The sequence below is a fragment of the Bufo bufo genome, chromosome 4, assembly GCF_905171765.1.
Source record: "Bufo bufo chromosome 4, aBufBuf1.1, whole genome shotgun sequence".
Lineage (NCBI taxonomy): Eukaryota > Metazoa > Chordata > Amphibia > Anura > Bufonidae > Bufo > Bufo bufo.
The window spans coordinates 590,093,733-590,165,821 of record NC_053392.1 but is presented as its reverse complement, the minus strand read 5'-3'; the positions used below and the strand labels follow the sequence as shown (position 1 = coordinate 590,165,821).

The 72,089-nt window shown below is 46.7% G+C and overlaps 1 protein-coding gene across 1 annotated transcript; it reads right to left on the bottom strand.

Moving 5' to 3' along the window:
• Nucleotides 1-15,377: 15,377 nt before the first annotated feature.
• RRP15 (ribosomal RNA processing 15 homolog) lies at nt 15,378-50,280 on the bottom strand. Its single transcript, XM_040430444.1, has 5 exons — nt 50,165-50,280; nt 43,828-44,078; nt 40,723-40,820; nt 39,541-39,730; nt 15,378-16,685 (listed from the first exon to the last, which is right to left on the bottom strand). Exons 1-5 carry the CDS (start codon nt 50,202-50,204, stop codon nt 16,518-16,520), a joined length of 747 nt encoding a protein of 248 aa, XP_040286378.1. The 5' UTR covers nt 50,205-50,280; the 3' UTR covers nt 15,378-16,517.
• Nucleotides 50,281-72,089: the final 21,809 nt, after the last annotated feature.

Sequence of the window (72,089 nt, the reverse complement as noted above, 5' to 3'; positions counted from 1 at the left end):
AGTCAAAGCTTATGTTACACAACTCATTCAACGTTTTTTACATACTTTTTGTTTTTTACCGGCCAAAAACACCCACGTTTTCATGAAGAAAGTTGGTGTGGACAGAAAATTTGGATTGTAGTTAACTCCTTCAGGCTCTTGCGGTGTTGGAAGCACACAACACCCACGTATTTTCTCTAGACATGCTTTGGGCTCAGAAGGTGATCCCAATAATTTTTAGAATAGGATCAGGACAATCTCAGGCTGATCTAATGCTGCATTCAGAGGGCCTTAGCTGCCCATGTTAAAGGGCCAGCACACTCCAAATGCTCTGCTGCTCATTCAAAGCTCACTTGCCATAACCTTTATAAGGACCCTGCCCTCATCTCTCAGTGCCTGAGCAATAAGGTTCTTTAGGTTCCTGCATTGAGCTAAGATGTTCTACAGTTCTGCTACCCACGTTATAGACCCAGTTCTTCTTCTGACCACCAATTTGGAATTCTACTGCCTTCGGCCTGTCGGAGAATAGTCCAGCAGATTCACTGTGACAAAGTCCATACCTCATGGCAGCAGTTAATGGTGTTCTCCAAGATTTTGATAATTATGGCCTATTCTTGGGATAGGTCATCATTATCAGATCTGCAGGTGTCTGATCCGGTGTATGAAGAGGACTCAATGCTCCGTGAGCACATGGCCTCTTCCTATGCCAATAATGTCGCATTTATTGGTCATGTGGCCTAGGCACCGCTCAGTCCGATTGCAATACCTGCAATACTTAGCACAGCCACTATTCAATGGAGCTCTGGTGAGCGCCGCAGCCTCCTCAAACAACTGTTTGGGAGGGGTAACAGGAGTAGGATTCTCGCCGATATCTTCTATATCTTAATTAGAGATGAGCAAATCGAATCCCACAAAGTGGAATTATATCCGAATTTCAGGATAAATTCGATTCGCCTAGAATTTCCTCGTGCTTCGTGTTAGCGAATCAATTTAACCTGAAATAGTATATAAAAAAAAAAAATAATCAAGTTACTTCCTCCATCTTGCTTGAAGATCTCAGGCCGAAGATCTTCAAGCAAGATGGCGGCGGCCAGCCCGTCGCGAGCAAATGGAGGCGGGAAGTTTGATAACATTTTTTTTTTATTGTTAATTTTACACTCAGATGCCACGATCATGTATGAACGCAGCATATGAGGGGTACAATGACGGGAGCTGGCTCCCTGTCATTGCATCCGCTACTTACAAAAAAAATGCGCTTCGTGACGAAGAAATTTTTCTGTGAAATTCGGTGAATCAGCCGAATCGAACTTTTAAGAAATTCGCTAATCTCTAATCTAGATATATAAATCCTGGAGAACTCCTTTAAGGGTGAAGTGCATATAATTCTTTAGATTATACACCCTGGTCTAGCCTACACAAAATCCGTTAGTGACCTAGTGGGGCCACTACTCCAGTAGACTCATGACAATGTGACGTGCCTATGGCTGTGCCTGCCTGACCACAAATGTTCCCTACTGCCTTGGTATGACGAATTGGAATTCTGCTGCCTTCTGCATGTTGGAGAATACCCTCAGGATTCACTGTAATAAAGTCCTTACCTCCTAGCTGTGGTTAACAGTTAAGTCCACTCCTCCTGTCCATTTATGACAATATGGAGTACCTATGATTCCATAGTACAGAACCACTGGGACACTGTCTACCATGAGGCCTTTTGCTCACTATAATATGCACATAAATTTTGTATGAATGTGGTGATCCCAGGCATTGTTGGTAAGCCACATACATCAAAAACCCTTCTCACCCTAGAAAATTACTGTCAAGAACGCACCTCATGAGTATATAAAACACATTTGCTCAATGTTCATAGTGCTCCCAAGCTTTCTCGGAAATTGTCTTTCATCTCTGAAAAAGACCCACTTTCTCAAGGGATCCCTAATATATACAGCAATGGCATTTTCCTCGATTCCTAGTAATTCTCCTAGCAGGGATATGACCATTACATAATGAGGTGTTCCCTGAATAGGTCTATAATAGAGCCTCACCGTGGCATCGTAAAAAAAGAAACAGCAGCTAAAAGTGAGAATGTCAGAAATGTGGGTAATAGGGGGTCCCGTGGTGCAAAGTCCAACTCTACTGTAGTTGTATGAAAACCAGATGGACTGCTGACTTCACGAGCGATGTTCATGGTGGGACTGAGTATCAAATAGTTAAAAGAGGACTTCTAAGCGCTGCTGGTTATATGCCTCAACTGAGATGTACGTAATAAGGAGTTTGCCACGTAATCGGCTGGCCGACCAAAGCTCGGAATGAGTTGTAGGATCAAATGTCCGTAGAAGTCTGACGCCTTTGATGACCTTCATCCTAAATATCCAGACCTCAACAGGGAAAAAATAGATTGTCCTGAGACAACCCTGAAGCAAAGAAACAACATTTAATTTGCTATGATTTAAGAAGAGAAGACCCTCACCTTTTACTCAAATGTTTCCTTTCTTTTTGGACATAGCTTAGTTTTTAATTACTGCAATATCCCTGGTGGTCTAGAGTAGCATAGAGGTGAATATCTCATATTCCTGGAGATCTAGGGTGATGAAAGTGTAATGTTATCCATTATTCATTGGTCCTGGATGGTTGTGGGTTAATATCTAATATGGCTGGAGGCCTAGTGGTTAACACATATATACTGTGTATTATATAATAATGTAATTTTAGAGTTTATTATATAGTTTAGGACAGTCAAGGAGGTAAAGGGGTTTTATGGTCGATACAGATTTTAAATCACCATGCTGTAAAAAAAAAAAAGGGAAAAATGCATGCCATTATGATAATTCCAAGGTCCACGTTGGTATCTGCTTCCTGGTCCCTCTGGACATACAGGAAATGACCCCTCATCCAATCACTGTCTGAGACAGCTCGCTGCTGTGGCCACTGATTGGCTGAGCTGTTATTTCCTGCAAGAGCGGCGGAGCATCTGGGAAGCGTTGAAAAGGGAGCAATGGAGGAGTTAGGTGTGTAAAAGGAAGTGTTTGCTTGCTACTGCCGCTGAGTAACGCACTGACCCACAATGCTGCTCCCTGATGAGCCGGATGACTGGCGAAACGCGTTGGAGCCATTAGGGGTTAGTCTATGTTAGGGTGGATTACATAGGTCCGAGGTTCCAGAGGCTGGGGGTTGCTCTTTTCAGGGCAGGTGCTCCGATTGAAGCCATTTAGGTATTCCCCATAAACAGACTAGGGTCTATGAGGGATAGTGTACCTAGGCACTTTGCTATATTGCTGTATTGTGGAGTTCACACCACCACTGAGACTTGTGAGCTTTATTTGACCCCTTTAGCCTCACCAAACGGTACCTGATCTGACGCTCCATTATATATTATACTTCTTTGAGCCCCTTTTTCCATCTTATTTTATCTGTATAACGAAGTAAAAGCTAAGTTTTATATTTCCTAAAAGAGTTCCCAGCTCACCAGTATCAGGTTACATACAGAGGTAAATGCATCTATGGAGTCCAGATAGAAAATGGCAGCATGCTTTATCAGACGCTGTATATCGTAACCCGTTCTCCTCTAGAAGTATTAAATTCAGAGCTTCCAGAGAAAATCTCAATTTTTGTAGGAGAACATGACCAGCAAAGAAGCTCTCTGAAACACAGGACGTAATATCTTATCATACAACCAATACTTCTAGTGAAGAATACCTATATGGTATAGTTTTGGCCAGTGTGGAGCATGTCTCTCACTGTGGAGGACCTGTCCTGCATTAAATAACCTATAGTTTTCAGTGTAATGCTTCATTTCCCCTGTGGTGGCGCTGCAGGAAAACTGAACAATTACTGCCAGGCTTCCTCACAGCTGATCGCTGAAGATCACAGCAGGAAGACACTTTGCGATCAGTTTATTGTCAAGGGATTCTGTTTGTAAGTAGGGGCTGTCCATAGCAGAGTACCCCTTTAAAAACAAGAAGGTAGCGGATAGAAATAAACACATTAGAGTTAATGTTTAGTGTATTACTACATTGTTATGGCATGCTCCTTAAAAAAAAGAGGGTTTTTGTAAACCAGAGACACCTGGAAAGTTACTTCTCAGCCCTTCCTGGTCTCAGATTTCCTGTTTAATGTTGCACATTATGTGGTTGGCTTTTTACAATTTGTGGTTGTTCTCTAGATTGCCTTTCTTTGGTTGTACACGGATAAGCTTTGCTTAACACAAAGGAAGTAATCTTTCGAAAATTGCTGACCAGATCATTAAACGACTAGCCAGATTTCACAAGCCGAAGGCTGCAAGGAGACATGCATTTAAAGTCTTGGAAAGGAGCCGCAACCCGGTACAGAAAACTCCTGATAATTGGGGATTTAATGAGGCTGCAGATCGCGAAATTTATTCCCGTACAGTTATAAAACATTTGTTTTATTTTAACCATGAGGTGAGGCCTGGGGAGTGAGCATCCAGTAGATTAATACAAGGTAGGTCATATATAGATGTAACAGAGCTGAGATTGTCATGGGTCATAGAAACTGGGAAGATCTAAGGTTATCTGTGGTCTCATGTACAACCAGACATTGCTATGTTGTACCCTTCAAAAACTTCAAAATGGGTGCAGTTCTGCCTTTCCCCCCAATCTGAGTGACACTGGGTCTCCATGGAACCACTGTACAAATTTGAAGGTAATACTTCTGTTAACTCGCAGATTCATGTGGCCACTGCATCATTTCCACCAAGACCAGCCTAAAATAAGAAGAGAAGGTACACAAGTGTATCCACCTAAAGTCATTTATGTAGATCCATTATATACTATATATTTCTGATGTAGGTAGGTTCAATACTGTAGATAGGTTCTCTTGCTTGGAAAATCAATTTTCTTCTAGGGGATTTAATCTAGGGGAGTCACTCACTCAGGGACTACTAGAGTGGAAAGTAGCTACAAGGGGTATTATCTGGAGAACCCTACTTGTTCATGCATTATACCGACATGTTGATTTCAATGTGCACCATTTTAGGCTTCATTTCTCCCTCCTGAAGACTGACTGAAGACTTGCCAATGGCTTCTCTTGTCTATTGAAGCTAATCATTAGGGATCTCAAAAGCAGGACAACCTATCATTAGCTCGGTGAGCATAACTCATTCAGTGAAATAACTCCTCCAGGTAAGCAACACTTCATAGCTCCAAGGTCCAGTTTTGATGCCCACATGCACATGGTTGGCACTTTCATCAGTGGACAGAGGTCAGCATGGGCTCTCCGATTGAACTGTAGCTACATCTTTTCTATCATAGACTACATGGTCTTCTTTACTAAATCTTCTAGGAGTTCGGGCCAGATGGGATAGCCTTTGAATGAATAAGCATTGGGCATTTATGACTAGTTCACAAGTTGTCCTTCCTTGCATTACTTTTGGTAGGTAGTGACCTCCAAACCACCAGTCCGCCCGCTAGCACAATTTGGTCCTTGTCAGAGTGGCTCAGATCCTTACACTTGTTCATTTTTCCTGCTTCCAATGCATCAACTTCAAGAATTGACTGTTCACTTACGGCCATCCTGTTCCTTGACAGATGCCATTGTCATGAGATCATCAATATCATTCCAGCTTCTCTTGTGAGTGGTTTTAATGTTAGGGTTGGTTGGTGTATATACTAATATAACAGTTGAACTGACCATCGACTTTCTACAGACAGCTCTATATTACAAGGCTCGCAAAAATGGGAGATAAAAAAAAGGCTTCAACAATATAAACAGAATCATTTGGTTAAAATCATCAACCAATAAAATATTATTTTTTATCACTTGTTATCGTTTGACCTCAAGCGACTCTCAAGGCTCATTCAGTGCTAAGTACCAGAATTAAAGCTGTCACTTGGAGAACAGAGGTAATCCCCCATAAGGACCTTCCTTCTCCCATAATCAGACGAGAAGTCACTCTCCTCAGTTCACACCCCGGCATCAGATCCTCCACTGACTGTGGGAAAACTCAAACGGTCTCTTTGTGGACTTTATATAACATTTCTCACAGGAGGAGAAGGTCCTGAGTCTGCATTTCCACTCCCTTATTCATCTTATCTTTAGAGAAAACATTAGGAATTATAACCGTTATATAGAATTCACTGACCCAAATGCAAGCAAAATATTGCTTAAAGAGTCTGCGACAGCATGATCTACCCTATTAAACCAGGCATACTGCCTTGTAGGGTTGATCATGCTGACTGAAACAATATATTTTGTTTCTATTTAGCTTGCACCACTGCAGAGATATGTGGACTTTGCCTAAATATTAGTTTGAGCACCGAGGGGCCGGCGTAGTTCTTGGAGCACTGATAAAGCTATACCATCAGTGCTTATAATACTTCCCTTTCCCCTTCGATTGACAGCGTTAGACAGCCCTGTCTAATGGCGCCTCCGCTATGACTCATTGATGGTCCAACGTTTATTCCTAAACTAGAAACCAACTGAAACTGTTCTCTGAATCTTCACTAAACTCCCAAAGCAGCTTCAAGTGACTGGAAGTAGTGATGGCATTGCAGTTCGCCGGGTAGTCGGTTCGCAGCAAACTTTGCGTGTTGCGGCGATGTCCGTGCGCGCCATATTCTTTTGCATTACGCCGAACTTTGACCCATGACAGCCAATTGAGATGTTTCAGCACATTGACACACCCCAAACCCTATAACAGAACCCGATCTGGCAGCCATTTTACGTTATGTGTTTTGCCAGTGTAGGGAGAGGTTGCATTTTGGAGCAGGGACAGGCTGTTAGGAACTTAGGGACACCAAACGCTAGCTAATAGGACCACAAAAGTTCATTTAAGGACTGGTAACGTTGTGCTATCGAAAGGTGTAATACACAGAGGGGTGTGATATACTTATAATATACTTTCTAACATAGAAAGTATATTATAGTGCATTTGTATGCTTCCAGAAAATACTGATTGAGGGCTGCGATCTATCAGCTTTCACAAAATAGTGATTGAGGTTTTCCATATACCTGCGTCCACAAAATTACTGTTTGAGGATGATATACCAGCTTCAAGTAACAACTGATTGAGGCCTGCCATATATCAGCTTCCACAAAATAGTGATAGAGGTTTTCCATATACCTGCGTCCACAAAATTACTGTTTGAGGGTGATATACCAGCTTCAAGTAACAACTGATTGAGGCCTGCCATATATCAGCTTCCACAAAATAGTGATAGAGGTTTTCCATATACCTGCGTCCACAAAATGACTGCTTGAGGGTGATATACCAGGTTCAACTAACAACTGATTGAGGCCTTCTATATATCAACTTCCACAAAATAGTGATAGAGGTTTTCCATATACCTGTGTCCACAAAATTACTGCTTGAGGGTGATATACCAGGTTCAACTAACATCTGATTGAGGCCTTCCATATATCAGCTTCCACAAAATAGTGATAGAGGTTTTCCATATACCTGCGTCCACAAAATACAGATTGTGGGTGGTCCCCGCTGTTGCTGCCTACTCCGAGATCTCTAATGTCAGTGGTGGTGAAGGTGACGATGATGATGTGTCAATGGACGTCACGTGGGTGCCCACAAGAAAGGAAGAGGAGGGGCGTTCAGAGGTAGAGACGGAGCAGCAAATAGGGAGGGATCAATTGTTAGTTGAAGCAGGTATATCAAAACCCGCAATCTGTATTTTGTGGACCCAGGTATATGGAAAACCTCTATCTCTATTTTGTGGAAGCTGATATATGGCAGGCCTCAATCAGTTGTTAGTTCAAGCAGGTATATCAAAACCCGCAATCTGTATTTTGTGGAAGCAGGTACAGTGGATATAAAAAGTCTACATACCCCTGTTAAAATGTCAGGTTTGTGTGCTGTAAAAAAATGAGACAAAGATAAATCATTTCAGAACTTTTTCCACCTTTAATGTGACCTATAAACTGTACCACTCCATTGAAAAACAAACTGAAATCTTTTAGGTGGAGGTAAGAAAACAAACAAAAATAATAATAATGTGGTTGCATAAGTGTGCACACCCTCGTATAACTGGGGATGTAGCTGTGTTCAGAATTAAGCAATCACATTCAAAATCATGTTAAATAGGAGTCAGCATACACCTGCCATCATTTAACCCCTTAAGCCCTATTTCACCTTAAAGACCCGGCCATTTTTTGCAAATCTGACCAGTGTCACTTTAAGTGGTGATAACTTTAAAACGTTTTGACTTATCCAGGCCATTCTGAGATTGTTTTTTCGTCACATATTGTACTTCATGACACTGGTAAAATGAAGTAAAAATAAATAAATTTTTATTTATAAAAAAATACCAGATTTACCAAAAATTGGTAAAAAATTGCAAATTTCCAAGTTTCAATTTCTCTACTTCTATAATACATAGTAATACCTCCAAAAATAGTTATTACTTTACATTCCCCATATGTCTACTTCATGTTTGGATCATTTTGGGAATGATATTTTATTTTTTGGGGATGTTACAAGGCTTAGAAGTTTAGAAGCAAATCTTGAAATTTTTCAGAAATTTTCAAAAACCCAATTTTTAGGGACCAGTTCAGGTCTGAAGTCAACGTGCGAGGCTTACATAATAGAAACCACCCAAAAATGGTACACCCCTCAAGGTATTCAAAACTGATTTTACAAACTTTGTTAACCCTTTAGGTGTTCCACAAGAATTAATGGAAAATAGAGAAGATTTTTTGGCAGATTTTCCATTTTAATAATTTTTTTTCCAGTTACAAAGCAAGGGTTAACAGCCAAACCAAACTCAATATTTATGGCCCAGATTCTGTAGTTTACAGAAACACCCCATATGTGGTCGTAAACCGCTGTACGGGCACACGGCAGGGCGCAGAAGGAAAGGAATGCCATACGGTTTTTGGAAGGCAGGTTTTGCTGGACTGTTTTTTTTTTACACCATGTCCCATTTGAAGCCCCCCTGATGCACCCCTAGAGAAGAAACTCCATAAAAGTGACCCCATCTAAGAAACTACACCCCTCAAGGTATTCAAAACTGATTTTGCAAATTTTGTTAACCCTTTAGGTGTTCCACAAGAATTAATGGAAAATAGAGATACAATTTCAAAATTTCACTTTTTTGGCAGATTTTCCATTTTAATAATTTTTTTCCAGTTACAAAGCAAGGGTTAACAGCCAAACCAAACTCAATATTTATGGCCCAGATTCTGTAGTTTACAGAAACACCCCATATGTGGTCGTAAACCGCTGTACGGACACACGGCAAGGCGCAGAAGGAAAGGAATGCCATACGGTTTTTGGAAGGCAGATTTTACTGGACTGTTTTTTTTGACACCATGTCCCATTTGAAGCCCCCCTGATGCACCCCTAGAGTAGAAACTCCAAAAAAGTGGCCCCATTTTAGAAACTACGGGATAGGGTGGCAGTATTGTTGGTACTAGTTTAGGGTACATATGATTTTTGGTTGCTCTATATTACATTTTTTGTGAGGCAAGATAACAAGAAATAGCTGTTTTGGCACCCTTTTTTTTTTGTTATTTACAACATTCTTCTGACAGGTTAGATCATGTGATATTTTTATAGACCAGGTTGTCACGGATGTGGCGATACCTAATATGTATACTTTTTCTTTATTTATATAAGTTTTACACAACGATTTCATTTTTGAAGCAAAAAAAATCATGTTTTAGTGTTTCCATAGTCTGAGAGCCATAATTTTTTCAGTTTTTGGGCGATTACCTTGGGTAGGGTATGATTTTTGCGGGATGAGATGACGGTTTTATTGGCACTATTTTGGGGTGCGTGTGACTTTTTGATCGCTTGCTATTACACTTTTTGTGATGTAAGGTGACAAAAAATGGTTTATTTAGCACAATTTTAATTTTTTTGTTTTTACGGTGTTCATCTGAGGGGCGGCGATACCAAATATGTATACTTTTTTATTTATGTAAGTTTTACACAAGAACAGCTTTTTTAAAACAAAAAAAATGGTGTTTTAGTGTCTCCATATTCTGAGCCATAGTTTTTTTTTGGGCGATTGTCTCAGGTAGGGCTAATTTTTTTGCGGGATGAGGTGACGGTTAGATTTGTACTATTTTGGTGGGCAAACGCCTTTTTGATACACTTTTTGTGATGTAAGGTGACAAAGAAATGGTTTATTTAGCACAGTTTTTATTTTTCATTTTTTACGGTGTTCATCTGAGGGGATAGGTCATGTGATATGTTTATAGAGCCGGTCGATATGGACGCAGGGATACCTAATATGTATACTTTTTTTTTATTCCCCTATTTTTTACCAATTTTTTTTAACTTTATTTTGGGAAAATGACGTTTTTGTTTATTTTTACTTGAAACTTTTAATTTTTTTGGGGGAAAACTTCATTTTTTCAACTTTTTTTTTTCACTTTATTTTTTGTCCCACTCTGGGACTTGAACTTTTGGGGGTCTAATCCTTTACAATGCATTCCAATACTTCTGTATTGGAATGCATTGGATGTATGAGTAATACTGTGTGTATTACTCATACAGATTCCGGCCTGTGAGATCCAGGGGGCTGGACCTCACAGGCTCGTCACCGGAAGGCAGCGCGATGCCTTCCTTAGGCCTCGCGCTGCCTTCCATGCCATCGGGTCCCCCCTACAGCCGCATGGGGACCCGATGGCACGCCCCCCAATCACCGCCGCAAGCACAGGTAAAAGCTGCAAACCGCAGGTCTGGATTGACCTGCGGTTTGCGGCAATCGCCGACACGGAGGGGGGGGGGGGGGGGGGGTCACGGGACCATCCCCCCCGCGCATATAGCCAAGGTGCCTGCTCAATGATTTGAGCAGGCACCGGGTTCCGATCACCGTCCGCCGGTGATCGGAACAACACATGACGTACCGGTACGTCATGGTTCCTTAAGGACTCGGGAAACATGCCGTACCGGTACTCCTAAGTCCTTAAGGGGTTAAAGTGCCTCTGATTAACCCCAAATAAAGTTCAGCCCAAATAAAGTTAACCCCAAATAAAGTTTCCTGAAATTTTCTTCGTCGCATCCCACAGCAAAAGCCATGGTCCACAGAGAGCCATGTTTTGTTCAAAATATATTGGCTGAGAGTCTCGGATTTTATATCAGAGTGAGGGCTTAATCTATATATAATGCTTGCTTTTTCTGTGATTTTTTTTCGGATGGACATCCGCATATTTATTTATCATATCGTGCAGGATGTTTTTTTTCTTTGTGATTTTAGTTATATTCTTGTACATAGGATAAGTATTATAATATATATCCTTGTACATAGGAGCATTATTATAGTAGTCATATACTTGTATATAAGGTTAAGAGTATAGTGCAGGCATCCTCAAACTGCGGCCCTCCAACTGTTGTAAAAGTACAACTCCCACAATGCCCTGCTGTAGGCTGTTCTGGCATGCTGGGAGTTGTAGTTTTGCAACAGCTGGAGGGCCGCAGTTTGAGGATTCCTGGTATAGTGGATCTGTCGGCTCTCCTGTGCGGTGTAGTATAGAGGATCTGCTGGCTCTCCTGTGTGGTGTAGTATAGAGGATCTGTCAGCTCTCCTGTGTGGTGTAGTATAGAGGATCTGTCAGTTCTCCTGTGTGGTGTAGTATAGAAGATCTGTCGGCTCTCCTGTGCGGTGTAGTATAGAGGATCTGTCAGTTCTCCTGTGTGGTGTAGTATAGAAGATCTGTCAGCTCTCCTGTGTGGTGTAGTATAGAGGATCTGTCGGCTCTCCTGTGTGGTGTAGTATAAAGGATCTGTCAGCTCTCCTGTGTGGTGTAGTATACAGGATCTGTCAGCTCTCCTGTGTGGTGTAGTATAGAGGATCTGTTGGAGCTCCTGTGTGGTGTAATATAGAGGATCTGTCGGCTCTCCTGTGCGGTGTAGTATAGAGGATCTGTCGGCTCTGCTGTGTGGTGTAGTATAGAGGATCTGTCAGCTCTCCTGTGTGGTGTAGTATAGAGGATCTGTCGGCTCTCCTGTGTGGTGTAGTATAGAGGATCTGTCAGCTCTCCTGTGTGGTGTAGTATAGAGGATCTGTCAGCTCTGCTGTGTGGTGTAGTATAGAGGATCTGTCAGCTCTCCTGTGTGGTGTAGTATAGAGGATCTGTCGGCTCTGCTGTGTGGTGTAGTATAGGGGATCTGTCGGCTCTCCTGTGTGGTGTAGTATAGAGGATCTGTTGGAGCTCCTGTGTGGTGTAATATAGAGGATCTGTCTGCTCTCCTGTGTGGTGTAGTATAGAGGATCTGTCTGCTCTCCTGTGTGGTGTAGTATAGAGGATCTGTCTGCTCTCCTGTGTGGTGTAGTATAGAGGATCTGTCAGCTCTCCTGTGTGGTGTAGTATAGAAGATCTGTCAGCTCTCCTGTGCGGTGTAGTATAGAGGATCTGTCGGCTCTCCTGTGTGGTGTAGGATAGAGGATCTGTCGGCTCTCCTGTGTGGTGTAGTATAGAGGATCTGTCGGCTCTCCTGTGTGGTGTAGTATAGAGGATCTGTCAGCTCTCCTGTGTGGTGTAGTATAGAGGATCTGTCCGCTCTCCTGTGTGGTGTAGTATAGAGGATCTGTCGGCTCTCCTGTGTGGTGTAGTATAGAGGATCTGTCGGCTCTCCTGTGTGGTGTAGTATAGAGTATCTGTCAGCTCTCCTGTGTGGTGTAGTATAGAGGATCTGTCGGCTCTCCTGCGTGGTGTAGTATAAAGGATCTGTCAGCTCTCCTGTGTGGTGTAGTATAGAGGATCTGTTGGAGCTCCTGTGTGGTGTAGTATAGAGGATCTGTCAGCTCTCCTGTGTGGTGTAGTATAGAGGATCTGTCAGCTCTCCTGTGCGGTGTAGTATAGAGGATCTGTCAGCTCTCCTGTGTGGTGTAGTATAGAGGATCTGTCAGCTCTCCTGTATGGTGTAATATAGAGGATCTGTCTGCTCTCCTGTGTGGTGTAGTATAGAGGATCTGTCTGCTCTCCTGTGTGGTGTAGTATAGAGGATCTGTCTGCTCTCCTGTGTGGTGTAGTATAGAGGATCTGTCGGCTCTGCTGTGTGGTGTAGTATAGAGGATCTGTCTGCTCTCCTGTGTGGTGTAGTATAGAGGATCTGTCTGCTCTCCTGTGTGGTGTAGTATAGAGGATCTGTCGGCTCTGCTGTGTGGTGTAGTATAGGGGATCTGTCGGCTCTCCTGTGTGGTGTAGTATAGAGGATCTGTTGGAGCTCCTGTGTGGTGTAATATAGAGGATCTGTCTGCTCTCCTGTGTGGTGTAGTATAGAGGATCTGTCTGCTCTCCTGTGTGGTGTAGTATAGAGGATCTGTCTGCTCTCCTGTGTGGTGTAGTATAGAGGATCTGTCAGCTCTCCTGTGTGGTGTAGTATAGAAGATCTGTCAGCTCTCCTGTGCGGTGTAGTATAGAGGATCTGTCGGCTCTCCTGTGTGGTGTAGGATAGAGGATCTGTCGGCTCTCCTGTGTGGTGTAGTATAGAGGATCTGTCGGCTCTCCTGTGTGGTGTAGTATAGAGGATCTGTCAGCTCTCCTGTGTGGTGTAGTATAGAGGATCTGTCCGCTCTCCTGTGTGGTGTAGTATAGAGGATCTGTCGGCTCTCCTGTGTGGTGTAGTATAGAGGATCTGTCGGCTCTCCTGTGTGGTGTAGTATAGAGTATCTGTCAGCTCTCCTGTGTGGTGTAGTATAGAGGATCTGTCGGCTCTCCTGCGTGGTGTAGTATAAAGGATCTGTCAGCTCTCCTGTGTGGTGTAGTATAGAGGATCTGTTGGAGCTCCTGTGTGGTGTAGTATAGAGGATCTGTCAGCTCTCCTGTGTGGTGTAGTATAGAGGATCTGTCAGCTCTCCTGTGCGGTGTAGTATAGAGGATCTGTCAGCTCTCCTGTGTGGTGTAGTATAGAGGATCTGTCAGCTCTCCTGTATGGTGTAATATAGAGGATCTGTCTGCTCTCCTGTGTGGTGTAGTATAGAGGATCTGTCTGCTCTCCTGTGTGGTGTAGTATAGAGTATCTGTCGGCTCTCCTGTGCGGTGTAGTATAGAGGATCTGTCAGCTCTCCTGTGTGGTGTAGTATAGAAGATCTGTCAGCTCTCCTGTGCGGTGTAGTATAGAGGATCTGTCGGCTCTGCTGTGTGGTGTAGTATAGAGGATCTGACAGCTCTCCTGTGGTGTAGGATAGAGGATCTGTCGGCTCTCCTGTGTGGTGTAGTATAGAGGATCTGTCGGCTCTCCTGTGTGGTGTAGTATAGAGGATCTGTCAGCTCTCCTGTGTGGTGTAGTATACAGGATCTGTCGGCTCTCCTGTGTGGTGTAGTATAGAGGATCTGTCGGCTCTCCTGTGTGGTGTAGTATAGAGGATCTGTCGGCTCTCCTGTGTGGTGTAGTATAGAGGATCTGTCGGCTCTCCTGTGTGGTGTAGTATAGAGGATCTGTCTGCTCTCCTGTGTGGTGTAGTATACAGGATCTGTCGGCTCTGCTGTGTGGTGTAGTATAGAGGATCTGTCGGCTCTGCTGTGTGGTGTAGTATAGAGGATCTGTCTGCTCTCCTGTGTGGTGTAGTATAGAGGATCTGTTGGAGCTCCTGTGCGGTGTAGTATAGAGGATCTGTCAGCTCTCCTGTGTGGTGTAGTATAGAGGATCTGTCAGTTCTCCTGTGTGGTGTAGTATAGGGGATCTGTCAGCTCTCCTGGGCGGTGTAGTATAGAGGATCTGTCAGCTCTCCTGTGTGGTGTAGTATAGAGGATCTGTCAGCTCTCCTGTGCGGTGTAGTATAGAGGATCTGTCAGCTCTCCTGTGTGGTGTAGTATAGAGGATCTGTTGGAGCTCCTGTGTGGTGTAGTATAGAGGATCTGTCGGCTCTTCTGTGTACACTGCCAGTTCTAAACCGACCACAGTACCTTACAGTATCCCCCAGTGTGTTGCTAATCATGTTTTTCTTGCCTCTTTGTGTTTCTTCATACTTGTTAAAAACGATGTTTTAATGTCGGTTGGCGCTGTCTCAGAGTCAGGCTTGGAGTCAAGGGGGGCAGCGGCCTAGGCGTCTCCAATCCTGCTCTCCCCGCCTTGATTGACACGCCGCATCTCAGTGCCGGGACATACTCGCGAGTATGTAAGGCTGGCGGGCGCATGCGCTGTAGCGAGACGGGAGGCGGCTGAGTGTACGAGCCGGAGCCGGGATCGCGCTACAGCAGCCCTTTACTGCGGTTGCGGGCTGAGAGCGCGGTCCCGGCGGCGTGTCAATCAAGGCGGCGGGAGGCGGGGAGAGCAGGATTGGAGACGCCTAGGCCGCTGCCCCCCTTGACTCCAAGCCTGACTCGGAGACAGCGCCAACCGACATTAAAACATCGTTTTTAACAAGTATGAAGAAACACAAAGAGGCAAGAAAAACATGATTAGCAACACACTGGGGGATACTGTAAGGTACTGTGGTCGGTTTAATATGCGTTTTTCAGGTGACAGGTTCCCTTTAACTTAGAACTGGGATTTACCATTTGCCTTGGCAATAGTCTCTACCCCAGGGGTCAGCAACCTCCGGTACTCCATGTGTTGTGAAACTACATCTCCCATCGTGCACAATTGCGTGGCTGTTCTCTGAACCCCCACAGAAGTTAAAGGTGCGTGCTGGGAGTTGTAGTTTCACAACAGCTGGATTGTGCGAACTGCGACGGTTGCCGATCCCTGCTCTTCACACTCCGAGCACTGACAGTACAGTGTTAGAGGTCGGCAAGAGGAATGGTAAAATCTAGGTCGTCAATCTACAGGGGCTAGGAACTTGTCCTGTCAATCTTCCCACTGACTACTACAACCAGCCTCCTGGATGATGACATGTAGCAACTGCCTGTATAAAACTGTATGGCAAATGAAGAACAGAAAGACTTAGGGTTAAACTTTTAATGGACATCAAAGAACTGCGAGCCTCCAATGCATCATTGCTGAAGGCAAAACCTCAGCAGCTCAGTTGCAAACCCCCCCCTCCTTCCCCAAAGGTACCAATTGTAAAGGGAAACCGTAGCATCCTTTGATAAATGCAGGTCAAGCTGTTTTCTGTTCTTCTAACCTTGGAGAGACATTAGTGAACGCCAAGCAGTTACTTTCATGCAGGATAATTTGAAGCACAGCACTGGAATCTGTTTCAAGCCAAGCCAGGCACTCCTCTCACTGCCAGTAGACATTTCAAACACATCTACCACACAAGGTGATGTCCGCAAGTGTATTGCCCCCTTCTTCCACCAGGAGACGAGGGGTCATGGGGGGGGGGGGGAAACCACGCCCATCGATATTAAAAACAAACAAACCCGGCGACCTCTGGCACCCACCCACACAATTATTGGGCACATGCCACTGTTATGACTGCACTGGATGTTTTGGAAAAATAAGTTGAAAAATTATACCTTTCGGAAATTTTTTCAGGATTAAGGACTTGTCAAGTCCGAGAGAAAAACACAAAACGCTTTTTTTCTCTCTCCATATACATATTTTTATATTTATTTTTTTTTACAAAAAGGCATATGTGTAATGTCAAAAATGTTATGCATTCACAGAATGAAGAGTTTATTCGTGTCGGATGCAGAGAGATTAAGGTTTTATCTTTAGCTCTCCGTCCGATGCAGCGTTATCTGTCGGAATCACTTCCACTCTCTTCCTGTTTGACCTTAGGTTCCGGCTTTGTGTCCACCGCTCCGTCATCACTGTCCTTATCCCAGTCCTTCATAGACGCTCCCATCATGAAGTCATCGCGAAGGATGTTCCAGTCTGATGCGTGTTGTGTCCTTGTGGCGGCCTGAAAGGAATAGAGATACAAAATTTAATGTCAAAACGCAACATCTGCATGGACGGATGGGACATGCCCAATTTATAGTGAAAGCGTGTCATTGTGACTGCTCTTATGCAAGGAGACAGTAAGCAGTTGTGCACAGTCAGGGTCAAAAAAAGACATTAAAAAAATAAATAAATAATATGGCTGAGGAGTAGGTGTGCTTGAACCAAGCAGATATCTCCCCCCTCCCTCTCACAGCATGCAGCCTCACAGACAACCTGCAGCTGCATCCCCTTCCTCCCAATCTATTTACTACATTAAGCTAGATAAAGCTTCCCTTTAAAGGTTTCTGCAATCCACATAGGAATCTGAATGTAACATTCTGGTCTGACAATTAGACCGTTTTCAAGAAATCGGACAACTGTGATGTACTCGTGGATCGACACGGCAATTGTACTGTAGCATGGCGACAATGGCTGCAACAGGAGGTTCCTTGGAGAACTGTGAAATAAATCACAACCAAATGTGCAACTGGGTGCAGGGATTTTTTTTATTATTACGGGGAGCTAGTGTAAGGGTTCATTCAGACAGCCGTATGTACCGAATTTTGCGGAACGGGTGCGGACCCGTTCATATCAATAGGGCCACAAAAGATGCAGAAAGAACACTGTGTGCTGTCCGCATCCATAGTTCCGTTCCATGGCCCCGCAAATAATATAGGGCATGTCCTATTCTTGTCCGCAATCGGAGACAAAAATAGGCATTTCTATATTGCGCTGGCTCTGTCCATTCCGCAGAATGTGGAACGTACACAGGCTGTTATTCGTGTTTTGCGGATTCTCAATTTGCGGACCGCAAAACACTGCCATCTGAATTAGCCCTTTGACATCTCTGGCAGGCTGTTCCGGCAGGGAGCAGCCTGCAAGAGATGTCTGGATGCGGCACTGCTGGACACTACCCGATACTCACCAGCCCCTTTAACTATAATGGGCCAGCGGAGATTCGGCCGCAACCCGGCAAAGAAGCCGAGAATTGTCCGGGCCGATGTTTGCAGAGTTGCGGCTGGATCTCCGCCGGTCCCCATTACAGGTAATAATAGAATTCTGGTAGAGACAGATCCAGAAGGCTGTGCCCAACGCAAGTGTAAAACGTGCCTAATAAAAGGAGGTTTCTGAACATTTACAGAAAACCTGAAGACTGGCAAAGCAGGAGTACAGGCTACAGAAAGCGAGGTAGAAGCTGTCCTCCTCTGATGATATATATTACATAGTTTCATGTATTTATATGCAAGACTGAGTTATGCAAATTTGGAAAAGGTGTCCCGTTCCCGTGTTGTGGCGCGCAAACAGCGGGTCTGCAATATACGGGCACCTATCATGGATGTGGAGCGGAGGCATGGATTGGAAGCCCACGTTCTATGTCCTATTTTTTTTTTCGGGGCGGAGCGTCTCTTGCAGATCGCGGACCCATTCAAGTCAATGGGACTGCATCCCCAAATGGCGTGCAAATGGAAGGTGTCCGTGCATTGTGGACTGCCGTTTGCAGTCCGCAATACGGGCACAAACGCTCGTGTGCAAGAGCCTGAGTCAAAACATATTCCATCCATCTACCTAATATTGCTTCAGCGGGATCAGATCTGATATTTCTAAGGGTTTGACAGGCACTCATGCATTTGCACTAGGGGGGCAGCCATGTTTGACCTTCACAGCTGATCCACTCCCCCAGATAAGTGGTACCACATGTTTGTGGCAGATAGGAATGTACTTGGCATCAACACATGCATTCAGTAAAAGTGAACCAGGGATGGCAGGTAAGGTATACAGTCCAACAGCTGTAATGTAATACTGTTATACAGGCTACTGTAAGCATGCATACATTAGCAGCACATGTGAAACAATAAGAGATAGATAGATAGATAGATAATAGATAGATAGAGTAGATAGATAGATAGAGTAGATAGATAGATAGAGTAGATAGATAGAGTAGATCTTACTCCATTTATCCTGTGTAGAAAGCACCCGGGTCACAAATCAGTAGTAATAAGTCCGAACAACTGAACTGTATTTTCTCCTGAAGATGTTTTGCTGGTTATCCAACTGGCTTTCTCAATTAGAACGACTTGTACAAGAAATCTCAGACATTCAATACAAGTGACTCGTGTTTCTGCCAGTATAATCTGTTCGTCATAATCACCATGAGGTCAAGGCCCTCACAGAAGATGTTGATTGCAATTTGCATGACTAAAACTATTAGATGTAATTAAACTGCCCTGGGAGAGGTGTTGGAACAGCATCGTAAGTGCCGTCGCCACAAACCTCAGTCATTAAAAAGCCTGTCTTCAGGAGAACAGAAGACTGCAGTTACTCTTTGTGAGACTTCATGCTGTGAGAGGGGTAAGCAGAGAAGGAAAAAATCTGACTGTCGAGCACAACCCAGGCGTTACCCCAAGAAGAGCCTGGCCATTCGGTGGGCAGGTAGAGAAAAAAAATATAGGAATAGAGTAGATCAAAATATAAAAGGTTAATAAACCAAACGGACAGGTACCCATCAATTCATAAAATATTACAGCTATAATCTAAACAATTAGGCCTCATGCACACGACCGTTGTTTTGGTCCGGAACCGAGCCGCAGTTTTTGCGGCTTGGATGCGGACCCATTCACTTCAATGGGGCGCAAAAGATGCGGACAGCACTCCGTGTGCTGCGAATAGTAGTGTAGAAGCAGCACTGTGCGGTCTCACGATAATTCGTCTGTTTCAATGCAACAGCCTCACCATAGGCCCTTGATCCATCAGGCCATATAGTATACACAGAAAAAAGAAGATGGCTCCGGCAGCATTCCGCAATATTTTATGTGGGGGGTATATATATGCCTATCAGCATTGATGTTATTAGGCTTGACAAAGACTGGTGTACAGTCGAAACGTTGCTGTTTGTGTCTGGAGGTACGATTAAAGAATTTTTGATATTGCGGAATGCTGCCGGAGCCATCTTCTTTCTTTCGTGTATACTATATGGCCTGATGGATCAAGGGCCTATGGTGAGGCTGTTGCATTGAAACAGACGCATTATCGTGAGACCGCACAGTGCTGCTTCTACACTACTATTTGCATCTATATTGGATCCGAGAGGCGTGCACTAGGGAATCGGACGCAGTGGTGATTCACATCATGGAGGGTCCCCCAGGTCCAAGTAAGAATATGGAAACCTCGTCAAGACACATGTATGTATATACTGATGAGGACATACAGCGACTTATCAATGTAGATGGATGTGATGTGGCCTTTTTGAGTTCCCCCTCTGTTGACATCCTGAAATGCAAAGTAGAGCAAGATCTCAAAAGATTGAATACCATGGAACTCCATCTAATTACCCTAAGAGAATACTATAAGCAACAAAGGATACCAAGGGGACTTAGATCTAATCTTCGCCCCAATTTATTTCCCACCAATGGTGACTTCTGTAAAGCCTTTGAAGCAATTAATAATCAATATTCTTTTGAACTAATGTTATTAAACATAGACTTTTTGCAGAAAGAGGTTGACAACCTGAAGAAAATTACAGCCGAGTTGGAAATCCAGATCCAGGACCTTATGAGTGCTGAGGATTTTACAGTATACAAAGAAAAGACCACAACACATTTCACGACATAAGTTGGAAGTGGAACACATCAAGAGAGATAAGTGGCATAGAGATTTAGATGATTACCAGTCTGGTAAGATATACAACTGGCAGTCATCTCAACCGCAAAGGTTTAATAGACGCAGACGGGGTAAACGCTTTGATCAAGGCAAATTTGGCTTTAGCACTGGTGAATCTGATTCCGCTGATGAGTCAGGTGCGTCCAATTTTTTAGGCCCAAGCAGAAAAAGAGGGGAGGGCGATATAGAAGGGGTGGCAGGAAACACCACCGATCCAACAAGAACCCTTCCCCCAATATCGATAGAGGCCTCCACCCATACACAGGGGAGAATAACGAGACGCGGTCAGCGGAAATGATGAACTTGGTAGTGAACATCTCCTCCTCCCAGCTTGATACGACACAAATTAATGTGCTAAGCCGGGGCCTGACATTCTGCCCTACAACTTCACGGGACTGGTTCGAATTTGAGCTTGACCTGCAAAAGTTTTTTAGGCGCTTGAGATTGAAAGCCTTTTTTTCAGCTAGAAATATTGATGTACCTGTCAGTCAACCTGATGCACCCACTAATATCCTAACGTGTAAAAACTTCGAATTACGTAATAAAAGTCACTTTGCTCCACCGCAAAACAATCATGTGGTTGAAACTTATATCGGCTTTGTCAGGAAACGCATCGATCAATTGAGGTTTGAGGGAACCCATAAGTTCAAACACAACCTGTCTCAAGATGAAAGACGGGCTGTTCTTGAGCTGGAACACAATAAACAATTGACGATCAAGCCAGCTGACAAGGGGGGTGCCGTGGTCGTGATGGATACCTGTAAATATGTTGAGGAGATCAAAAGACAGGTTGGAGATGGTAATGTTTATGAGATGTTGAGTAAGGATCCGAGATGGGACATAGCAGATATCATAGGGGTGTTATTGGATGAGGCTCTCAGCCAAGGAATCATTGATGATGAGCTAAACAGTTTTCTGCGTGTGAGCCATCCGATCACCCCTGTGATATATGTTTTACCAAAGATCCACAAGAGTCTTGTGGATCCCCCTGGCCGACCCATAGTGTCGGGCAGGGGTTCCATCTTTAATCCTGTGTCCATCTTTTTGGATAAAGTGTTGCGGATCCACGCGACCACGGCTCCCTCCTGTGTCAGGGACACTGGCCATTTCCTGACAAAGCTGTTCACTTGACTTGCCGGCGGAGTTTTTGCTGGTGAGTTTTGATGTTGTATCCCTGTATACATCCATTGATCACTCCTATGGCCTGAATGTCGTCGATGTGGCCCTGGCCAGCACGGAACTCTCTCCTGGGGCGCGCCGGCTGATCCTCGCCCTCCTGGAGGTGGTCCTGAGGAGGAATTACTTTCTCTTCGGGGACACCTTCTACCAGCAAAAGCGAGGTGTGGCGATGGGGTCTAATGTGGCCCCCACCTACGCAAACATCTTCATGGCGGAGGTCGAGGATCGGCTGGTGTATCGCTCCATATTCTTTGAGAGAGTTCTGTGCTGGTGGCGCTACATCGACGACATTTTCCTGATTTGGACAGGCACTGTACCCGAGTTAGATGCATTTCATGCGCACCTGAATTCTGGGGTCCGGGACCTGCAGTTCACCGTGATGCATTCTGCCCGTGAGCTGCAGTTCCTTGACGTCCGAATTCAGGTGCGCGATGGAAAGATCTGTACTGATCTTTTCCAAAAACCTACAGACAGGAACACCTTGTTAATGTATGACAGTAGTCATCCCCAGAATATGGTAAGCTCCCTACCGTGGAGTCAATTACTTAGGGTACGTCGTATCGTATCGTATCGGATGACACCCTCTTTGGATTTAGGGTGGATGAGATGTGCAATAAGTTCAGCAAGAGAGGTTATCCCACCAAATTGATCAACCGTACCAAACATAAGATTGTATCTATGGAACGTAGCACCACCTTGACAAGGAAACCACAAAAACAGGAGACCGCCCGAATTCCATTTGTATCCATCTTTGGGAGTGATAGCGGCAATATTGCCACCATCCTACGACAGGAATGGCAGATCCTGCAGAAAGGATTGCCTGCAGTCACTGAATTTTCAGTTCCCCCAATGATGGCATACAAACGGAGCCCTAACCTACGCGATAGATTGGTGAAGGCGGATATAGGGGGGAAGGACATCGAGAAACAGAAAAGACTAGCACCACTGAGGAATGGTAATTTCCCTTGCCTTTCCTGTTGCAACTGCGGTGGCATCATGAAAGGTGACGGTTTTACACACCCATACAGTGGCAAACGGTTTAAGATCAAAGGTCATTATACATGTAAATCCACTGATGTGGTGTACATGATACATGGCCCGTGCAGTTTGATCTATGTGGGGGAGACCACGATGGAATTGAGGGAAAGAATTAACAAACACAAAAGCACAATAAGAACAGGTGCACTCGACAAACCGGTTGCAAAACACTTCATTGATTGCAAACATTCCATAAATCAATTGAGATTTCGGGCAATTGATAGCGTAGGATACTTGAGAAGGGGTGGGGACAGGAAGGGAATCCTGAGGAAAAAGGAACTTAAATGGATCCATACCCTTAGGTCCCTACAACCCTTTGGCTTGAATATAGAGTTCAATGTCTCATCCATTGATTGATATTGGTCACTGTTGTGTCCTCTTAGTATAGGGACATCATGTTTTTAACATATATGTAACACATCCCCGGGGGATCGATCCCCAATCCATATGACAATGGACTATTGTGATGATCTATGTATATATTGGATATGTATGTATGGTACATCATTCACATTGTGACTATGTGTGGTTACTGTGTACCATACCTGTGATATATGTAATCCCCATTACTGTCTTGTATATGACTATGTGCAATCTGTATTGATGCTCCTTTATAATTAGGTGATCACCGTTGAGGGCATGGGCCCCACAGTGTGTTTAAAGAGTATGATCAGATATAGATCGGTTCGCTTTAGATACAGATTGCACTTGTTTTCTGTATAGGAAGTAGCGTTGACCGGGGCGTCATCGTTACCATGACGCCGGTGTTTGCGCTGTGTTGTCATTGGCTGCGGACCCCATGTGACCTACGTTACTGACGCACGGACGTGCACTTCTGGGGGAGGATGACATGGTGGACGCGCAGGCTGTGACGTCGGTGGTTGCCTTTTGGCAGCTCATTGGCTAGAGACACGTGCGCCGCCGGGTGCCATGGTGACGCATGACACTTCCGGGTATGCGAATGTATTGAGACGCGGCTGCGCAATACAGACAAGAGAACGCCGAGGAGAACACCACGAGTATGGTGGACATATCATCAGCTGTAAGTTAGAATGTGGACATATGTATTCTATTATACATTGATTTGTACTGATGATGTAATGGGGTGTATTTTATGTGGGGGGTATATATATGCCTATCAGCATTGATGTCATTAGGCTTGACAAAGACTGGTGTTCAGTCGAAACGTTGCCGTTTGTGTCTGGAGGTACGATTAAAGAATTTTTGATATTGCGGAATGCTGCCGGAGCCATCTTTTTTCTGAGCACTCCGTGTGCTGTCCGCATCCGTTGCTCCGTTCCGTGGTCCGCAAAAAAAAAATAACCTGTCCTATTCTTGTTCGCTTTGCGGACAAAAATAGGCAGTTATATGAATGGCTGTGCGTGCGGACCGCAAAACACACAATGGTCGTGTGCATGTAGCCTTAAGGAGTGTTTTTTCTTACAACTCTAATGTGGTCCCTCTGTTATTCCTCCTGGAAGTTGTCAACTAGGCTTTACTATTTCTATTGTCGATCGGTTGTGTCCTACACAGTCGGCAGTGACCTTATTTACAAGGTGAAGGGTAAGAAAGAGTTGTCAACGTATTCAGACATTACCAGGATGAACAACAGAGGAACAGTACTCTGCAGTGTTTTCAGAACAAGCTGCTCCAGAATTGTGATTTTATGACGATCATGAGTATTTTGCTAAGGCAGTCATGCCAGGAGAGCAGACTGGTTACCAGCACATACCCTCTAATCACTGGCGCACACCTATGGCACACGCACAGCAATAATGGCCACATACAGCAGAATACAGCTGTGACCAGTGTCATGTGTGAGGCTAGAGATTAAAACCATTGCAGATTGCGGATCAAGAAGCGCTTTCAATGAAGCATGTAATCTGTATACAGAGGAGCATTCCTATGGCCTTTCATAAAGATATGTCAAACGACCGTATGCTCAAATACTACCTACAGCTTGCCAAAGTGTTCACGGGCGCAGGATTCGAGACCATGTGATACAAGAGCGCCACCACGTGGCTCACTGCAAATGTAAAAGAGCCAGATAACAAAGAAGAAGAACCAACTGGCCTGCAACACTGTATACTGAGTGACCGAAAGACCTGCAGAGTATATCCGCGAAGCCTTGCAAACCGCCATTACAAATATGTCCATGAGAAGACTCACAGGTGAGGGTCTTCGCATTTACCCCTAAAATGAGGCAGGGAGATCATGTACAGGCGTGTGCACAGTTTACAAATCACAAGAGTTCACCGATTCCTCGCGATTGTTGTGCAAGGCGACCCCATTCACTTTCATTCGTGGCAAAGCAGGCAGCGCTACACTGCGGTCTTGACCTGCGGCCGCCCAAAGTCACTGTGAAGGTCCAACTCAGTGAATTGTGGACGGATGGTCGTTTCTACCAATTTATTCTTCACATGTAAAAGGACCCTTCAAAAGGGTCGCCGCCCATGGTAAAATCCTAATGTGTGACCTTTGTTTCCACTGCACCAATATACATAAAAAAGTAATACAGAAATGCAAAAAACAAACAAAAAACAAAAAAAATATATATAAACTCTTCCACTCGAACTTTCCTATCTTTGACCTAACTAACGAATTCTTGGATTGCTTGGTTTTTCCAGTTCTCCACCAAATGCTTATGTTGTCCACATGGTTTTATTATAACTGTTTAATGATGCAACCAAGAATAATCCAGATTTTTTGGTGTTTATTTGGCCCAGTGTCATTTCTATCTTTGGGGCCGACATATCACAATGTGCATTTGGACAATACTGGTCTTCTTTTTGAGTTTTACTTTTCAAAACCATCAGTTTGAAGGGGAATTTCCATCTGGGACATTTATGGCATATTGATAGGTACGGGGTCCACCTTTGGTATCGGCTCCAATCTCACATGAATGCGCAGCTTGATCTCCATTCACTAGTCACTAGCTACTTTCAGAAGTCCCAGAGCAGTGAATAGAGAGGAGGCCAAACATGCGCAGTGTGCTCTCCATTCATGGTAGGGTCAGGTTCTTGAGATAGGAGTGGGTCTCAGAGGTGGGAGCTGCACCTATCAGACATTTATGGCACATCCTATCGATATACCATAAATGCTCCAGATGGGACAACCCCTTTAAAAGCTACAGGTATGGCATCTCATAGATCATCAGTTAATACCAAAGACGGCAGCATCCGATCAAACATTTCCTCTGAAGCAGCCGCCGCAGGGGATACAAGGCATTACAGGGTGGCCATTGAAATAACTGGCCATGTAATGGAAGGATGAGTCGGGTCCAAAGCAAGAATTACAGGCCTCGTAGAAGATCATTTGTGCCGGTTCTAGTAAAGCGTCCACAATACATTCTGTCCTCTACTAATAACGCCGTGGTATTTGCTTGTAAACAGCAGAAATCCAAGTGATAAAACTTGTGTAAAAGAGGCTTCCTTTCTTTGCAGAGCCCTGACACAATGCCAGCCTATAAAACACACAGGGTCGCCTCTTGTCTTCTACACAAACAGCAAAGATAAAGATCTTGGTCTATGTTTGGCTGTAGCACAGCGCACCTGTCAGCCATTCTCGGATGCCTCATTCTTACACATTCACCGGCACTAATACTGGAAAGCCACTGCTAGGAACGCTCCGCTCAGATAAGCCGATATGGATCCAATTAGATTTTCGAAACGCTTCCCTCAAGAGGCTGGGATAGATGGAATCACCAATTTTAGGAACAGGATATATAGAGAGATTATATATATATATATATATATATATATATATATATATATACACACACACACTCACCTAAAGAATTATTAGGAACACCATACTAATAAGGTGTTGGACCCCCTTTTGCCTTCAGAACTGCCTTAATTCTACGTGGCATTGATTCAACAAGGTGCTGATAGCATTCTTTAGAAATGTTGGCCCATATTGATAGGATAGCATCTTGCAGTTGATGGAGATTTGAGGGATGCACATCCAGGGCACGAAGCTCCCGTTCCACCACATCCCAAAGATGCTCTATTGGGTTGAGATCTGGTGACTGTGGCGGCCATTTTAGTACAGTGAACTCATTGTCATGTTCAAGAAACCAATTTGAAATGATTCGAGCTTTGTGACATGGTGCATTATCCTGCTGGAAGTAGCCATCAGAGGATGGATACATGTTCTCATTCTGTTTACGCCAAATTCGGACTCTACCATTTGAATGTCTCAACAGAAATCGAGACTCAGACCAGGGAACATTTTTCCAGTCTTCAACAGTCCAATTTTGGTTAGCTCGTGCAAATTGTAGCCTCTTTTTCCTATTTGTAGTGGAGATGAGTGGTACCCGGTGGGGTCTTCTGCTGTTGTAGCCCATCCACCTCAAGGTTGTGCGTGTTGTGGCTTCACAAATGCTTTGCTGCATACCTCGGTTGTAACGAGTGGTTATTTCAGTCAACGTTGCTCTTCTATCAGCTTGAATCAGTCGGCCCATTCTCCTCTGACCTCTAGCATCCACAAGGCATTTTTGCCCACAGGACTGCCGCATACTGGATGTTTTTCCCTTTTCACACCATTCTTTGTAAACCCTAGAATTGGTTGTGCGTGAAAATCCCAGTAACTGAGCAGATTGTGAAATACTCAGACCGGCCCGTCTGGCACCAACAACCATGCCACGCTCAAAATTGCTTAAATCACCTTTCTTTCCCATTCTGACATTCAGTTTGGAGTTCAGGAGATTGTCTTGACCAGGACCACAACCCTAAATTCATTGAAGCAACTGCCATGTGATTGGTTGACTAGATAATTGCATTAATAAGAAATAGAACAGGTGTCCCTAATAATTCTTTAGGTGAGTATATATATATATATATATATATATATATATATATATATATATATATATATGCAGCACCAGCAAAAAGAAAGTAATCAAGCACCTTCGGTGCACAGCCCAATGGGAATAAGCTCACCCAATATACAAGGGTATAGAAAGCGGGCAGCACTCCAAAATTGTAACAAAAAATAAAAAGACTTTATTCACCCATATGGCAAGGCAACGTTTCGGCTCTATACAAGAGCCTTTCTCAAGGCTCTTGAGAAAGGCTCTTGTATAGAGCCGAAACGTTGCCTTGCCATATGGGTGAATAAAGTCTTTTTATTTTTTGTTACAATTTTGGAGTGCTGCCCGCTTTCTATAAAATATAGTGTGACACAGTAAAGGGAGTTGTATGTGGAGGCAGGTATTTTCCTCCCAGTGTGTGCTGCTGGACTGATAAGTGGCCAGGTGGGGTCAAACACCGGACTGGATTGCAGGTGCAACGTGTGAATAAACACTGAACTTTTGGTTTACAAACTGGTTGGTGCCTCTATACTGCGTCCGCTTAAACAGATTCCTTGAAAGCAAATAATCAGACCAGACAGGATCATCCTTGTAAAGTTTGATCTTGTTTTGAGCATCCCAATAGAAGGAAAAACAATTGTTTGAAAGAACTGAAGAGAAGATGACGACGACCACCAGTAGCAGCCATAAGGATGGACACAATCACAAAGGCTGAAGAGCCAGAGACAGGGCATTCAGGAGAAACTCTTCTTATGGTCATCGAGGATCCCGATAAACTCAATGTTTGCAGCAATACTTTAGGAGGAGACTATGGTATTTTTACGTTTGATTAGCTGTGTCAATTTGCTGGAGCATAAAGGACGGCTGTCAGGGTAAGATGTGGTTGTATGTACACAAGCCAGATAATGAATGTAATCCCTGACTATACAGAGCATTAAGGTAAGAGGAGACTCTGTTTACACTAAGTGTCAAGAGGTACCAGGCAGCAAAGGCTCGAAATTTCCTCGCCCTTTAAACCAGTAATGAGGGAGACAATAAAAAGGGTGAGTGGGAGACCACCCAGTGACTGAGCTGCAAATTTTCTATTTCAACATTAAAACACTAAACAATTTTACCTTGAAAAATTCTAATTTGATGTGATGGGCAGCATGGTGGATCAGTGGTTAGTTCTGGTGCCTTGCAGTGCTGAGGTCCTAGGTTCGAATCCGACCAAGGACAACATCTGCATGGCGTTTGTATGTTCTCCCCGTGTTTGTGTGGGTGTTCTCCGGTTTCCTCCCACACTACAAAGACATACTGATAGGGAACTTAGATTGTGAGCCCCATTGGGGACAGCATGATGAAAATTTCTGTAAAGCGCCGAGTAATATGTCAGCGTTATATCAGTGAGTAAAATAAATGCATTGTGAACATTTTTGGTCCAAATAGAGGACAAGATACAAGGTATTTAGAGAATTTTCAGTTGCCCAATATGCTAATTTATTCATCGTCCTGTCTATGTACATGGCCACACTTTGGATCCATGCATTAGGGATTTATAATTTGATACCGAAATGAATGTGTAACAGTATGGTCCTCACGGCGTGATCAATGGCATGACTACAAAATACAGTGAAACTTCTCAGGCAACCGCCAAAAATCTAAATGATAAGTGACCACTTGGACGGACTTCTCCAAAAAGATGGCCAGTATGAGTCATACATGGGGGAATTTGAGTATTTGTCATAAGAAATCTGCTCTGAATAATTGGGTGGTCTTCTCAAAGAGGTGGGCTTTTGAAGCAGTTCCCCTGCAACTGTTTGTAGGGTAGGATATGATGCCTCACAGAGCAAAATATATACTCTTAGGGACTAGTGGCCACCCAGGCCTGTACACGTGCCATTACTATGTGTATGAGAGCTTTAAAGAGGCTGATGCATGGGGATATCTTTTTACCATATGGGTATATGGCTGTTATGGAGGGTAGTTCCCAAAACCGAGAGCTGCTCTATAAGAACAACATTTGCAACGCCTTTTTATGGACTAAAAAACAAAACAAAAAAAGTCTTATAGGTGCAGGTCCCACCGCTGGGACCCGCACCTATATCGAGAACGGGGCCCCGCAAGTGAAGGAGTGCGCACTGCGCATGCGCAGCCACCCTCCATTCATTTTCTATGGGGCCGGCGAAAATAGCCGAGCCCTGGCTCTGCTATTTCCATCAGCCCCATAGGAATGAATGGGAGCGCACCTATAAGACAATGGGGGCATATACTAGCGATATGCCCCCATTGTCCATGATGAGACAACCCCTTTAATTAATATTCCCTATATGTCTACTTTATGTTGGCACCATTTTAGTAAGGTAATTCAATTTTTTTAGGACGCTAGAAGGTTTTGAATTTTAGAAGCAATTTTTGAAATTTTTAAGAAAATTTTCAAAGTTAACTTTTTTCAGGACCAGTACAGTTCTGAAGTCACTTTGTGGGGATTACATAATAGAACCAACCCATAAATGACCTTATTTTAGAAAGGACACCACTCAAACTATTCAAAACTGGTTTTAGAAATGTTGCTAACCCCTTTAGGTATTCCACAGGAATTAATGCAAAATAGAGGTGAAATATCAAATTCATTTTTTGCAGATTTTCCACTTTAATAAAAAAAAAAATCCTGGAACACATCAAGGGTTAACAATAAAACAAACCTCAACATTTATTACCAGAAACACCCCATATGTGGTGGTATACCGCTGTTTGGGCACACGACAGGGCACAGAAGGCAAGGAGCGCCATATTGTTTTTGGAGGGCAGATTTTGCTGGAATGAGCAGGACCGCAGGGAGGAAGAGTTCAAATGAAGTGGTCAGCAAGCATGTACCCTGCTGCTCCATCCAACGTCTATGGGTCTGATGGAAAAAGCCATGCACTGTACTCGTCTGTCTCCAACCCTATAAAATGGAGCAGCGGAAACTCTTCACCCATAATGCAGGGTCTTAGTAAGAAGGTGCAGAAAACCAGAATTCTGTCTTTTTTTTTAGCTTTTTTAGTTCTAGATGGGGTGGAAGTGAAAAACAATGCTCTTAAAAATAAGGAACCTTGTGGTTTTTATGATTCATATTCAAGTGTCCCAGCAAACCTCAAGAAAATGATGAGCCAGTCAGCAGGAGGATTTAACATCTAAGCTTTCCAGTAGCCAAGAACCAAGTCATCAAGAACACGAGCAACATGAGACCAGGTTATTATAATGTAGACCCAGTGCACGACATGAAAACGCTCAGATAGATGTATGACCCTCCTCGATGGAAGTGACTTCATAAACCCCACAAATATGATTTCTAGAGCAGAGATCTTGGCAAACAAGCTATGCAAGTACTCATGTGTTTGATCTGATTCATTCTCCCCCAAAGGGCAACAAATAAATGAAAGGCCGTGGACCGAAAAAACAGAATAAAGTCCCTGGGAAAGACAACGACACACACACACACAAAAAAAAGCAATAGGTTGAATAAGGATAATGTAATACCTTGATAAAACACTGGAAGATATGAAAGGAACACGCTGGCCCAGTCCCAAATATAATGAACACCATATGGCCATTCAAAAACTTCTACGCTGCACTTGGTGGGTGAAGGGGCAGAGCACATAAGGCAAATACTCATCAGATGGATGACGCTGAAGATATGAACAGCATGTAAACAGAGCTTCTGGAAAAGAAGCGGAAGAAGGCTGGGCTGGGGCTCGATTCATTGGACAGGTTGGATTTTATCTGTTTGATTCTGCGGTTTGCACACAAAATAGAGTTTGTCTGGAGGCTTCTGATACCTGAAACTTGGATGGGGATGAAAAGTGCTGCTACTTTTAAGAATCTTTTTTGGTAAAAGAGAAACCCAATCAAAAGCTGATCACAGGGATCTATGAAGGAACATGGCAGCAAGTGTTCAACTTTGCCGCAGCTCCTCCGCAGGGGAAATGAAGTATTACATCGTTCCCAGTAAAAAAAAAATAATGCCGTCCATGTAACTGGTGTGTTAGATCAATTAGTGGTTTAGGGCTCATGCACACGACTGTGTGCTGGCCTTGGCAGCAAACAGTGGGTCCGCAATATACGGGCAACGGCCGTGTGCGCACCGTATCCCAGATACGGACCCATTCACTTGAATGGGTTCACAATCTGGAAGGCACGGAAGCACTACGGAGCGCTTCCATAGCATTTCGGCCCATGCCTCCGCACCACAAAAAAAAATAGACAGTGCTTTTTTTTTTTGCGGACGGATCGCAGACCCCTTCAATTTGAATGGGTCTGCATCCATCAGCGCCGGACACAATTTGCAATCCCCAATGCACGGCATGAGCCCTTAGGACTCTTTTACACGAGCGGATGCCGTGCGTGGAATCCGCTGCATGATAAAGTTGTCACCTTGATTTTGTAGTAAAAAGATCACGGAGAGGCACGGGGCATTATCAAACATGTTAATGTTCTGTGTCTCTGCTGTCCAGAGCGCGGCTTGGCTGTCTTTCACGCACGGCAAGAGCCCTTAGAGAGAGATGCTCTCTGCTACAAGACCCTGAAGCAGGGACTCTGCCCTAACTCACAGGCAGAAATTTCGATCCGTTAGCCCGTGCCGAGAACTTGCAGCATGCTCCATTCTTGTCCGTTCCCCGTTCGAGATTCAGGTGAACTGGTACGGAAATACAAAGAACAAAAACCGCCGCACCCTGAAGTCAGTGTACATGGAAATCGGAACGGAAGTTTGCATCCGACGTTTCTGGTTCTCTCCTCTGTGAGATCGCAATCCAAACCAAAGAGTCTTAAAGATTAGGCTCAATGGGTGGCACTGTTACCATTCAGCACTGAGAGGTTCTGGGTTTGAATTCAACAATAGACATCTGCGTGGAAATTGTGCGTTCTCCCGTGTCCACGTGGATTCCTCTGCGGTCTCCTTTTCCTCTCACACAGGTGTTATATAAAATTGGCTTCCGTGTGTGTATATGGGTCTGAAAAAGGGACGTTCGATTGTGAGAACCGTCGGGTACAGGGACTGATCTGACTGGTGACAATCTGTCCCAGTCATGCGGAAGACGTTGGTGCCATTGACCATGGAAAACTTTTAGGAGAAGAGACACTTAAAGGGGTTCTGCAGGACTTACATATTCATGACCTATCCTCAGGATAGGTCATCAATACGAGATCGGCCGGGGTTTTGACTCTCGGCACCCCGGCGATCAGCTGTACGAGGAGCCCACAGCACTCTAGGAAGGCTTCTTCCTAGGCCACATAACATCACGTTCATCGGTCACACGGCCTGGGCGCAGCTCATGTCAACTGAATGAGGTTAGCTGCAATACCAAGCACAGCCACCATCAAATGGACGGCGCTGTGCTTAGTGAATGGTGAGAAGTCCACTGTGGGGGTTGTGGATTCCTCAAACAGCTGATCACTTCACTTGACTAGAAATGAGCTGCACCAAGGCCACGTGGTCTAGGAAAAGGCCTAAGCACTTCCAGAGTGCCGTAGCCTCCTCGCACCGCTAATCGCCGGGGGTGCCGACAGTCAGAATAGGTCATCAATACGTAAATCTTGGACAACCCCTTTAAAGGAACTGTATAAGTAGCTTCCTGAAAGCAAGAGCATAGCGGGGCGTTCTCCCTCAGCCAGTCAGCAGACTCCGGATGTTTTATGAAGACAGGGCGCAAAAAGCAGCAGCCAACACCGCGGGGTGGTCATTTGGTAGCACCAGAAGCGGAGTTGCGTTTGTAGAGCCACATAAACCGCCGCAATACCTAAAACATAAAAAAAAGCTGCTACCGCTAATGTAAGGAAAAAAATTCTACAAATTACCTCAAGTGCTACGTGATGGAGGTACGCATTCATTTAATGTGATCCTGATGAACATGCAGTCAGGGTCTCTTGGCTCTAGATGTGAAGCGCGGATTGTAAAAACCATGAAGTTAATGAAATCCAAAGCTCGAGACGGCACAATTCATAATAAACTCTTTCAAGGTGCACGGGGAACGGCGAATGTAGATAAAGCCGGAGCCGCCGAGTGTACGCTAATTCATTACGCAGGCTCCCACTTTACTAAACGGTTTCAAAGCTCAATTGTCCAACAGCATATAGTTCTGTAACTTCCTAATGCAATACATGAATCTGTGCATCCACTGCTGGATGTCAGTGAATGAAAGAACACTAGCTACCATTATGTCGAGTCTGCCTCAGAGCTACAAAACCTGGACCATTACCTACGCCGATACACTGTAGCAAACCATCACGACAAAAGATTCATTAGGCTGGAGGCCAACCCCAGATGTCAGAGGTTTCAGGTTTGTTCAGGGTTTAAAGGAGCTGGATCTTGGAATCTCCGTGAACAATGAAGCCCTCACAAACATGGAAGACCCTGCAATATAACCCCTTATGGATTCAGTCATTGCTGTTTAGTTGGGAGTAGACTCCATATCTACAATGACAGTAGACCACTTTGGCAAAGATTTTTCACGGTTTCCAATAAATCTGCAGAATTAGGAGTGCAGTACTGGAGTATAATACAGGATGTAAGTCAGGATCAGTAATGTATGTTCACAGCCACTCCACCAGTAGAATAGTGAGTGCAGCTCTGGAGTATAATACAGGATGTAACTCAGGATCAGTACAGGATAAGTAATGTATGTACACAGTGACTCCACCAGCAGAATAGTGAGTGCAGCTCTGGGGTATAATACAGGATGTAACTCAGGATCAGTACAGGATAAGTAATGTATGTACACAGTGACTCCACCAGCAGAATAGTGAGTGCAGCTCTGGGGTATAATACAGGATGTAACTCAGGATCAGTACAGGATAAGTAATGTATGTACACAATGATTCCACCAGTAGAATAGTGAGTGCAGCTCTGGAGTATAATACAGGATGTAACTCAGGATATGTAATGCAAGTACACAGTGACTGCACCAGCAGAACAGAGAGTGCAGCTCTGGAGTATAATACAGGATGTAACTCGGGATCAGTCCAGGATAAGTAATGTAATGTATGTACACAGTGACTGCACCAGCAGAATAGTGAGTGCAGCTCTGGAGTATAATACAGGATGTAATTGGAGTTTAAGGGTGGACATGCTCTTTGAAAACTTAACCCATTAAATACGGTATATCAATACGATCACATATTCAATCTCATGAAATTAAACATTCCTAGGTGATTTTCTGGCCTTATAAAGGGTCGTCAATGAAGACTCCACCCCATACCACGTCAGGATGTGAGTCGTCAGGTCCTGACCATTTATTTGAGCACACTAACCTCAGTCATTGCAAGCGATAGCACCACAACTTTATACTACAACTCTCACCTTCCTAATTGCACACAGGGGGAGGGGTAGTCCGAGACCTTCCCACAGACTCAGCTGGTGCCTAATAAAAGACGTCAGCACAGTCTAGTGAATGGAGTGGTCGGTATTAACACTTACAATTGTCGTCGGTATTAACACTTACAAACACTTACAAAGATGAGCGGAGCTGGGTCAGGGGGTCCTTCCAGAAAGTTAAAGGTTGCAGGGGGTGAGGGATTAATAAAAAGGCGGACACCCCTTTAAACGTTAAAAGTTTTTCCAGCAGCCTTTGATGCCCGATCGGACGTATCCACATCAGGCGTCTATCTGTTATTGAACGGCACGGAACCGGTCGATGGATAAAGTAACCTTCAGCGTGGCCACACAAACAGGAACCATATGACAATATGTTTATGTGGTAATGGGATCAAGCACGGCTTCCTGGCATCCAAAAAGCACTTGGATGAAGAAAAAAAAAAAAAAGCCGCAAAGATATAGAGGGTGGGGGTTGGGAGGCCGAGCGCACCCCCCACGTCAGCGCAGATCAAAGTGTACACAGCGACACCACGGGCCCCGCACACTCTGTGACTGCCGCGAGACCAGGGAACATTTGTTTTTTAGATCTCGTCTATTACCGAATAGAAACCACACAAACATTTTCCAGGACAGGACTTGGGCAGGGATTTGCAGGGGAGTTCAGATGGAAGGAAAACTGGGCCCATTATTAGAAGCATTAGCTCATGAGAGGCGCCGCTCGGTGCCAAGGCGACTTAAAGAAAACCCAGTTGCCTACTAGGCACTTTTTAGAAGGACGTTTACAGCACATTCTGTTCAGTGCTGTAAAAGTCAAAGGAAGGGGGATTGGGGGGGGTAACCGTGAGTCGACGCGGAACCGTGTGCTGCGCACATATGAAAGCTGTATTTACCTGAAGTGGAAAAGCTGGGCTTCTGCGCAGCTAGTCCGATTAATGGGGTACACCCATCTAAAGCATTTGTGTAGCCAATTACGAGACACCCATCTACCGGGAGAATGACAATGCGGACCCCCTAGTTGTGCAACTGATTAGGAGACATTCATCTACCGGGAGAATGGAAGTGCGGACCCCCTAGCTGTACAACTGATTAGGAGACACCCATCTACTGGGAGAATGACAGTGCGGACCCCCTAGCTGTGCAACTGATTAGGAGACACCCATCTACCGGGAGAATGGGAGTGCGGACCCCCTAGCTGTGCAATTGATTACGAGACACCCATCTACCGGGAGAATGGGAGTACGGACCCTTAGTTGTGCAACTGATTACAAGACCCCCATCTACCGGGAGAATGGAAGTGCGGACCCCCTAGCTGTACAACTGATTAGGAGACACCCATCTACCGGGAGGTTGGGAGTGCGGACCCCTAGGTGTGATGACATCTACCGCGTGCTGCACCAGTTTCAAGCATGGAAACACTCCTCTCTATCCGTACATCCTAGCAAATCAATGTAGAAATCCTGAAAACCCGTCAGTACATGTTCACATGTACCGTACACGCTGCATATTTTTCCATCCACATTGGCAGGCAGAAAATTTGCAGCATATAAGCAAAGTGGATGAGATTTTAAAGGGGTTTTCCGTATGTGATCGATACCCCAGCCGATCCCGATACCCCCCCCTTCATGGCTGACCAAACACAGCGCTGTCCACTGTATACTGGCTGTGCTCGGTATTGCAGCCCTGGCCCATTCACTTGAATTGGACTGAGCTGCACAAAGGCCATGTGACCAACGTGAGATCACTGGCCTAGGAAGAGGCTGCTGCACTCTCCAAACAGCTGATTAGTGGGAGTGGGACCCCCGCTGATCTGATACTGATCTATCCTACAGACAGGTCAACGGTACTCTGACAACCCCTCGGCCACAGAACATGGGAAAAAGCTGCTAAGAAATTGATCTGTGGCACTGATAACTGTTTTGTATCTGCTCACTGCAGCGTGTAGCCAGTGCATGCTGGGTGTAGTAGTATTGCAACAGCTGGCGAGGGGTATAGAATAGTTATGCAGATCAGTAAAGTCTGGTCCCAGCTTGATGTACTGGGAGTTTGCACCAAGTTGTCAGTAATTCCGGCTTGTCAAATATTTGTGGACAGAACCAGAATCCTGGGCCTGAGCGACTCCTCTGATATTGTACACTATGACAGCACTACAACATGAAACCTTTTCTTGCTACCACTATATCTAATGTGTGAGGCCAAACAGACACAAGAGTAGGAGCAGAAATCTGTTTAAGTTCTTCTGAAAGGCAGCACTGCCCCCTGCAGGCTGTGCTGTGGTACTTCCTGAGTTCTTCTTTATTTCACATTGATTCTTAAAGGGGTTACCCAATCCCTATAAAGACCTCCAGAGCAAACTTACCTGCTCCCCGGCATCCGCGTCCTTCTGTATCCCAGCACGGCCACCGCTGCATCTTATCGTGGGTGACACTAGGGAGGCTGGTCACCGTCGCTGCCTATTGGCTGCTCCCCCGTCGCCTGATTTTTTCAATCCGCGCGATGGGGAGATGCAGAGACGGCGGCCATGCATGGATCCAGAGGGGCGCGGGTGCCGGAGAGCAGGTAAGTAGGCTCTAGAGGAGGGGCCCGGGCATTTTGGGGGTCATTAAAAGGGATTGGATAAACTCTTTAAAGACAAACCTCAAAAACACGCCAGAGATTAATGTAGGACATAATAGATACTACTGGCTCAATGGGCCTGCCCATAACGCTTGGGCCACACCCCATATAGCCGGTGCAGATAAACCCTTCAGATGTCCTATCTGTTTTTAAAGGGGTCGCAGCACTCGGTCAGACTGGGATGTCACATTCATCGGCCACATGACCTCTATGCAGCTCAAGTGAATGGGCCTCAGCTGCAGTACCAAGCACAGCCACTATACAATGTGCGGCGCTGTGAAGATTCCATAGCGCTGATTGGCGGGATTTGCCAGAGCCGGACCCCTAACTCGTTATAAGTGCGCGGTTTGTATTATGTGATATTACATTTTTATCTGGTTTTCATAAAAAAAAATCTGGAAAGGGGAATTCCCATCTGGGATACTGAAAGCATATCACTAGGATATGCCATTAATGTCAGTTAGGTGCGGGATCTGCACCCACCTCCAAACGGGGCGCCCAAAATGATCACAGAGCAGCCGCGCCCGTGCAGCCACAATCAGTTCTGGCTCGGGTATTTCCACAGTCCCATAGAGAAGGGCGTGCTTGTGCAATGCGCTCTCCGATCAATGCTATGGGACTTCCCAAAATAGCTGAGTGCGCCCTCAAGGCTCTTTTCTGAAGTCCCATAGCGATGAATGGAGAGCACTTCACGCATGTGGGATGAATATACAAAAAAATACTGCGTCATTAAAAGGGATTGTGCCAGGTCTTGAAGTTATAACTAACTGGGACCTCTGATGGAGCGGCAGGACGAGCGTGTGCCCTGCCGCTCCATTCATTTTCTATGGGACTGCTGGAGTTAGAGTACTGCGCTCAGCTATTTTCGGCAGTCCCATAGAGAATGAATAGAGCAGCTGGGCACATGCTCGTCCTGCCGCTCCATCATCTGGAGAACGCGCCCCCGTTTGGGATTGATGGGGGGTCTCAACCGTTGGACCTCCTCTGATCAGTTAGGACAGGGGATAACTTAAAGGGTTTCTGTCACCCCACTAAAGTGATTTTTTTTTTGTTGGGCTAGTTAAATATATAGCGATATATTAAAATATAATGGTGTTCCTTACTTTGATCCAGCAGTTTAGTCAAAAAACGAAGTTTTATCTCATGCAAATTCGGTCTCTACCAGCAAGTAGGGCGTCTACTTGCTGGTAGCTGCTGCAGAAATCCGCCCCCTCCTCTTGTTGATTGACAGGGCCAGCCGGGATCTCCTCCTCCGGCCAGCCCTGTCGGCATTTCAAAAATCGCGCGCCCGTGTTGAATCTGCGCAGGCGCTCTGAGATGAGGAGGCTCGTCTCCTCAGAACTCCCTCAGTGCGCCTGCGCCGATGACGTCTTCTATTTCGATGATGTCATCGGCGCAGGCGCACTGAGGGAGCTCTGAGGAGACGAGCCTCCTCATCTCAGAGCGCCTGCGCAGATTCAACACGGGCGCGCGATTTTTGAAATGCCGACCGGGCTGGCCGGAGGAGGAGATCCCGGCTGGCCCTGTCAATCAACAAGAGGAGGGGGCGGTTTTCTGCAGCAGCTACCAGCAAGTAGACGCCCTACTTGCTGGTAGAGACCGAATTTGCATATGATAAAACTTCGTTTTTTGACTAAACTGCTGGATCAAAGTAAGGAACACAATTATATTTTAATATATCGCTATATAACTAATTTAACTAGCCCAACAAAAAAAAAATCACTTTAGTGGGGTGACAGAAACCCTTTAAAGGGTTTTGGTCACCTGAAAAATGGGCAGGCGCAGTAAGGAAGCCAGCAGCCGCCGAGCGTCCTTCCCTCACTGCGCCTGCGCCGAATACTGAACGGCGCGAGATTTACACTGCAGACACAGCCGGCGGGAGGAGAGCAGCGCTGCCCTGGCCCTGTCAATCAAGAGAAGAAGGGTGTGAAAAGAGGTGGGCAAACAGAGCCCCCCCCCCCCATCCTCCTAGAGGCTAATTAGCATATTATAAAAGTTTGTTTTTCTCAGTAATGGCTTCAGGCGGGGAGATGGCACTAATATAGTTATGTTTAGCTGACATTAGCACATCGCCAATGTCAGCCAGCTTAATACCCATTTTTCAGGTGATAGAAACCCTTTTAAAACTTGGCACATCCCCTTTAAGGAGTTACTGTATAATACATTATAAATATGTTGCCCGCTTTACCAGGCAGAACGCACCTTTTTTGGCGCTGGCCGCTCCGATATTTCGCCTTTGCCCTCCTTCCCTCTCAGGACGTTGATGAAGTCTTTCTTGGACACAGACGACATCAGTTTACTCTTCTTCCTCTCCGAACGTCCGGCTTCTTTGATCTTATCGTTCACGTTGCCCTGGTGGGTTCTCACGGCGTTAAATAACTGTACGACACCTCTGAGGGGGACAGAAGACACAAATGGTAAAGGAAAGGCCCCTTTAACGCTACGCAGCTGCTCTGTTAGCTGACCCCGGGGTCCAATACGCCAAAGGCATCATATTAAAACTGTACAACTCATCCGTCAGCTTGATAGTCAATGAATGTGGGATGTGTTTGGCGGTTATGGGTTTTATTATCAGTTCCATCACGTACAGTATCTTGGAATACAATTCTTGTATGTATGTGACATAGGCCAGTTCTGCAGGTCACAGATTACAGAGGACACATTAAACTGACTGTCTCATTCGCGACCCCTGGCAGGGGGAGAGCCGACGCGACCCCTGGCAGGGGGAGAGCCGACGCGACCCCTGGCAGGGGGAGAGCCGACGCGACCCCTGGCAGGGGGAGAGCCGACGCGACCCCTGGCAGGGGGAGAGCCGACGCGACCCCTGGCAGGGGGAGAGCCGACGCGACCCCTGGCAGGGGGAGAGCCGACGCGACCCCTGGCAGGGGGAGAGCCGACGCGACCCCTGGCAGGGGGAGAGCCGACGCGACCCCTGGCAGGGGGAGAGCCGACGCGACCCCTGGCAGGGGGAGAGCCGACGCGACCCCTGGCAGGGGGAGAGCCGACGCGACCCCTGGGAGATGGACTTTGATGAGACTATAACAGGGGCACAGCAGTGGTCGCGGTAGTCTATATAAGTACTGTGCTATATGTATGTCCTGACCACAGCCTCTATTGGATCCAGTGTACACACAAACACTCCAGACTTTAGCTGCAATTAAACACACACACACACACACACACACACACACACACGCGCATTGTGCTTTATCTTTTCCGGATAGACCCCTTTGTATGGCTGCCTCTCCTTACATAAATCTCCAGGCTCCTCTGTGGCTGATCTCTTATTGGAACCAGATCACGCACGATGTACCATCTTCAATATCGGCATGAAAAAAATTAAGTGAAATACAAAAGGAAGTGAAATTTTGATGATTTTTTTACCTTGTAGCAATTCTCTGCAGACTCCTCTCGTCTTCTCTGTCTTTGACCACATCTGGCTTGACTCTGCACATCATCTCCCACTGTCGTTTTTTATCAAACTGCAATAGAAGCTGAGCGTCAGGGAGCAGGAAGCACGTGAGGGTGGGGGACGCACAAAATGACAGACCGTAAGGGGGTCGCAATGTGATTGCGCCTCCCGTCCGTTACAGAGCCCCCATTGGGGAGCGAAATGAGAAACATCAGGTGACCTCATAGGAAAGACTTCTCTCTATAGGAACGTATATAAGAAGCTACTCAACGGGCTTTTTTTTTCTGTATGGTACAAATCTCTTGCTGGTTGCCTCTCGTTAAGCTGTCCATACACACGAGATGAATGTTGGCCAAACCTGGCAATTTCAGCAAGACCAGCCCAACATCTAATATGTATGGGAGCACCCCAACACTCCCCACAGGCAGATGGCTGTCCTCTCCCCAAGCCGAGCATGCGTACGTGTGGCAGGGGTTGGTCGGCCTCCCCTGGTGAAGGTTAGGGGTGTCCCTTCAAGTAGGGTTTCATTATGAGCTGCCTGGGCGGGGGTCTCTATTCTGTAAGCTGGGACAAGGAACTGCACTTTGTGTTGCAGGGGAGCTTAGACTTTTCCAGAGTGGGAGGTGGGGATGGGAAAAGCGGCACAGGGGTGCCAATACTTTCCTAAATATTAGGGGACTGCTGTAAACGTGATGCTCTAATGTTAGTGAAGGCAGAAGCCTCTGGTCCCATGCAGAATAGCCCCCGGTGAACCCACCAGATGAAGTCATGTCCCTCCACGGCCACAAGGTAAAGTGTCTATTTAGGAAAAGCTGAGAGGCCTCGTTAAGATCTGCATTTTAATAGACTTGTACTCACAGTCATCTTGTCATAAAGCTCCGCTGTACAAAACCCTCCTTTCATCGCCTCCAGCCTTATAATACTGGCCAGACCCAGAATGAATTTACGGCCGAGTTTTGGCCTTTCATCAAACCAAGTCTACTTAACCACCTAGCGTTTGCTTCACAATAAAACCGGTCGGGCCCAGGACACCGCACTGAGGTCATGGGAAGCAGACCTGCGGCATTACAGCACTGTACACATCCAAGAACCCGTCATATAGAAGCACAATATAATGGCGAGGGGGAAGGGGCTGGATCGGAAAGATAAGCCCTTTAGCTACCGGCTTGGCAATCAGTGGACTGGAGCGAAGCCGAGTTCAGATACGAACGCCAATCATCCGTTATTGAGACAGAATGCAGACTCAGGTCGTTTTGCAGCCCGCATCATGGCTGCAGACCCATTCACTTGAATGGGTCCGCAATCCGGAAGGTCTGTGCGGAACGGAGGCACGGGTCCGACCGGCACATGTTCGTGTGCATGAGGCCTTAAATAAATAAAATAATCCTTTGCATCGTTATGTTATGACTTTGTCTACAGAGCTGCATGAGGGCTTGGTTTGCAGGATGAGCTTTTTAGTACTTTTTTTGATCACTTTTTATTCAATTGTTTTGGGGTGGGATAAAGTGACAAAAAAAACTAGTGAATCATCCTTTTTTTTTTTATGATACTGTGTTCCCTGTGCACAAAAAATATTTTTATATTTTAATAGTTCGGACTTTTTTTAAAGTTAATTTTATATGTAAAATTGGGAAAGGGGGGGGTGATTTAATTTTTTACTGTTATTTTTTTAGTACACTTAGGAGACATCTACATGCGATCTTCTGATGGCTTGGCGATTTTCTTAGGCTTTCCGGTCGGGCGGTGCCTAAGGCTTAGCATAACAGGCAGCTCACTATGACCGTGCTGGCTGTCAAAGCAACTGATCGGAGCCCGTGCGATTGCTCTACGTCTATGCAGAGAATCTGGAACTGTATCAGAGAAAATGACAACCAATACGCCTTACGTTACGCTTCCACGGGCAGTCTCATATCTGCTTAGTACTACAGTGAATTGAGGTGTGGGCGTACAGGACTTTATAATTAGGCAGATTATACGCTGAGTAGCCTGAGGAAGCTGGCTGACAATCCCTATGGGAGCACTGACAGCCATCTTGGTTGTCACACAGCTGCCCCAAAAACAGAAATAACGGTACAAATTGATTTTACCAACAAGATAGAAGTGGATAACGGACTTCACTCTGGGACCTGCACCTATTAGACATTGGTGGCCTATTCCTAGCAATACGCCACCAATTTCTGAGGTGAAACAACCCCTTTCACCTTTTCCTTGCCAAAAAGTCAGGTTTTCTTTAATCACTTTTGGCATTTCTCAAATACCTTTCATTATTCATAATGGCTCGTTTTGTCTGGGGAGCAATCAGGGGAAACAAAATGGCCGCTGTCCCATTAGTTCACACAAAACCTGTCCTGATCACACAGGAGGACAAGTTACTTTACAACACTGAGGTAAAGAGCTGCCTCATCCTCCGCTCGTCAGGGATTATGATCCTGAATACAGATGATAAGATGGTAATGTGTTGCTGTGGAGACTGTAAACAAGAGCTGCTGCTCATTATCCGCACCTCACCCTCCTTCCTCTACTTCATGTCTCCTCATCTTCTCCATTCCCACAGAGATTCACCTGTATTCAGGATCATGATTCCTGACAAGCAGAGCAGAGAGGAGGATGAGGCAGCTCTATGGCTCATTGTGGTGAAGTAACTTGTTCTCCTGTGTGATTAGGACAGGTTTTGTGTGTACTGATAGGATGGCGGCCATTTTATTTCTCCTGATGATTGCATCCTAGACAAAACAAGCCATTCTAAGTAACGAAAGGTATTTGTGAATATATTTCTTATAGAATAATATTTACAGTAAGTATTTTCATTTTTTTAATTCCTGGAGAACCCCTTTAAGTAACAATTGAAAGAGGAGGTCCGGGATTAGAAAATGGTGGCTGCCATCTTCCAACAACAGCTCCACCCCTGTCTATGGATTGTGTGCAGCACTTCACGCTCCAGGGTATGAAGGGGTCTCAGCTGAAATGCCACATAAAACACAGACAGGGGCAGTGCTGCTATTGGAAGGCGGCCACCCTGTTTTTCCAGTCCTTTACGATCCGCCCGTTTTCTTCTGAGGAGGCCAGCCTCTACGCACCTGTTGCTTTTTCTCCAGCCGCTCCTGCTTCTCTTTTTCCTTCTCCTTCTCCAGCACTTTGCTCTTTACCAGGATGGTGCTGCTCTTGTCGGAGGGGATTTTCTTGTTGAGGATTTTGGCCATGGCGTCGGCCCAGCCTTTATTTGGGTCGTCGGATGTAACCTGGTCGTTGGTTTCATGGCTGGAGGCATCAGACTCCTCCCCGCCATCTGTCGAAAAGCTGTCATCTCCAAAATTTGATTCTTCAGAACCTGAGGAAAGACCTAACATTAATAGATATGGACACATTCCACACAGTAATACAGGCCTGGATGGGATGATGGGGGTTTGTTGTAGCTGTAGGTGGGGGGTGATGACTCCAGGCACCCCAACAATTAAACCACACAGGTGCTTATAAGAGTCCTCTGAGCAGTGGTGCTACGTGTTCAAGCAGCAGCACTGATTTTGGTGTAAATGGGTACGGCCGCCAGTATTTTACCTGACTAGTCACGTATTTAGGACTTTCCTACATTTTCTAATAGTCATACACTAAATTCCCAGCTTCTCTTACTGGTGACAGAGCGACACTACCCTCTAGTGGAAGCCCAGGAGAATGCAAAGACTTTTAGATTGAGGCAGATTTACTAAGCCTTCCAAGAAGAGTGATGGGTTAAGATTAGTGCTGAGCGAACTTGTGTTTAAAGTTCGGCGTCTAAAGTTCGTGTTATCGAAGTATCCCGTTATGGATTCCGCTACCACAGACCATAATGGAATTTAGAATCCATAACGGGATACTTCGATACCCCGAACTTTAGACGCCGAACTTAAAGGGATTCTGTCACCAGGTTTCTCCCCTGTCAGCTAAACATATGCTGATGTTCAGGGCCTCATCAGGATTCCTAATGTGGGCTTCTAAATGTGATCCGTAGCCTTATTTTGCGAAAAAACGGGTTTTACTAACCTGTCACTCAAAGAAATAAGGTGCCCAAGGGGATGTCAGGGGATGCAAGGTGCCGGCCGCACCCACCGCCGTTCGTGCCCAGCACCGCTTTTCCGGACCTCTGCACCGCCTCCTAATCTTCTGTGCCGCCTCTCGCTCTCCTTCCATCCTCCCTCCTCCTGCTGTAAGATCTCGCGCGTGCGCACAGGGCTCTGCCTGATGCGCCCGTGCGGACTTCTCGATTTGGCTTCTTGAAGTGAAGTGCGCATGCGTCGGCACTTCGCTCAACCCAGGTATGACCTGCACTCTGGCGCCAGCCTCTCAGAGCCCTGTGCGCACGAGCGATATCTTACAGCAGGAGGAGGGAGGGAGAGCGAGAGGCGGCACAGAAGTCTGGAAAGGTGGTGGGTGCGGCGGGCACCTTGCATCCCCTGACATCCCCTTGGGCACCTTATTTCTTTGAGTGACAGGTAAGTAAAACCTGTTTTTTAGCAAAATAAGGCTACGGATCACATTTAGAAGCCCTCATTAGGAATCCTGATGAGGCCCTGAACATCAGCATATGTTTAGCTGACAGGGGAGAAACCTGGTGACAGAATCCCTTTAAAACACAAGTTCTCTCAACACTTTGCGTTTGCTTCACGCATAGCACCCGGACGGAAAACTTGCTCGTGTGAAAGAGGGCTTAATGAAAAGAACCCCCCCCCCTCACCTTTTCTCTATCCCTCTGCTGCTCCATTCAGTGACGTATCGTTCAAGCTGATCTGACGCTGAGACCTGTGACTGGCCGCAGCGGTCGCGGGACCAAGTCGATTCCTGGTGCTGCAGTGGGACCGTGGACAACTGCGAGGTGTTCTTTGTTAAGGGGCATAGGTTAGGACCGCAGGGACTGTCTGGCTCCAACCCTTTTAAAAAAACTGCCCCATCGCAGAGACCCCTCTGGATGGGAGAGAGGCATGCGCAGCTGCCGAGGACGCATGTAGGATGCACACAGACTGGACATAAAATGAGAAGCGGTCGGGGCGCGTTCCAATCTTGGAATAGAAAAGTCAATGATGTCTCCATTCACTGACATCAAATCAAGATCTTGACTCTAATAAGGAAAAACATATCTGAGAGATGCAGAGAAAGGGTCGCTAGAGGAGACGCCCGTCCTTCATTATACGGATAGCAGCCATTGTGCAATCATCCGGTAATCCACAATTTTAGCCCAAAATCCTGGAGGCTGCGCAGCGGTGACCTGCACCGTCCAGAGATCCATTGCAGACCCAGTGAGCACCAGAATAAAGGTGGGGGGGTGGGGGTTAATCCCTCCTTTTATTTTCTAGCCTATGCCGAACAACCCCTTTAAAGCCTCAGTCAGACGTCCGCAAATCCTCACCCAACCCCAGGTACAGGGACCCAAACAGCGATCATTTAGGGCCATCAGAACACGGTCGGGTCGAGACTTGCGCCTCCCTCATATACACATGCATGCTCCGTTTGGCCGAGCATGCACGTGTTCTCAATGGTGACACCTCTGATGGCAGCTTACCTCCCCTAAGAACAAACAATTGCACATGTTGAGATCCATCCGCCCGCTCTTTACCCTCCCCCGGCATCAGGAGACAGCTGGGCCACATGGACGGCCGCTCCCACCCAAAGTGTCAGATTTGGTGGACTTTAATCTCATGTATGTGGCCAGGGGTGGATTTGAGAGGAGTCATCTAGGATCAGTTATTAGAGGCATCATATCCAATGCAACCAGTCTCCATCACAGCAGAATTATAAACTGGAGACCAGCAGGGGGAGCTACGCTGTGACCGCAGGACTCCCGCTGCCCACTTTTCCACCAGCAGATTGTAATGCAAGACGCCCCCTCCCCCACTGCCCCCTCTCCTATGGCCGCTGCATGCTCTCCCTGTGGCCGGGGCACCATCCACCTAATGTTTAGAATTTGAGGACAACCCTTCATGGTAGGCTGCAATGCCTAGGCTTGTGCGGTAGGGGGCAGTGCTGAGTAAGGGGCTGTGAAGTGACCACTAGTGAAAGGGCTGCTGCTGTCACTGCTGGGGAAGTTATGGGGGGAGGGGGATCCTTTACACAGTTCATAGGAATACATGAAAGGGCGTCTGTCAGCAGTTCTGTACCTATGACACTGGCTGACCTGTTACATAAGCACTTGGCCGCTGAAGTCATCTGTGTTGGTCCCATGTTCATACGTGTCTGCATTACTGAAAAAAATTAAGTTTTAATATATGAAAATGAGCCCCTAGGAGCAACGAGGGCGTTACCATTACACCAAGAGGCTGTGCTCTCTCTGTAACTGCTGTATCCTCTGCACTCTGACAGGGTCAGGCAGTGTAAACGTCTTCACACCCGGTCCTACCAAAGTGCAGAGGAGACGGCAGTAGCAGATAGAGCAGAGCCTGTAGGTGTAACGGCAACGCCCCCGTTGCTCTTAGACGCTCATTTGCATATAGTAAAACATCATTTTTCTCAGTAAGGGCTCTTTCACACCTGCGTTCTTTTCTTCCGGCATAGAGTTCCGTCGTCGGGGCTCTATGCCGGAAGAATCCTGATCAGTTTTATCCTAATGCATTCTGAATAGAGAGTAATCCGTTCAGGATGCATCAGGATGTCTTCAGTTCCGGAACGGAACGTTTTTAGGCCGGAGAAAATACCGCAGCATGCTGCGCTTTTTGCTCCGGCCAAAAATCCTGAACACTTGCCGCAAGGTCGGATCCGGAATTAATGCCCATTGAAAGGCATTGATCCGGATCCGGCCTTAAGCTAAACGTCGTTTCGGCGCATTACCGGATCCGACGTTTAGCTTTTTCAGAGTGGTTACCATGGCTGCCGGGACGCTAAAGTCCTGGCAGCCATGGTAAAGTGTAGTGGGGAGCGGGGAGCAGTGTACTTACCATCCGTGCGGCTCCCGGGGCGCTCCAGAGTGACGTCAGGGCGCCCCAAGCGCATGGGGCGCTCTGGCGTCATTCTGGAGCGCCCCGGGAGCCGCACGGACTGTAAGCATACCGCTCCCCCGCTCCCCACTACTACTATGGCAACCAGGACTTTAATAGCGTCCTTGGTGCCATAGTAACACTGAACGCATTTGGAAGACGGATCCGTCTTCAAATGCTTTCAGTACGCTTGCGTTTTTCCGGAAGTGCACGCCGGATCCCAACAACGCAAGTGTGAAAGAGGCCTAACGCGGCCAGTGCTCCAGACTCAAACAAATAAACAGGAGCCAAATTGAAAATATATATAACAAAAAAAGAAAAAAAATACTTGGAGAAGATGAGACGCAGGTGACAGTAGTGAGAGCCCCAGGTTCTGTACTGCTGAAAATAGTGACCCCAGCAGACGATGTCCCTACAGTGTCTGCAGCCATTATAACTGCCCCCGAGAGCTCCCCGCTAATAATAACACCTTAGATTAATACCCCCCACATAGTAATTACTCCCCACTGCCCCCCCAGTAGAAATATGCTCCACATAGTAATTTCCCCCGATACTGTCCTCTAGTGCACCCTTATGGCCAGTAACGTCGCCCCAGTTCCCCCCTTATGGCCAGTAACGTCGCCCCAGTTCCCCCCTTATGGCCAGTAACGTCGCCCCAGTTCCCCCCTTATGGCCAGTAACGTCGCCCCAGTTCCCCCCTTATGGCCAGTAACGTCGCCCCAGTTCCCCCCTTATGGCCAGTAACGTCGCCCCAGTTCCCCCCTTATGGCCAGTAACGTCGCCCCAGTTCCCCCCTTATGGCCAGTAACGTCGCCCCAGTTCCCCCCTTATGGCCAGTAACGTCGCCCCAGTTCCCCCCTTATGGCCAGTAACGTCGCCCCAGTTCCCCCCTTATGGCCAGTAACGTCGCCCCAGTTCCCCCCTTATGGCCAGTAACGTCGCCCCAGTTCCCCCCTTATGTCCAGTAACGTCGCCCCAGTTCCCCCCTTATGGCCAGTAACGTCGCCCCAGTTCCCCCCTTATGGCCAGTAACGTCGCCCCAGTTCCCCCCTTATGGCCAGTAACGTCGCCCCAGTTCCCCCCTTATGGCCAGTAACGTCGCCCCAGTTCCCCCCTTATGGCCAGTAACGTCGCCCCAGTGCCCCTCTTATGGCCAGTAACGTCACCCCAGTGTCCCCCTTATGGCCAGTAACGTCACCCCAGTGTCCCCCTTATGGCCAGTAACGTCACCCCAGTGCCCCCCCTTACGGGCAGTAATAAAAAAATAAAAAAAAGCTTAAATCTTATACTCACCTGTGTCCTTTCGCTCACTAGCTGCTTGTACAGCCCGGGATGGTGCGACGCAGATGAGCGCTCCTTACTGCATGATGATGTCATCACACCCGCCTGCGCTGGGATTTTACTACCACATAGACCTCAGGCCTGTAGCGTAGGTGGTCATCGGCGGGGCAAGGAATTATCGGCTCCATTGCCCCGCCACAATATTCAGCTACAGTGCGGCAGTCCGGTCACAAATGGCGACAAGGCTAAAAAGTCTTGTTGCCATCTGCAAATTTTAAGGCGCATTGGCGACCATTTTGGATGCCATCTGGAGCTCTGCGGGCACATATGAACATGGGACCAACACGGATGTCTTCAGCTGCCAAGCGCACATGTAACAGGTCAGCCGGTGTCATAGGTACAAATCTGCTGACAGATGCCCTTTAAAGGGCCTCCCGAGCATAGTGGGTGATGCTAAGGAGGCTCGTCCCATCTGCCACTGGAAGCTGCTCCCCCGCCCCCTGATGTTTTCATCCGCGCACGGGGAGAAGCAGCCGCGGGCCGCCATGCAGGAGAGGGGAGCCAGGTCAGTATGGTCACTATGAGGGAGCTTTTCATTTTCTTGGATAACCCCTTAAAAAAAAATGCATGTGTGGCCCCCAAACTATTCTTAAAGGGGAACTCTGACTCTGACAAGGCCGTATTCCTAAACTGTTCAGTGAGAGAATAGAAGAATGATTGGAACCTGTCACATGATGGGTTTCCAGGGCAAAAACTGAATTTAAAACCGCTCATTGATTTTTTTAATTTTTTTGTGAATTCCCATTTTAAATCAACGCACAGGTAACCTCAGGGATTCTTTTTGTTGCCATGGCAGAAATAACAAGGTTTGAACATGCCCTCTGCCCTGAAAGAGCTGCCATCATGGGCACACTCAGTGCAGCCGTTGCCCATAGCAACCAATCAGCTTCCAGCTCACATTTCTCAGAGGCGCTTTGGAAAATGAAAGCAGCCACCTGATTGGTTGCTACAGACGACTGCTCAACTCTTTTTTTTCCTATGCGGCAGCCAGTACGTCGCTCATATCGGGTGTGCACACGGCGTGTACTGAGACAGCATTCTGGGATTTGTAGTTCCGCAACAGACTGAACCGTAGACAGGAAACACTAAAGACACCTCTAGGCACAGACATGCCGCACGACCCGCCGCCCCATACCTGCAGGTTCGCTCTGCTCCGCAGCCGCCCTCACTTCCATAGCTGCCCGGGATTACACACGTGTTGGAAGCACTGCTTCCGGGTGGTGAGGTAAGGGCCGTCCTGATTCACTTCCGGTATCTACTACACCGGCGCCGCCATGTTTGAGTCGGGAGCCGCGTCCTCCGCTGCTCTGCTGCCATCTGGTGGTGAGTACACGCTAGTGTCGTATCTGCAGGATTAGAGATTGCTTTGGTGATTGCAGTTTTTTTTTTATGTGACCAAATACATAAATTTGAGTTAATTTCTATATATTATATTTAGTTTTAATGGATATTTTAGGATGTTTATTGCAGCTTTGTCAGTCAGGGTCTTAGTGTCAGTGAAGAAGTATAAAGTGGTGATCTGACATCATTCTCATATACATGGTGCGCATTACATATGGATTTGCCGCAATGATTTTTTTTGTTTGCAGCTTAAAATATAAGATTTTAAAAATGTTCTCTATTTTCCACACATCATATGACCCGCGGTGCGGATTTTAAATTCTCAGTCTGTCAATTCTTTGTGCGCATTTTTGCAATGCAAAGGGTGAAACCTGGGGCACATTTCCGACAAATTCCGCAAAATCTGCAGCAAGATCATGTGAAAAACCTGCATCAGACGCCTTCACGAGGAGGCCTAAGGCTGGGGCCACACCTGGTGATTGCACCGCCGCAAAGTTAATGTTTTTTCTATATTTACTGAGGGGCACAGAGAGGGCATTAGTACTGGGAAGGGGGCACAGAGAGGGCATTACTACTGGGAAGGGGGCACAATGGCATAACTACTCTGAAGGGGGCACAGAGAGGGCATAACAACTCTGAAGGAAGCACAATGAGGGCATAACTACTCTGAAGAGGGCATAGAGAGGGCATAACTACTGTTAATGACACAATAAAGGGATACATACTGTGAGGGAGGGACTGTGTGGGCTTTACTATTGTGAAGGGGGCACAATGAGGGCATAACTACTGTCAAGGGGGCACAGAGAGGGCATTACTACTGTATCGGGGACACAATGAGGGCATAACTATTGTGAGGGAGCACAATGAAGGGATAACTACTGTGAGGGGGCACAATGTGGTCATAACTACTGTGAAGGGCACAATGTGGGCACAACTACTGTGAAGGGGCGCAATGAGGGTATAACTACTGTGAAAAGAGCACAATGTGAGCATAGCTATTATGAAGGGCACAATATGGGCATAACTACTGTGAAGGGCACAATGAAGGGATAACTACTGTGAGGGAGGAAAAATGTGGGCATAACTACTGTGAAGGGGTGCAACAAGGGCATTACTACCGTGAAAGGGGCGAAATGGGGTCATAGGATTCATAACCACTGTGAACGGGACACAATAAAGGGATAACAACTGTGAGGGGGGGGCACAAGTATGAGGGGGGGATGCCAGAGAAAGGACCCCCCCCCCCCCCCCCGGTGCCAAGCACCTTAGCACCTTAGGCCCACCGCTGGTAAGTAATACTGCCACCATAACAATTTACGTAACTAATGTAATGTAACAATTTATTATAACTAATTACAGCCACTGTAACAGTACTAGATAGATTGTACCATAATAGTGTAAATAATACCGCCATCATAACAGTACCAGACACATTGGGGGTCATTTATTCAACTGGTGTAAAGTAGAACTGGCTTAGTTGCCAATAGCAACCAATCAGATTCCACCTTTCATTTTCCAAAGGAGCTGTCTAAAATAAAATGTGGAATCTGATTGGTTGCTATGGGCAACCCCCATTGTACCATAATAGAGTAAATAATACCGCCACCATAACAGTACCAGACACCGTGCCCCATAATAGAGAACTCATAACAGTGCCAGACACAGTCACCTAGTGCTTGTCACGTCTCTCCCTATGCTCAGATCACAGGACTATGGAGGAGACTGCGCAGGAAGAAGGTTTTATAGGGCCAGACATCACAGGGGATGGCTATCTGCTGATTGGCTGGCTGCATAGAATTGTGGGTCATATGGCGTTCCCAGACTTCTTACTTTTACTTTGTAAGATGTGTAGCCGCCATTTTAGGAAAAAAATGGTTAGTTACCACGAAGTGCGAGGAAATTCAGATTAATTGCGAATCAACGTTTTCCTAAACTTCGGATAGAATTCCACTTCGGATGCTTCGATTCGCTCAACACTAGTGTGCAAGCACGACCACTGCTGCTGAATTACAGGGTGGTCGTAACCATGGAAACTAGCCTTGTATAGTGTGAACGAAAAAGGAATCCAGCCAACAAAGGAGGCAATATGGACAATCACACATGGGTGTAGGAACCCCCAAAAATCTGGGGGGACAGCATTTTTGCTCGCCGGGTATATTCTTCAATAAACTGCGAGTTGTTTATATCGTTAAATTTTAAGTGTGTGTGTGTGTGTGTGAACCCCCCCCCACTTACAGTTCTGAAGACTCAGGGGTGCTGGCTGGCTTGGCCGGGCAGAAGGAGTGTGGGAGACTGTGAGGCCTTTTTCTCCAAGCTGCTCCGGATCAGTGCTCTGGGCTCCGGGCTGGAGGTGGGCACAATAAGAAAAAAATATTTTTCATTACACCTCAGGTCAGACCACCAATCAGACCCCCAATATTAATCAGACCTCAGCTAACAGCCCCAATAAGATCCCCAATGTTAATAAGACCTCAGATCACACCTCAGCTCAGACCCCAATATGAATGACCCCCAATCAGACCTCAGATAAGAGCCCCATGCCTCATAGCAGCCCCCAGTGCCTCTCATCAGCCCCCCAGTGCCTCTCATCAGCCCCCAGTGCCTCTCATCAGCCCCCAGTGCCTCTCATCAGCCCCCAGTGCCTCTCATCAGCCAGTAATAACAGCCCCCCAATCATGTGCCAGTAATAACAGCCCCCCCCAATCATGTGCCAGTAATAACAGCCCCCCCAATCATGTGCCAGTAATAACAGCCCCCCCCAATCATGTGCCAGTAATAACAGCCCCCCCAATCATGTGCCAGTAATAGCAGCCCCCCCAATCATGTGTCAGTAATAGCCCCCCCAATCAAGTGCCAGTAATAGTCCCCCCAATCAAGTGCCAGTAATAGCCCCCCAATCAAGTGCCAGTAATAGCCCCCCCATCAAGTGCCAGTAATAGCCCCCCCATCAAGTGCCAGTAATAGCCCCCCCCAATCAAGTGCCAGTAATAGCCCCCCAATCAAGTGCCAGTAATAGCCCCCCAATCAAGTGCCAGTAAAACAAAGTATTGTATATATTAAAAAAAAAAACATTAACACTTATACTTACATCTTTGGAGCGATGCGATGCAGGACTCTTCCGGCCTGTCACTGTGTCCCGACTCCAGCGCTGTAAGGCTCAGGCGGCGCGATGACATCATCGCGCCGCCTACGCCGGCCTCTGATAGGCTGCCGGCCTAGTAGTGCCGGCAGCCTATCAGAGGAACAGGAAAGGGACACACCTCCCTGCCCTGCTCCTCCGCACAGCCTTCTGTTTGTATCGCTGTCCTGAGGACGGCGATGCAAACAGATCACTATGGAGATGAGCGCTTTGCTTCCACAATAGAAGCGCTCATCTCAGTGCCTGCCCCGCCGCCGCACACATTGCCCCGCTGCCGCTGGGGGGGATTTGACCACACCTGTCCCCCCCGCATTATTTCCTGGGGGGGATCCGTCCCCCCCGCTTCCTACGCCCATGCAATCACAGTACATTAGTAAGTGCCAGTACATTAGTAAGTGCCTGTGCCTTCTCTACATGATAAATGTCACTTGCTGACATGAGAGGACCCCTTTAAGTGCTTATTTGCATATGGATTAAATGTCCTTGTTCTCTATAATAAGACAACGGATAAGTGAAAGGTATCATTACACTCAGCTGACCTAGTCCTGCAAGTGACTAGTACAACAACAGCGGTCCGCAAGGGGTCCCTTGTTTGTGTTTTGTGACACCAGTTGCAATGAAGCAACAACGGGATGGAGTCCCTTGAAGAAATGGTGTTGGTACCCAGGTGTAGGAATGGCCGAGTGATATAGGGTGGCCTATAATGTTTTGTGCACGTGTCACGGTGCTCCTAACTGGATACGCTGGAACCCCAGTGTCACAGGTAATGGGGAGGGGAAAACACCAGATAACATACAGAAGACAATAGACCAGAGTCTAGGCCTCAAAGCTAAGGGAGAGGGATGGTGACCTCCTAGGAATCCCTAGACCTCTCCCTGACTCCTGCCAATATGAATAAACCCTGAAGGTGGAAATACTCATACACCAGAACCTAAGTCCTGGAAGTCTCTAGAAGTGGTGGCAGGGAATGAGACTACTGGTTCCTTCCAGATGAAGGAACCAGCGTCTCCCTGAGGCCAAGGAAAACAACATACACAAGAGAACAACAAAATGCAAAACCAAATGCACTTATCTTAAAGAAGGATGGAGGAGCAAGAGATCCAAAGGAACAACACACCAGCTCAACCAACTCCAGCAGGAAATATCAACCGCATGGTAAGCAGTGTGAGACAGAACTAAATAGAGCCTCAGTAATGACCACGAGCTGCACCTGACAAGAGGTGTGGTCATTACCAGACAACAACACTGCAAGGAGAAAACAGAGAGGCTGTCAGATACTCTCACGTGCCGCCAGTCTTTCGGATCTTCTCACCTCTGTCATGGGAGGGACCGTGACCAGTGTTCCCTCTAAGCCTTGGCAGCTGCTCAGCGGGGTCGGCTCAGAGCTGGGCACAGTGCCATCAAAGGTGTCACATCAAAGAGCATATTGTATAACCCCTGCGCCATCCCGTACAATACAGTATAATCCCTGCACCATGCTGTATAATATACAGTATAATCCCTGCACCATGCTGTATAATATACAGTATAATCCCTGCACCATGCTGTACAGAATACATTATAATCCCTGCACCATGCCGTACAATATACAGTATAACCCCTACACCATGCTGTGTAATATACATTATAATCCCTGCACCATGCCGTACAATATACAGTATAACCCCTACACCATGCTGTGTAATATACATTATAATCCCTGCACTATGCAGTACAGAATGCATTAGAAAAAATCCCTGCCCCATGCCGTACAATATACAGTATAGTTCAGGGGTACTCAACTAGTTTTATTAAAGGTCCACATACCTGGGTCTGCAGTCAGGTGAAGGTCCGAGCTGAACGCCAACAGTAAAGATGCCATGCGATCATGTGATCCATGCGCGTGGGGCGCTCTGACGTTATAGTGGAGCGCCCCGGGTAAGTCCCAGAATTAGTAATGGCCACATTAGTGCCCCAGTAAGAATAATGCCCCCAGTAAGAATAATGTCCCCATTAGTGCCCCCAGTAAGAGTAATGCCCCCATTAGTGCCCCCCTTCTCTGCTTTTGCAAAAAAATAAAATAAAATTAGCATTCACCTGGCTGCGGTGAACATTCGCTGCTGACTGCGCGCTCAGGACCGGTGCTCTAACGTGATGACGTCTTGTAGGTCCTGTCTTGAGCTTCTAGTCAGCAGGGAGTGCTCTCCACAGCGTGAGCAAATGGAGGTGGAGGTACCGTAATTTTATTAATTTTTTTACTAGCACAAGTTGCGGTGGAGGTAACGGCTGTACTATGGGCGTTCCATGATGGAAGCGCTCATTAGTAAGGGTACTTTCACACTTGCAGAAGGACGGATCCGACAGGCTGCTCACCCTGTCAGATCCATCTTGCCACTACTTCGCCGTGCCGCTGCTCTGTGCCCATCGACTATAATGGGGATGGGGGCAGAGCTATGGCGCAGCACGGTGAGAGGCCGCCAGACTAAAAGTACTACATGTCCGACTTTTTTGTCTGGCGGCCTCACGCCGTGCACTGCCATGCTGCGCCGTAGCTCCACTCCCGCTATAGTCAATGGGGAGTGACAGTCCGGCAAAATAGCGGCAGGACGGATCTGACAGGGTGAACAGCCGGTCGGATCCGTCCTGCCGCAAGTGTGAAAGGAGCCTAACAGTCCTTACAGGAAAATTCTGGCACCGGCAAGGGAACTAAAATACCAGCCTTGCTGGTGAACTACTGGCCGGGTGGCAACCCAAGCCACAGAACAGACATATGATAGTTTTGTTCCGCATCCAATTCCCATTATTGGGGGATTGGATGCGGCCCCTTAATTACAATGGGGCCCCAAGAGATGCAGACAGCACACTGTGTGCTGTCTGCATCTTTTTCCGCTCCATTGAAACTAAGGGGTCCGCATCCAATGCCCCAATAATGGGAATTGGATGCGGAACAAAACTATCATGGTTTGATGGGGCTTAATCACTTTATTTAATCAGGTTACCTAAAGAAGATGGCCCAGGGGAGATGGGAGCATGACACTGGAGTCAGTGACGTGTTCCCGCCTCTCTGCAGCCCTCTCCACGCACCCCTTACTTTCCAAATGTGACATTTATTTCATTGGTGGCAGTGGTGATGTCCCTCCCCTCTCCAGCAGCAGGTAAGTGTCCTTTGGAGCTTGAAGCTCCCTTATGTGCTGCCGCTGCTGCAGGGGAGGAGGGACCTGTGAGCGCACTGAGGGAGAAAGCGCTGGTGCCTGCATGTGGAGGGAGCCGTCTCTCACTGCGCCCCTGGGAAGGAGGAAGTGCGCCGGTAAGCTCCGCCTCCTGCACATACCAGAGTGTGCAGGAGGAGGAGCGCTATATGTGGAGGGAGCCCTGTCTCACTGCGCTCTGGGACAGGAGGAAGTGCGCCGGTAAGCTCCTCCTCCTGCACGGCACAGTGTGCAGGAGATAGTGATAAGAAGTTCGGATCTTTTAGGTGAATCGGTTCATTTGAATCAGCTCATTCGGATCAGAATCGGATCTTCGGTTCACTTGGCGAGTCAGACTGCTGAGCTGACTCGCAAGTGAACTGAAGACTCTAGGTGCCGGTGCGCATGCGCAGCTGCTGACTCAGTCAGTGACACTGCAGTGAGTCGGCTCTTCAGCTCTCTGAAGTTGAACTCGTCTCTGATTAGTATTGAGTGAGTCAGGAAGAGTGATTTTTTTTTATAGTAAAGGGAAGCTGAGGCTGACGTTGGACAGGCGGACAGGAGGAAGCTGTCACTGTGGTGTGCAATGTGAATTGTTGTCTGTTGTGCATTGTTCCCCACAGTGACAACAGTCTGACACTGACAGTAGTACAACGAACCAAGTGATGTGAAATGTGAATGCACAGGGAAAACTATGTGCTGAACTGTGTCATCTGTCCCTTCTCTTATCTCTCTGCTCCTTATCACTGCTGCAACAAGAGCCGACAGCCTCAGTGTAACCTGTTCTACAGTCTGACAGCCTCAGTGTAACCTGTTCTACAGTCTGACAGCCTCAGTGTAACCTGTTCTACAGTCTGACAGCCTCAGTGTAATGTAACCTGTTCTACAGTCTGACAGCCTCAGTGTAATGTAACCTGTTCTACAGTCTGACAGCCTCAGTGTAACCTGTTCTACAGTCTGACAGCCTCAGTGTAATGTAACCTGTTCTACAGTCTGACAGCCTCAGTGTAATGTAACCTGTTCTACAGTCTGACAGCCTCAGTGTAACCTGTTCTACAGTCTGACAGCCTCAGTGTAATGTAACCTGTTCTACAGTCTGACAGCCTCAGTGTAACCTGTTCTACAGTCTGACAGCCTCAGTGTAACCTGTTCTACAGTCTGACAGCCTCAGTGTAACCTGTTCTACAGTCTGACAGCCTCAGTGTAATGTAACCTGTTCTACAGTCTGACAGCCTCAGTGTAATGTAACCTGTTCTACAGTCTGACAGCCTCAGTGTAACCTGTTCTACAGTCTGACAGCCTCAGTGTAACCTGTTCTACAGTCTGACTCACGGCTCTTTTAACTCAATGAATGGAATGAGTCACTAATACTGAGTCGGATCTTTAGGTTCTTGTGACTCATTCCATTCATTTAGACTCCCTGACCCTGCACTACTCCGAGGACTCGAGTCAGAGCTGTAGTGTGCTGTGCTTGCCTCGCCCCCTCAGCTCTGGTCGGTGATTGGTTGGTGGGCAGGGAGGGGTGGGGCTGGCAGAAGCAGCTCCCACTCTAAGATCATATTACGCTCCTCCCGAGTCCCTCCCTCAGGCTCCTGCTCCAGCGTGAGGTGAGCTGAGCGTCTCTGTCAGCATTGCTGTGTGCTGTGACTGAGCCGAGCCGGTTCAAACGGATCGATTGGAGGAGCGCTCTGAAGGATGGCCGGGGTCCGGACAACTGGCGGCCGCGGTCCGTATTTGGACCGCGGTCCGCCAGTTGAGTACCCCTGGTATAGTTCATACACCAGTGGGCTTATGCCTTTTGATCAAAATGTTCACTGATGCCTCTTGTACAGCATGAAGTATGGGGGGCTGTACACTTTAATATTGTGCTGAGAAGTGAGTTTAATTAGATCTAAGCATAGCACTGTGGATGTGCGATCCAGTTCTGTTTCTCTCATTGGTATATAGTTTATACACCATGCCGTACAATATACATTATAATCCATACACCATGCTGTACAATATACAGTATAATCCATACACCATGCTGTACAATATACAGTATAATCCATACACCATGCCGTACAATATACAGTATAATCCATACACCATGCCGTACAATATACAGTATAATCTATACACTATGCCGTACATTATACACAATAACCCCACAGTGTAGGTGTTATACTGTATATTGTACAGCATGGTGTATGAATTATACTGTATATTGTACGGCATGGTGTATGGATTATACTGTATATTGTACGGCATGGTGTATGAATTATACTGTATATTGTACGGCATGGTGTATGGATTATACTGTATATTGTACAGCATGGTGCAGGGCTTATAATGTATACTGTAGTCATCTATAGTGCCATTAGTTTTAGCACGGTAATGTATAGGGCCATCACGCTGCTGTTCCTGGCAAGATTAAATGACACGAAAGATGGGGATGCTATAGGTGATGGCACTGTGGATGAAGGTGCTATAGGTGTTGGCACTGTATATGGGGGTGCTATAGGTGATGGCACTGTAGATGAAAGTGCTATAGGTGATGGCACTGTAGATGAGGGTGCTATACGTGATGGCATTGTAGATGAGGGTGCTATAGGTGATGGCACTGTAGATGAGGGTGCTATAGGTGATGGTACTGTAGATGAGGGTGCTATAGGTGATGGCACTGTAGATGAGGGTGCTATAGGTGATGGCACTGTAGGTGAGGGTGCTATAGGTGATGGTACTGTAGATGAGGGTGCTATATGTGATGGCACTGTAGATGAGGGTGCTATAGGTGATGGCACTGTAGATGAGGGTCCTATAGGTGATGGCACTGTAGATGTACTCCCTTCTCCGTCCCCCAGCACCCCCACCCTCTCCTCTCTTCTCAGCTGAGGACTTTGCCAAATATTTCAAACAAAAGATCGTCAACATCAGGACTGCTGGTACTCAGGACAGGGGTTAGGATAAGAGAAATACCACAAGGCCCCCCCGTTATTCACTTATCCTATAACAAAGGACACGAACACCGTTTAACTTTAAAGAGGACCTTTCACCGATTCTTACCCTATGAACTAAGTATACAGACATGTGGAGCGGCGCCCGGGGATCTCTCTGCACTTACTATTATCCCCGGGCGCCGCTCCGTTCTCCTGCTATGCCCTCCGGTATCTCCGTTCACTAAGTTATGGTCGGCGGAGTCTGCCCTAGCGCTGGCCAATCGCATTGCAGAGCTCACAGCCTGGGAGAAAATAACCTCCCAGGCTGTGTGCTCTGCGCTGCGATTGGCCAGCGCTAGGGCAAACTCCGCCTACCATAACTTAGGGACTGGTATCTCCGCCTACTATAACTTAGTGAGCGGAGATACCGGAGGGCATAACAGGAGAACGGAGCGGCGCCCGGGGATAATAGTAAGTGCAGGGGGATCCCCGGGCGCCGCTCTACATATCTGTATAGTTAGTTCATAGGGTAAGAATCGGTGAAAGGTCCTCTTTAACTTGCTTTACTGGGTGATGATCGGCCACAGCTAACATTATAACGACAAATTAAACTCCTCCTCCAACCACTCCTTCGGTGCGGTGTGCCGACCCCTGGACCCCAGAGGGCACGTGCGCCAAATCTGTTCCCACCATGCTCCTGTTCTCTACATTGCCGCCACGGAGGAGGACCGACTTTATACGGGACTCCGACCACCACCCAGCAAAAAGAAGCCTTGTTCAATGCCATCTTGGAGGCCAGACAAAAATATATCCAAACCGATTTCTGTCAGGTGTACCCCATCCGGTCTCATCAACGCCCTATTGTCACCTTCTAATTGTCGGTGACGAACCGTCACACCACCTCGGGAGCGCACAAAGCGTGAAATACGGGCATTTAAAGTTTTCCGGCACCTCTCCAGTGCCTCACCATCCCGAGCCCCATGCCACACCACTCGGGGAACCACCTCCGACCACACAATGACCAATTCCCTAAAGAAGGCCGGGAACCTTTCCAGATCAGAGCGCATAAGCGCCATTAACTCAGTCAGCCGCAGGGCGCAGAGATCATTTCTGCCTGCATGAATCACCAGTATGACCGGCCCCACAGACCGGAGACCCAAATCAACCACCTCAGGTAACAGCTGTGACCATCGAAAGGCCCCATATACCCTTCCAAAAAACCTCTACTTCCCTGAATCCAAGGCTCCGACCTCCAGGCCTGTGTTCCGGCCTCTGCGCCGCCCAAAATATGTAAGAGTGGCCCAACAGCCACACCACCGGACGAACAGCCCCTGAAAGAGAAAAAACAATGAAACATAGATCTGCCATGAATACCTTAATCACAATTTTTTTTTTTTTTTTTTGTGTGTCAATAATGCCATGGTCGCAAACATAATAACTCAAACAAGCAGATCAGGACGAATATATCGCGCAAAGCAGGCCGACCGCCACCTGCCAATGCGCATCACCTTCGATTCCGGAAAAACCCGCTCTAGTCGCCTTTGTGGCCGCGCCTGTATGAAAAGAGTGAGTGCCAAATTCACCAGGCTTTACCCCCGAATGCCGCAGGCAATTGCGCAGGACCGAAGAAAACAGAAATTTCGTAAACGGGAACCCATCAGCATGCGCGAAAAAATTTACGCCACCCATCCTAATCGACTTGTATTCAGACACCAACCGAACCGTGCAGGCTACTCCCGGTACTGGCAATATCGGTAACCAAACCCCATTCCCCAACTGATCCGTCTTTGACCTTCTAATACGGACTCTGAGAGCATCATTACCCAGCACGACATCCATTTCCAACAAGCCACCCGGTCTAGTGCCTGAAGGCGCCACGAGTTCCCCCACCCTTAGAGCCGCAAAAAAGGCGAGACTGAAACTATCCGCCACCATAGAACACTCAAAGGCTGATGAACAAACCTCCCCACAACACTCAATCAATTTGCATAGCAATGTAAAAGAAATAGGCCGTCTACTATCCCTCACTACATACTCCCTCTGCCATCCCTTCATGTCCTGCCTCACCACAAAGTTTTTTGTCACATCCACCCATCCACACAACTTAAAGTAGAACACCACCCCCGCCAAACGCCGCCACGCCACCGGGGCAGAGACACCCATGGTCCTCATCCCTAACAGCCATTCAATAGTAACCTCTAAACGAAGATCATCCCTCCTAGCGACATCTCTTACACCTCTCACAACCAACCAGTCTGCCCAGGCCTTACCATGTGCCTGCCACGTCGCCGGTGACACCGACGCACTCACAAGGGACATCAACTGCTGGCCACTAGCTGCCACAGGTACTGTGGGCAGTCCATTCCATCCACCTCCGCCTCCGGAAGAAGCTCCCGAAACACCTGCCAATTGAAGCGAGAAAGAGCGTCAGCGATCCGGTTGTCAACCCCAGGAACATGCCTGACCCTAAAATAAATGTTACACTCCAGGCAACGGAGGACCAAGTGCCGTAGCAACGCTAACACCGGGAGGGATGATGATGACAAACAATTAATACATTGAACAGTCCCCAAATTATCAGACCAAAAACAAACATGCCGATTAGCCAAACGCTCCCCCCAGATCTCCACCGCCACCACTATAGGGAACAGCTCCAGCAGAGTAAGGTTCCGAACGAGCCCCGAGACACGCCAATCCTCCGGCCAGGAAGATTTGCACCACTCCGTGCCTAGTATTGTGCCAAAACCACATGAGCCAGCCGCATCAGACCACAACGCCAGCTCCGAGTTTGAAACCTCTGCAGCAATAAAGCAAGTGTGACCATTATAGGAACCTAAAAAGGAACGCCATACCCTCAAGTCAGATTTCAGCGATTTCGTAAGTCGAATACGATGCCGAGGGGACCGGACTCCGCGCGTAGCCAAAGATAGGCGCCGCGAAAAAACCCGTCCCATGGGCATGACTTGGCACGCAAAGCAAAGTAAACCCAAGAGAGACTGGAGTTGCCGTAAGGAAACCTTCCTTACCACCAAAAAAACATCAATCAATCCCATGAGATTAATCAATTTGTCCGAAGGGAGACGAAAGACCATAGCGACCGTATCAATCTCAATTCCTAAAAAGGATAGACAGGTCACCGGACCCTCCATTTTTTCGGCCGAGATAGGGATTCCAAAACGCGCCATTAACTCCAGAAAGGTAGACAGCGGGAACCGGCGGCCGTCCCCTTCCCGCGGAGCCACGAAAAGGAAGTCGTCAAGATAATGAATCACTGACGACAACCCAGACTTAACACGCATAACCCATTCCAAAAATGAGCTGAACATCTCGAAATAATGGCATGAAATAGAGCACCCCATGGGCAAGGACATGTCGTGTTTCCTCATGGAGGATAGCATCGTTAACGGACGAACCCCGGGGATGAGATAAATGATGTATGAGGCGGAATTTTCCTGACTCTTTTTTAGGAACCACACCCCACGGCGAAACCCTCAAATTAGGGAAAGGGGGGGCTACAAAAGGGCCGGCAATCCTTCCCGCTGACACCTCCTTCCGCAACTTAGCCTCTAGTACTTCCGGGTTTTCCCTGACCGACTTAAGATTATCAGAATAAACCGGGGACCTATTAAGAACAAACGGTATGAAAAAACCCTCAGAAAAACCGTTACGCAAAGTGAAAGCTGCCTCCTTATTGGGATACCTGTCTAGCCACGGCGCCATCTCTATAACGCTGACTGGCGTCCTTCTGCTCGAAGGTGGAGGGGGTTTTACCGGGCTTAACCTGGGACCTGGTACATCGACCCGCTGTGTGAGGGCCCCCACATGACGAGCATTCGTGCTTGTATTTGCACAAACCGGCAAACTTGCAGAAACCTTCATTAAACAACCAGCACGCGCCTGGTCGTCGAACGGCCACTGGTCCCTGGGCTGTGGAGGCCCCGGTCCCAGCGGCTGCCCCTTGAAAGGAAGGGGGTCATTGTGACACCATCAGGCGAAGCCATACATCCGTGGCCTTCACCCCCCATCCCAGCGTCGGCTGAAGCGCCAAACGTCTCCTAAACTCCTCATCATACCTCCACCACGCACTGCCCCCGTGAGCCTTATACGCACTATAGATAGTGATAAGTGTATGAACAATTCAGAACAGCGCTTGGGGTGCCGCTGACCCATAACCCAACCCAGAACCGGGAATGCTTGTAGCCAATTGTTCATAGTCTTTGACACCTTAACCCTCCTGTCATACGGCTTATCTAAAAAACGCTTCTCTTTATCTACCATATGTTGGTCCACCGATATCAGAGACCAAATGTCCACATATTGGTTGGACCAAATTTTCTCTCGTACCGCCTCATCTAAATGAGAACCTAAGGGGCTAACCCCGCAGAAAAAGGAATCCTTATGCACACTCGCCTCCCAGAGGACGATGAGGCCTCCTGTGGATCAGACCCCAGTTTTGGCGCTGTAGACGCAGGAAACCGCTGGGGGCAACAAGGACGGCAATTTGTCCAATAAGGATTTCAGCAACACTTCCAGACCTGCACTGGATCCACCCGCCCCCCAGGCCCCCTTATATTGGTACTCACCAGATGAAGAAGGCATCGGCGCCGCCATTGCAGGTACAGGCACGACATCCCTGTGAACCGCCAAAGTAGCCAGGCTAGAGGCCCTGGACCCATCAACCGGAACCGGTCTGCCCCGTCTGGAACGACGGGGAGTGCCACCGAGAGGATCTGGACCGCCGACTGTACCTAGACGACCGTAAACCCCGCCGCGAACGGCGGCTACGGCGATCACGCCGGCCCCTACTCCTGCCGTCCACTGCCGAGGAGGGGGACAATGACAACTCCCTGCACTTGCGTGATGGGACGGGGACGGGGCCGCAAGTGGCTGAGAGGGTTGTGAGGGAGGGGCCAATTGAGAGGGGCCAGAAGCGGGTATACCCGCAGCAGGAGTCACCTGCAGTGGCTGAACTGCTTGAGCCAGCCCCAACCCCACAGAAGGCGGGGGCAACATGTCTCCCTGCAGAGGTGGAAGAGGGGGGGTGCCTGCTGAGAATCCGGAGGGGTTAATGGGAGGTCCTCCGCTACCCCCACACTATTGACAGACCCCATGTTACACGCTCCCGCCGCCTGCCACGCTGAGGTACACAGTGGCTGAAGCAGAGGGAGCGGAGGAAGCGGAAGGGGCGGGGCCAACTCCCGGCACTACCGGAGCCGGAGCAGAGCCCGGAGAGGAAGGAGGCGAGTGCCCCAGATGTGCAGGAGGGCGATGAGTCCTCCCCAAACGCCGCTCGGCCGGCATGACAAAGGGGTTGGGTGAGAGTGGGGCAGTCACTTGCGGTGTCCCCACCGCATCAGGCATCACGGGCGCAGCAGGGATGGAGGAAGAGGGAGCGCTCAGGCTGCCCAAGAACGAACGCAGCCAGCCCTCCCCTTCCTCACTAAACCTTGCCAGGAGCGCATCGCGGAGGTGAGCGTCTCCTGCGGCCATAGCTCTTTGGGGACAGGCAGCCAGCAGAACCTACCAGCTTGCCCTCACCGTACAGAGGAAGAGGCAAGAGCCGAGGGGGGAGTATATATCACCTTGTCATTGCCTCCTCCCCTTCCTGCTCCATAGCCCCACCACCGCACATTTAACCCTTCCACCCCCCCCGCTCCCAACTCCCTTAACCCCTCATCGCCCAAACAGGCACAGATTGCAGGTCTAAGGCAGAGAAGAGAAGAAACGGGGGAAGGGGCCACTCTCATAACCTGGGAAGGGGATGGGGGCACCATCAGTCCCTCATCACCCTCCCTAAACCGTCGGGTGCTCTCCAAGAAAGCTTCACTACACAGTCCCCACAGACCCTCTACACAACTGCTCGGTCCTCTTCTCCCAAAACCCGCTTCTCCACCATTACAGAAGAAAAACTTTCCACTCTGCTCTCCAAATCTCATCTGACCACCTGTGCACTTGACCCAATCCCATGCCACCTCATCCCTAACCACACCACAGTGTTTATCCCAGCCCAAACTCATCTCTTCAACCTATCACTAACTTCTGGTGTCTTCCCCTCTGCTTTTAAACATTCTACCATTACACCCATCCTCAAAAAGCCTTCACTTGACCCATCTTCTTTGTCCAGTTATCACCCCATATCACTTCTTCCGTATGCCTCAAAGCTACTTGAACAACATCTCCATTCTGAACTGTCCTCTCACCTCTCCTCCTGCTCCCTCTTTGACCGCCTACAATCTGGCTTCCGACCCTACCACTCGACTGAGACTGCCCTTACCAAAGTCACCAATGACCTACTAACAGCCAAAACCAAGAAACAATACTCTGTCCTCCTTCTCCTTAACCTGTCCTCTGCCTTCAACACTGTTGACCACTCCCTTTTGTTGCAAACTCTCTCATCTCTTGGCATCACTGACCTGGCCCTCTCCTGGATCACATCATACCTCACAGACCGGACGTTTAGCGTCTCCCACTCCCGCACCACCTCCTCGTCTCTTTCTCTCTCTGTTGGTGTCCCGCAAGGCTCTGTCCTAGGACCCCTGCTCTTCTCTATCTACACTTTTGGCCTGGGACAGCTCATAGAGTCCCATGGCTTTCAGTATCACTCCTATGCTGACGACACACAAATCTACCTCTCTGGTCTAGACATCACGACCTTACTATCAAGAATCCCACAATGTCTATCTGCTATATCATCCTTCTTCTCCTTTCGCTTTCTAAAACTTAACATGGATAAAACAGAATTCATCATCTTTCCCCCATCTTGCTCACCCTCCCCAACAGACCTTTCTATCACGATCAATGGCTGCACACTCTCTCCTGTCAACCAAGTCTGCTGCCTTGGAGTGACGTTGGATTCTGCCCTTTCCTTCCGACCGCACATCCAAGCCCTTTCCACCATATGCTGCCTCCAACTCAAAAACATCTCCCGCATCCGCGCTTTCCTTAACTTTGAATCTGCGAAAATGTTTGTAAATGCCCTCATCATCTCCCGCCTATACTACTGCAACATTCTCCTCTGTGGCCTTCCATCTAGCATGCTCGCACCCCTCCAATCTATCCTCAACTCTGCTGCCCGACTAATCTACCTCTCACCCTGTTACTCCTCTGCCTCTCCGCTCTGCCAATCCCTTCACTGGCTCCCCATTGCCCAGCGAATTCACTTCAAAGTACTAACAAATATATACAAGGCCGTCCATAACCTGTCCCCTCCCTACATCTCTGAGCTACTTTCCCGATACATGCCCACACGCACTCTCTGGTCCTCACAATACCTCTTTCTCTCCTCTCCTCTTAACGCCTCTTCCCACAATCTGTTGTGCCTTTTCATAGGTAAATGCATTGATATTCATTCTAGTCAAGATGGATGTTCATTGCCTTTAAGAGCCATGCTCGACTATATTTATAATTTTGTATGTCTTGAGTAGGCCAAAGTAAGGTCGTACAAAGGTTTCTACTTTTTAGTGTTATTCTTCTCATGAATGTACCAGTCTGAGAAGAATCCTCCTTGTCTACTTATAAATTTATGACGGGAGATAAAGATAAGCTCTATGCAACTGGTAATAATTACCTATACAATTAGGCATTTATTAATGAAGCAAAATATATAATATTCATGTATTCATTTAATGAGCCTTAGTTAGTCCTTAGCATAAGACAATCAGTAGGACATAGATATAAATATATATATACAGTACAGACCAAAAGTTTGGACACACCTTCTCATTCAAAGAGTTTTCTTTATTTTCATGACTATGAAAATTGTAGATTCCCACTGAAGGCATCAAAACTATGAATTAACACATGTGGAATTATATACATAACAAACAAGTGTGAAACAACTGAAAATATGTCATATTCTAGGTTCTTCAAAGTAGCCACCTTTTGCTTTGATTACTGCTTTGCACACTCTTGGCATTCTCTTGATGAGCTTCAAGAGGTAGTCCCCTGAAATGGTTTTCACTTCACAGGTGTGCCCTGTCAGGTTTAATTAGTGGGATGTATTGCCTTATAAATGGGGTTGGGACCATCAGTTGCGTTGAGGAGAAGTCAGGTGGATACACAGCTGATAGTCCTACTGAATAGACTGTTAGAATTTGTATTATGGCAAGAAAAAAGCAGCTAAGTAAAGAAAAACTAGAGGCCATCATTACTTTAAGAAATGAAGGTCAGTCAGTCAGCCGAAAAATTGTGAAAACTTTGAAAGTAAGGGCTATTTGACCATGAAGGAGATTTGACCTGGCCTCCACAGTCACCGGACCTGAACCCAATCGAGATGGTTTGGGGTGAGCTGGACTGCAGAGTGAAGGCAAAAGGGCCAACAAGTGCTAAACATCTCTGGGAACTCCTTCAAGACTGTTGGAAGACCATTTTAGGGGACTACCTCTTGAAGCTCATCAAGAGAATGCCAAGAGTGTGCAAAGCAGTAATCAAAGCAAAAGGTGGCTACTTTGAAGAACCTAGAATATGACATATTTTCAGTTGTTTCACAGTTGTTTGTTATGTATATAATTCCACATGAGTTAATTCATAGTTTTGATGCCTTCATAGTCATGAAAATAAAGAAAACTCTTTGAATGAGAAGGTGTGTCCAAACTTTTGGTCTGTACTGTATATATATATATATATATATATATATATATATATATATATATATATATTACTTTATATTATATTGTTATATGTTATGAAGACATGTATCCTGTATATTATATACACTCACCTAAAGAATTATTAGGAACACCATACTAATACGGTGTTGGACCCCCTTTTGCCTTCAGAACTGCGTTAATTCTACGTGGCATTGATTCAACAAGGTGCTGATAGCATTCTTTAGAAATGTTGGCCCATATTGATAGGATAGCATCTTGCAGTTGATGGAGATTTGAGGGATGCACATCCAGGGCACGAAGCTCTCGTTTCACCACATCCCAAAGATGCTCTATTGGGTTGAGATCTGGTGACTGTGGGGGCCATTTTAGTACAGTGAACTCATTGTCATGTTCAAGAAACCAATTTGAAATGATTCGAGCTTTGTAACATGGTGCATTATCCTGCTGGAAGTAGCCATCAGAGGATGGATACATGTTCTCATTCTGTTTACGCCAAATTCGGACTCTACCATTTGAATGTGTCAACAGAAATCGAGACTCATCAGACCAGGCAACATTTTTCCAGTCTTCAACAGTCCAATTTTGGTGAGCTCGTGCAAATTGTAGCCTCTTTTTCCTATTTGTAGTGGAGATAAGTGGCACCCGGTGGGGTCTTCTGATGTTGTAGCCCATCTGCCTCAAGGTTGTGCGTGTTGTGGCTTCACAAATGCTTTGCTGCATACCTCGGTTGTAACGAGTGGTTATTTCAGTCAACGTTGCTCTTCTATCAGCTTGAATCAGTCGGCCCATTCTCCTCTGACCTCTAGCATCCACAAGGCATTTTTGCCCACAGGACTGCCGCATACTGTATGTTTTTCCCTTTTCACGTCATTCTTTGTAAACCCTAGAAATGGTTGTGCGTGAAAATCCCAGTAACTGAGCAGATTGTGAAATACTCAGACCGGCCCATCTGGCACCAACAACCATGCCACGCTCAAAATTGCTTAAATCACCTTTCTTTCCCATTCTGACATTCAGTTTGGAGTTCAGGAGATTGTCTGACCAGGACCACCCCCCTAAATGCATTGAAGCAACTGCCATGTGATTGGTTGACTAGATAATTACATTAATGAGAAATAAAACAGGTGTTCCTAATAATTCTTTAGGTAAGTGTATATTTCTCATTAGGAGAATATTCGTCTCTAAAAGAGTGTCTGTGAAGATGTGTGTTTTGTAACAATTATTCACATCTTTGGTATAACAGGAGGTACTGATATCTCTGTGAGAAAACAAGGCCATTCATACTATCATGATCCATAAATCAACAGTGTGAGAAACATTCAGAGAGACGCCTAGAGGTCTGTCTCTAATTGCTACAAGTGTCAGAATTAATCCCTATAGCTTTGAATTAAAGCTTCTAAGGTCAAATGTATAGAATACGTTTTATTCAGACTTACATAAGTTAACCCTTTATACTATGATGCAAATAGCTTACACAGCAGTGCCACCTAGGTATCAGTAGGTGACATTACAACAGTAGCAAAAGTGCATTCTGGGTAAGGTTATGATGTCACATTTTTTATCAATGGTCACGCCCATCCGACAATGATTGGAAAGTTCCAAACTAGGAAGGTGTATCTAACTGATACGTTTGTGATCATAAACCATACACAGAAGGTAGAAGAGAAGGAGAAAAAAAAGAAAGGGGGAGAAAGAGAAAACAAGTTGAGCTCTCTAGAGGGGTCTATCAAGATGAAAGCCATGGTGAGATGTGCTATGATGGACCACCCAGCTTTCCTAGGAGCAGAAGTGAGATTCCTACTAGGACTTGGTAAGAGACACAGAAAATTATATTTCATTTTATTAAGACTAATTTGATAGTGTGGGTGAAATTATACCATCTAGATTGGCGAATAAATAAATTAAATAATTAATTGATCATCTCCATATTGAGATGTAGTCTTAGGATATTGTGAGACTCTACCTGCAGAAGAATCTAGACTCACAATTTAGCAAAGCATTAAATTATTGCTTATATATACAGTACAGACCAAAAGTTTGGACACACCTTCTCATTCAAAGAGTTTTCTTTATTTTCATGACTATGAAAATTGTAGATTCACACTGAAGGCATCAAAACTATGAATTAACACATGTGGAATTATATACATAACAAACAAGTGTGAAACAACTGAAAATATGTCATAGTCTAGGTTCTTCAAAGTAGCCACCTTTTGCTTTGATTACTGCTTTGCACACTCTTGGCATTCTCTTGATGAGCTTCAAGAGGTAGTCCCCTGAAATGGTTTTCACTTCACAGGTGTGCCCTGTCAGGTTTAATAAGTGGGATTTCTTGCCTTATAAATGGGGTTGGGACCATCAGTGGCGTTGAGGAGAAGTCAGGTGGATACACAGCTGATAGTCCTACTGAATAGACTGTTAGAATTTGTATTATGGCAAGAAAAAAGCAGCTAAGTAAAGAAAAACTAGTGGCCATCATTACTTTAAGAAATGAAGGTCAGTCAGTCAGCCGAAAACTTGGGAAAACTTTGAAAGTAAGGGCTATTTGACCATGAAGGAGAATGATGGGGTGCTGCGCCAGATGACCTGGCCTCCACAGTCACCGGACCTGAACCCAATCGAGATGGTTTGGGGTGAGCTGGATCGCAGAGTGAAGGCAAAAGGGCCAACAAGTGCTAAGCATCTCTGGGAACTCCTTCAAGACTGTTGGAAGACCATTTCAGGGGACTACCTCTTGAAGCTCATCAAGAGAATGCCAAGAGTATGCAAAGCAGTAACCAAAGCAAAAGGTGGCTACTTTGAAGAACCTAGAATATGACATATTTTCAGTTGTTTCACACTTGTTTGTTATGTATATAATTCCACATGTGTTAATTCATAGTTTTGATGCCTTCGTAGTCATGAAAATAAAGAAAACTCTTTGAATGAGAAGGTGTGTCCAAACTTTTGGTCTGTACTGTATATATACACTCACCTAAAGAATTATTAGGAACACCTGTTCTATTTCTCATTAATGCAATTATCTAGTCAACCAATCACATGGCAGTTGCTTCAATGCATTTAGGGGGGTGGTCCTGGTCAAGAAAATCTCCTGAACTCCAAACTGAATGTGAGAGTGGGAAAGAAAGGTGATTTAAGCAATTTTGAGCGTGGCATGGTTGTTGGTGCCAGGCGGGCCGGTCTGAGTATTTCACAATCTGCTCAGTTACTGGGATTTTCACGCACAACCATTTCTAGGGTTTACAAAGAATGGTGTGAAAAGGGAAAAACATCCAGTATGCGGCAGTCCTGTGGGCAAAAATGCCTTGTGGATGCTAGAGGTCAGAGGAGAATGGGCCCACTGATTCAAGCTGATAGAAGAGCAACGTTGACTGAAAAAACCTCTTGTTACAACCGAGGTATGCAGCAAAGCATTTGTGAAGCCACAACACGCACAACCACTCATCTCCACTACAAATAGGAAAAAGAGGCTACAATTTGCACGAGCTCACCAAAATTGGACTGTTGAAGACTGGAAAAATGTTGCCTGGTCTGATGAGTCTCGATTTCTGTTGACACATTCAAATGGTAGAGTCCGAATTTGGCGTAAACAGAATGAGAACATGTATCCATCCTCTGATGGCTACTTCAAGCAGGATAATGCACCATGTCACAAAGCTCGAATCATTTCAAATTGGTTTCTTGAACATGACAATGAGTTCACTGTACTAAAAAGGCCCCCACAGTCACCAGATCTCAACCCAATAGAGCATCTTTGGGATGTGGTGGAACGGGAGCTTCGTGCCCTGGATGTGCATCCCTCAAATCTCCATCAACTGCAAGATGCTATCCTATCAATATGGGCCAACATTTCTAAAGAATGCTATCAGCACCTTGTTGAATCAAT

Coding starts and splice junctions, on each gene's coding strand:
- RRP15 (XM_040430444.1), bottom strand. CDS start 50,204: ATGGAAGTGAGGGCGGCTGCGGAGCAGAGCGAACCTGCAG. Junction 40,821..43,827: donor GGCTGGAGAAAAAGCAACAG/GTGCGTAGAGGC, acceptor CTTCTATTGCAG/TTTGATAAAAAACGACAGTG. Junction 16,686..39,540: donor AGCGGCCAGCGCCAAAAAAG/GTGCGTTCTGCC, acceptor TATTCCTTTCAG/GCCGCCACAAGGACACAACA.